General features: G+C 28.1%; 9 protein-coding genes across 9 annotated transcripts in view; 7 read left to right on the plus strand and 2 right to left on the minus strand.

Moving 5' to 3' along the window:
- The window catches only part of LOC113373177 (kinesin-associated protein 3-like), a 108455-nt gene extending 106119 nt beyond the window's left edge, over positions 1 to 2336 (plus strand). Inside the window, exon 17 of the mRNA XM_026613494.1 lies at positions 1895 to 2336. Coding sequence (XP_026469279.1) covers positions 1895 to 2005 — 111 coding nt within the window. The 3' untranslated portion in view covers positions 2006 to 2336. The remainder of the gene's footprint in view (positions 1 to 1894) is intronic.
- Positions 2337 to 4462: 2126 nt separating this feature from the next.
- Positions 4463 to 9118, plus strand: LOC113373768 (ribonuclease P protein subunit p40-like). Its single transcript, XM_026614044.1, has 5 exons — positions 4463 to 4595; positions 4740 to 4890; positions 5779 to 5943; positions 8185 to 8641; positions 8923 to 9118. Exons 1-5 carry the CDS (start codon positions 4464 to 4466, stop codon positions 9116 to 9118), a joined length of 1101 nt encoding a protein of 366 aa, XP_026469829.1. The 5' UTR covers position 4463.
- A 9492-nt stretch (positions 9119 to 18610) lies between these two features.
- LOC113373769 (RNA-binding protein NOB1-like) lies at positions 18611 to 21169 on the minus strand. The gene is given in 8 exon segments (XM_026614045.1): positions 18611 to 18828; positions 18921 to 19101; positions 19347 to 19669; positions 19739 to 19825; positions 19970 to 20030; positions 20114 to 20178; positions 20181 to 20421; positions 21046 to 21169. Coding segments are annotated over 8 exon segments (1155 nt in total). The 5' UTR covers positions 21115 to 21169; the 3' UTR covers positions 18611 to 18700.
- Positions 21170 to 21300: 131 nt separating this feature from the next.
- On the plus strand, positions 21301 to 22561 carry LOC113373230 (60S ribosomal protein L35-like). Its single transcript, XM_026613533.1, has 3 exons — positions 21301 to 21409; positions 21566 to 21702; positions 22289 to 22561. Exons 1-3 carry the CDS (start codon positions 21407 to 21409, stop codon positions 22518 to 22520), a joined length of 372 nt encoding a protein of 123 aa, XP_026469318.1. The 5' UTR covers positions 21301 to 21406; the 3' UTR covers positions 22521 to 22561.
- Positions 22562 to 23238: 677 nt separating this feature from the next.
- Positions 23239 to 30189, plus strand: LOC113373227. The gene is made up of 10 exons (XM_026613531.1): positions 23239 to 23453; positions 23545 to 23708; positions 24012 to 24171; positions 24433 to 24701; positions 24849 to 25177; positions 25549 to 25703; positions 25813 to 25932; positions 26001 to 26171; positions 26235 to 26343; positions 29341 to 30189. Exons 1-10 carry the CDS (start codon positions 23396 to 23398, stop codon positions 29582 to 29584), a joined length of 1779 nt encoding a protein of 592 aa, XP_026469316.1. The 5' UTR covers positions 23239 to 23395; the 3' UTR covers positions 29585 to 30189.
- A 168-nt stretch (positions 30190 to 30357) lies between these two features.
- Positions 30358 to 31381, minus strand: LOC113373228 (N-terminal Xaa-Pro-Lys N-methyltransferase 1). The gene is given in 2 exon segments (XM_026613532.1): positions 30358 to 30642; positions 30645 to 31381. Coding segments are annotated over 2 exon segments (711 nt in total). The 5' UTR covers positions 31234 to 31381; the 3' UTR covers positions 30358 to 30520.
- A 588-nt stretch (positions 31382 to 31969) lies between these two features.
- Positions 31970 to 35422, plus strand: LOC113373770 (golgin subfamily A member 2-like). Its single transcript, XM_026614047.1, has 4 exons — positions 31970 to 31982; positions 32171 to 33696; positions 33848 to 34084; positions 34289 to 35422. The coding sequence occupies exons 1-4, from the start codon at positions 31970 to 31972 to the stop codon at positions 35345 to 35347; spliced, it is 2835 nt and encodes a 944-aa protein (XP_026469832.1). The 3' UTR covers positions 35348 to 35422.
- Positions 35423 to 35948: 526 nt separating this feature from the next.
- LOC113373231 (GDP-fucose protein O-fucosyltransferase 1) lies at positions 35949 to 38229 on the plus strand. Its single transcript, XM_026613534.1, has 3 exons — positions 35949 to 36195; positions 36380 to 36826; positions 37566 to 38229. Exons 1-3 carry the CDS (start codon positions 36069 to 36071, stop codon positions 38156 to 38158), a joined length of 1167 nt encoding a protein of 388 aa, XP_026469319.1. The 5' UTR covers positions 35949 to 36068; the 3' UTR covers positions 38159 to 38229.
- A 677-nt stretch (positions 38230 to 38906) lies between these two features.
- Positions 38907 to 40561, plus strand: LOC113373232. The gene has a single exon (XM_026613535.1). The coding sequence runs from the start codon at positions 38992 to 38994 to the stop codon at positions 39697 to 39699; it is 708 nt and encodes a 235-aa protein (XP_026469320.1). The 5' UTR covers positions 38907 to 38991; the 3' UTR covers positions 39700 to 40561.
- The last annotated feature ends 31139 nt before the right edge of the window (positions 40562 to 71700 follow it).

Below are 71700 nucleotides of genomic sequence, written 5' to 3' on the forward strand. Positions count from 1 at the left end.
CACATACACACACACACACACACACACATACACACACACACATACTTTTTCCAATTTGGTCTCATTCGATTCAGAATGGCTTGAAACTGTCGAGAAAACATAAAATTAGCGAATCGGATTTTTTTTGATGAAAACATAAACTTCTCCTTCGGGAAGTTAAAAAAACAATTGTAAAAGTAATGAAAATTAATACCAAATATTTTAATAATTCTATAACGATTAATTTGTCCACGTGTATTTGTTATTTGTATAATGCAACAGAAGATTGCAAACTGTTTTGGATGATTTCTTCGTATAAAATCATCGACCAAAATATCATTGAATTCATCTATTGCGTTTTACACGCGTTAAAGGTGGAATAGCATTTACTGACGAAAATACTATATTTATTGTGAAATAGTATCTAATAAAAATAAAACTTCCTTTCGAAATATAATCATTGAATACAATTACTTGATGCTATAACAAGCATATATGCAGACAAGTGAATTGAATTATTTTCAAGAGCCCTACGTTATATACAAATTTTTGACCGACCGAGTTTTTGTAGCAAAAAAAATTCAACTGTTAATTACGTAGAAGGTTATATTATTGTCCAAATTAAAGTAATAACTAGTGGTGAATGGCATCGTGCCTTAAGTCAAATTGCTGGTACTTCCCGTACCAAAATTTTTTTTTTTTTAAAAGATTAACATTTTTGAAAAAAATTACTCTTAAATATTATATTTTTGAGAAACTATAAATTTTTGACAAAAATTTACTTTTTTTTGAAAGAAAGACTTTTTGAAGAAAAGTGTATTTTGAAATATTTTGGAAATTCTGAACTTTTTTTCAAAGCAATAGTACTGATTTAACTGCATAGAGACGAAATATCGAAGCGCCGCGCCGCCATCTAACGGATAAGCATTGGTACGGAACCCATAGAAATGTAAACAAAATTTATACTTATTGTTAAAATCTCTATAAAATATCTGATAATTTGATGTGCATATGTCTAATGATTATTTTTGACCGCCAGATGGGATTCTTTTTACTTTTTTTACTAGATCTCCGAAACCGCTAGACCTGCTTCATGAAATTTTGATCTAGTGAAATGTTTTTGAATTATTTAAATCGGACGCTCCGTTCTCTTAAAAACTGAGTTACTGTTTTTGGCACTTTTTGCCCCATATGTTCGGAACGGCTAGACCTGCCTTCGCCAAAAACTAATCAGCACGTCTCTTTATCAATACGAATCGAATGTTTTTTGAATTATTCAAATCGCTTCATCCGTGCTCCCGAAATCGTCGACGAAAATTTGTATCCGCACACACATACACACACCACACACACAAAACATACATCCATTTTTTCTAAGGTATGCCGAATGTTCAAAAACTTCTGAAACGTAAAGATATATAAAAATTTTCATTTTCAATTTTTTTTGCGATTACTATAACTTATCCTACGGGAAGTTAATAATCGGCATGATTAGATATTGCAAACCGCCTAAAAAACTATGAATAATTGTTCTACACTATTTCCATAATTATACTTCATTTTGTAGCAAGTAATTTAAGTAGCATGGAAAAACTTTCAATTAAGCATTAAAAAACATTGTCCAAATTGTAAGAGATGTCTAGGATGTTGTAGTCTTCAACACTAGATTTATATCTACTATACTATGTGATGCACTATATAGCCTTTTCGCTACGGAACTGTTTTTGGCAGGAGTGACCCTGCTGTACGAGCCACCAAGCCGCCAAAGTATTAATTACGTAAAATATTTAAAAAAAAAATAATTTTAATCATTATCGGATGTCGCCTACAGGATACGCTCGTAGGGAAAGGGCTAAAAAACATTTCGTATATAAAAAGAGCTTTTAATCAGTTAGTTTTTTTTATTTTTCCTTAGGTACAGTCGGGACTTCGAAGATTTCGACATATTGTCAATGAACTCAAGCCGTTTGCGAAATATTCCATTGCACGAAAGAGGAAACGAAAAAGACCAAAGCCACCGAGATAAGAATTTCGAAATAAACATGCTGTCTTCTGATTGTACTCTCGATTCAGCGTCAGTAATACTCGCATGAATTGGCCAAATATAACAATATTTTACTACGCATAGATGATTAATAATAATAATATTAATATTAATAAACTATAACAATAATTAATCGCTATAGTGACTTTAGCTTTGAGCGCGCGTTCCGACAATTTAAACGCATGTCGAGCAGATTGCATTGCAACTAAATTCCTAAAGTATAATTCTAATGAAGTCTATTGAAATAAGCTAATTTACCTATTTATTTAAGCAAATAAACCAAAGCATTTTCTTAAACCAGTATTAGGCAAAATATATCTATTCCAACGATCTAGTCATTTTGTAATATATGTTAATCATAATAATATTGTATATTATTTTATGAATTAATTGTTCTCTTATGTTGTTTTTTATATATTTATTTTATAGCTGAATATTTGTTAATTTATTTTTGTACATTTTTTTCTATTTGTTATAATAAATATATTAATAAATAATTATACAATAGAAAAGTCTTTGATGAAAGAGGAATATATATATATATATATATATATATTATATATATATATATATATGGTATATGGTATATGTATATGTGTGTTTATATATATATATATATATATATATATATATATATATATATATAATATAATAATGCGAGATTGCAAAGTACGCAAGTCGTGACAGAAATTACTTAACTTTACATACATTTTTGTCAACTAAAACTATCATTTTTCTTTTTACATCATACAAAAAATGATAAAAAATTCATGGTGTTGAAAAGTTAGATGTAAAAATGTTAGTGCTAATTTCTAGTGTCGTGTACACATCTTTAGATGTAACCTACCAACCTTAATATCCACTGATGATGACATTAAATTGAATGTCGAAACGTTTGGAATTTAAGATTAAATTATAAATCTTTGCTTTTTATTCTTTGATGTAATATATAAATTTATATCCTCCCATGGTTCACCCTCTAGAACTCCCCCCCCCCTAAAAGGTTTTTCAAAATTTAACCCTTATCTTTGAGTCAATGCACGGAAAATCAGAATTTATTTTAGTAGTATGTTTTCTTGAAAAAACTATCTTATTTTGATTCCTAGAATCCGAAACCCATATGTGCCTTTATTAGATTAGATTTACCTTTAAATCGACTGTGGTACTAAATGATACTATGGTAGATGATACTAAACTTGTTACCGACTAATTTTATTATGGAATTTGTTTTACTTAAGATATTGCATAATAGTTCTCATTAAATATATAAAAAAATATTTTTAATTCTAGTTTTAGATTAATTATGTTGAGGCTAAAGCAATGATAGTTTGTAATATTGTTTCGGTTCCTTATCAAAACGGCAATAACTTTGTTAAAAATAATGCATATTTTTATCAAATAAGCTTTGAATATTTGATAAAAATAAAACGGAAATAGAAAGAAAACTATAATAATATATATCTTATACGCCTGTTAATTATTTTAATTTTATTATTATCTAAATATCCTTCACCATCTGAATGCTTTGATTGTGTGTCATCTGTGGGACTCACATTTTTTATTATTTTATTAATTTCTACAATTGTTCTGAAACGGACAACAAGTAAAATATTAGACATAAAACTAAAGGCGTTGGCAAAATACAAATCATCTGACCATTGCCAGTGATTTTTTCGAAGGTCTTATCTATTGTTGATTAATGCAGAAGAAATTTTCTTTTCAATCTGGCCCTAGTAGAGTTGTTCTAAAGTTTTTTGGCGAGCAAGTTTGGGTGATCAGCTAGACTATTTCTATATTTGTATGAGTAATCAATTATTTCATCTTTAACTGTGCTAGTGCCGGTGCTTTGTGTATTAACCATCAATTTGGAACATACTTTGGTACTTTTAATATTTCTTTTAATAATTTGTTTTGAAATCTTTTGAAAAGCATTTGAATTAGAAGTTAATCCCCATAGCTGTAACCCGTATGTCCAAATTGGTTTAATGATGGCTTTATAGAGGTAAATTTTATTATGGAGCCAATAAAATCTTCTTCTGGCATCTACAAGCTGCTTCCTCTTTTTCTTAATGTGTTCTTTCCAGGTTAGTCTTTTATCCAGGTGTAAACCTAGATATTTGACTGTATCTGTTTGATCTATAATTTCGTCATTAAGACTTACACATGGTCACACAAATTTAAATTCATACGACTTCTAAATAATTCTTGAAATCCATGCAAAAATTTTATTAAGCTACGTAAGGATTTAATAATAATTTAATTTAATAAGTAATAATGAGCCATTATAATTATAATTGCCAATTACCGTTAAATTAATATCAACAGCTTCTCTACAGAATTCAAAATTATATTTCCTCTAAAGTGACATTTTACCGGATAAGCAAGATCAATAAAGTGAGGTTAGCTCTCCAGTCTGTCATTTACTATAAAGTGCTCTAAAATGTTGTGTCCAGAAGTGTGGAAATTCAATCCTCCAGAAATAAGTGATAAAATAATAGATGGTTCTTACAAAAATGAATCTGCAAAAAAGCATGTCACGTATACAATTGGCAAACATTACTTCAATCATCTGGTAAGTGTTCCTGTGTTCTATAAATATCTTGTAAGCTAAACTTAGAATTGAAAAACCAATATATCAGCCACTGCGTAAATGGTCTTCAATATAAATCGATATTCATTTATTTGGTTGAAATTAAGTTGAGATCATCATTTTCAGGTGTCTATTGTTCTTCCCGATACTGGATCCCAGAGTTTACCTTCGGAGATTAATGATTTGTTGACAAAAGATTGTGAATATTATAAGATTGACAATGTTAAAGTTGAAGAATTTGTGAACCATAACTTTACAAGGGGATATGTAAATCAAGGTAATTTATCATGAATATAAGATTAATTCTTAATATTCTTTATAAATTTTGTTTAGCATATGCAATTATCAAAGTTTATCAGAAGAAATACTATAAAAATCAAACAAATAATTCAAGTTACCTAAATAATTAATGAAAAGTTTGTTTATTTTATGTGCTGGTAATTATGAGATAAGATTTATATACATTCGAATTATTACCCCTATTTTCATCTTCTTTTTTTTTTGAAACATATCTGTGAAAGTACTGTAACTATGATGATCTGATAGATTTTACAATAGCCAAGTTAATATTAATCAAATGTATAATCCTATGTTAAACTCTAATAAATAAGTAGGTCTTGCGTAGATAAATTGTCCTCGAACATAAATATGGATGTTATAAATACTTAATTAACTACTTTTGGAAAATTGTAACATTTAATATGTATTTAACAATATTAAATTTTAGCAAAAATTTATATACTCGTTAGTTCACTAAATTTTTGTAAAAGGTACAAAAGTAAAAAAAATATTTACTTTTGACTAAAAAAAAATCAAAATAAATTGTGAAGAAAGCACAATCATTGAACATGATTTATAATTATATATATATATATATATATATATATATATATATAATATGGATACTGAGATCACTTTTATATTTATATTTAGATCATGTTTGTATGCATAACTATACTCATGTAGGTTCAAGTATATTTCTGAAAATAAGTATTTATATTCACAAAGGAAACATCTTATTGTTCATATATTCACTTGCAAATTAAACTTGGATGCAAATATTTTTATATGTTATTTCAGTAAATATAATAAAATTATTCTACTATAAATATGAAATAAAATTTATAAAGAAATGTGATACTGATTTATTGTGATTTTTTTTAAGGTCAATTACATGTTCTAAGTATAAACACTCAAATTGACACAGACAATTGTTTGGCTATAACTCCATGTGGAAAATTAGTTTTGTCTTTATTAAAAGAGACTTATCAAGAATTAGGACTAGAAGGAAAATTATCACAATTTTGTAAAAAAGAAGATTATCGATATAGTAAGTACAATTTATAAAACCTGGCAATTTCTTGTGTGTTGTTAAAAAGTTTTTACTGAAATATTCTTTTATATATTTGTTACTTTTTTGAATGATATTATTTGAATTTAGGCAAATTTTGGATTAAGTTATTTGATATGGTGAATTAACTTTCTTCAAAACTTTGCTCATAACAATTTAAATTAAATTGCTAACTAATAGCAAATGTTTGTCAATATTTGCTGATAATTCAAAAATAAAGCTCATGCAATTGACCATTGTTATTTGATATTGACTTATTTCCCTTTCTTTTGCTTTTGAAAGGTATTAGGAATAGAGATATTAATCAAATATTTGTTCAAATAAAACCCCAAGACTCAAACAGATCTGAATTAACTTTTTTTTGAGTTGCATATGTTTTGCAAAATAATTAATTCGTAAACAATTCACCCAATAGCAATATTATATTTGCAGAATTTGTGACCTGATGAAACCATAATAATATTAAGTTCGTAATAAAAAAGGTTTTATTTCAATAATTGAATACAATCATGCCTAAGAGGAGGCAGCCAATGTCCTTGGAGAATATTGCTCTCCAAAATTTAACATCCTGGATATGTTTAATAGGACAAAACATCATGCCAAAAATCACTTACATGTCCAAGGCCGAGCCTGGAAATGCTTCTGATATCTTACTAAGTGTAATAAAATATCTCAGTGACATAATTCAGTATAACATGCCTTACAATCTTTATGACCGCCTCAGTCAAGAAATGTTCAAAGCTATCCCGGATTTAATAGAACGAACTAAACGTGCCATGGATTTAAGAACCTCTATGGCTACCTTTTTAAACCAGATAAATGTAGCAGTTACTTTATCTGAAGTTCTGTTATCTCCCTGCTTGACTAATTTAAATTTTGATGATGTACCAAAAGTAATGAGGCATGTTTTTTACAAAAAATTGCCAAAATTGACAGGTTTATTGAGCTTAAACTTAGGCTCAATGTCTGGAGGATGGAAAACGTTTGACATGGAACCTACTGTAGTTAAAGGAATTTCAAATATGAAGAATTTATCATTCTTGTCCATAAATTATGATTGTACTGATAATATACTTTTATGCCTATGTGAGCACTGTCCAAATTTGAAAAGCATTGACTTGTCTTCTTCGAAATTGATAAATGATGACAGTATCGATATACTGATAAATTTGAAAAAATTACGCTATGTTCAGTTATATAGAACTTCAGTGACACTTGAAGGATATGTAAATGTATTACTGAATCTTGAACACATTGAAGACTTAGGGCGCTGCGATGAATTGGGTAGAGTTTTAGAATATATTAAATTCAATCATAAATTTCAAACATTTGGTTTAAAAAAATTTGTCAGCCGCTACGCTCCAACAAATCATTTGCAGCTTCTAGCGGATATGTGTCCTTTGATATCAAGTGTATCTATTTTTCATAACACATTATTGAGTGATTTAATGGTTTTGATATCTTTTGAGCGATTGAATGATTTGAAACTTCTTTCATGTGATTTTTTTGCTGATCAAGTGAAACATTTACTTCAAGTAAAAGGATGTAATTTAACATCCCTGCATTTGGAACATGTAGATGAGATTGATTTAAATGCCCTGATGTATATAAGCCAGTTTTGTCCTGATCTCAAAACACTAACATTTTATAATTGTGAAATGATACAGTCAACATCCTTATATACAAACAAAAGATTAGATATTCCGCCATTCATGAATTTGGAACGATTAACATGCATTGCTGAATGTTTGCCACAACATTTGGACTTTTTATTGTCTAATTGTTTCAAAGTCAAATATATCCATTTTGGAACTTCTATTCCGACATCAGACGAACTTATTGAGAAGGTTTTGTCTAAAAATCCGATGATTTATCTAGAAGAACTGCGTGTTTTGCATTCTGATAGACTAACCATAGCCTCCGCGTATAAGCTCGTAGAAATATGTCCGAATTTAAGTATACTCACTGAGCTGGAAAGCTGGCGTGTGTCACAAGTAGAATTGGATTGTTTCAAACGATTTATTAAAGAAAATAACTTATTTTTGGATATAACTCCTTTCCGCAGAATTGAACTGTAAAAATACTATATTCTGTGATATATTTGTAATTTAATATTTATTTGATACACTGTTTGTTTACCTACTTTAAGCATAATATGTATAATACTTTGAATAAAATTTCTTATAAAAATATCAACTTTGTTTTTTTTTTCTTTTGCAGTTGTCCATATAGATCTGAAATCTGATTTATTGACGCCTGGGAAGAAATATTATGATCGCGTTAAATGGTGCCTTTCTAACAATTTACAGCCTATGTCGGTTATTTTGGCTTGGATTCCAAATGAAAAATCAATTTGTCCATCATCCATTGCAAGTTATTTTGATTCATTAAAATATAAAGTTCATTTAGGCCAACCAAAATTTGAATCTAGAACTAATTATAGCGTGCAAGTTCCAATACTTGATATAAGCTCAAATGTGAAATATTGTACAAATGCTGAATTATTAGAATGGATAGGAATTCATAGCATAGGTGCTAGTTTAGACATGGAAAACTATGATTACTTATCAAGCTATCAAATTCCGGAACAGAATACCACATTTGGCCAAGTATTGTATTTAAAAGCTACAGGATTTTACTCGGCATCACAGGTTTTAGAAATATTTGATGCAATTAGGTAAGACTATATTGGATACTAAATATATATAATTACAATACAATTAAATTTCTTCCCTTAAATTTAAAAACATATATTTGTGACTTGTTTCACTGGTTTAATTCACTCTATTATTTTCTAATAGATTTTTTTAATATCCCAATTTATTTTGTCCAAGAAATCAGTTTCAAAAAAAATTATGACCAATAGATACAAAAATTTCTTAACTTTTGATTTCATATTATAATTAAATTCTGTAATACCAATCAAATTATTCATTTACTATTCTTTTTTTTTAACAGATCATATTTATCATCCCGTCCACATTTGCCTTGGATATCATTACATGTTCAAGGCTTTCATGATAGCCCAGTAAGCTGGGGATTAAAAGAACATCAATTTTACACAAGTGGGGATAATTCTTACACAATCGTCATCAAACCAGATGACCAATTTATTTTACAGACAATTATAAGTTCAAATAAAAGACCTAAGTAAGTTTTTTTTTAACTAAGTTTAAGTAACTTTTTGTGAATAGAATATGATTATGTTGAAAAAAATAAATATATATATATATATACATTTGTTACTTTTATGTTTTTTATTTATTATTAACTTCCCGAAGGAGGAGTTTATGTTTTCATCAAAAAATCCGATTCGCTAATTTTATGTTTTCTCGACGTTTCAAGCCATTCTGAATCGAATGAGAACAAATTTGGAAAAAGTATGTGTGTGTGTGTGTGTGTATGTGTGTGTGTGTGTGAACAGATTTTTTGCCGTAAATCGACGTTTCCTCAAAAACGCCTTAACCGATTTCAAAAATTTAAAATCCATTTGATGTATTTCGGTGAGGACTATCGTTTGTCAGTTTTGTGCGACGATCTGCCAAGCCGTTTCTTTATAATCTGAAAAAAAGTGTTAAACATTTCGTCCACATTTAAGCTCATCCTACCGAACCGATTTTAAAAGATCAAAAACTATTCGAAAGATATTAGTTGGGAATGATACTGATTAGTTTTAGGTGAAAATCTACCGAGCCGTTTTCTTGTAATTAACTGTTGAAAAAAAAATTAAGCCGATTTTTATGGATTTTTTTTTAGTGATTATATACCATGGTCTTATAGAACTTACTGAAATATTACGGCCTTATAACAAATTGTTTGATTTTAAAAATTCATCAAAGTTTGAGAAAATGAGTAGTTCTTTTGAGATTTGTTAAAATTAAAATTAGACTATTTACTTGGTATAATGATAGAGTACTTGGTCTTGAACATAATAAACCATTAAAGTCCTGAAAAATGGTTCAATTATATAAAATTTGCTTTTAGAAAATACTCCGAGTCAAAGTGTTCGTTCGTTTCAATTATGTGTAATAAATCCACTCGGAATACTTTTAATCATTAGTATATTGTCTAGGCTTTTAATGACTCATAAATTAATTTATTTTTTATTGATTAAGTCGATTATTTAAACATATCGGGAAGTTCATGTAACTTGCCTCAAGGCTAAATACCAAATCAACTAGTTAGTTATTATATTCTGTAATATTTTTTGCTATACATGCTATACATTGTTACATAGTTATTATATTCTGTAATATTTTTTGCTATACATGCTATACATTATTACATAGTTATTATATTCTGTAATATTTTTTGCTATACATGCTATACATTTCAAACAAATCCATTCACTTTTGGCGAATATAAGTGAATTTTACAAAGTTTAAATTTAAAGTTTGAATTTCGCGCTCTAGATTATAGACGACAATTATTTTGACATATGTTGCGTCAGTTGTCAAATAGATTTTCGTGAATTAACATGTGGTCGCGTTAATTAGGCGTTTTTAATTAAATCCTTGATTGGATTTTGTTAATTTGTGCATCAAAACGTGTAATTAATTTAAACGTTAATTAAAAGCCAAAAAATGGGTATGTTTGGAAGTGCCTAGGTTTACCTTGAATAGTTTGATAAGGATATATTTTGAATCAATTTTATAATTAAACATTTTATTTACAGCGTCAATGTATCCTTTATTTATATATATGCAATTATAAAATGTATCATTTATATATGTGCTTTTGTAGGTTATACTTTATCACTTCCAACTCATATCTGTTATTATCGATTTCTAAATTCACGAAAGTCTCTAACATAAGTTGGGTGTTGTGTATTGTGTAATAACTTTACTCGGACAATTGCAATATGTTATGTAAAAGACAAAGTTATGTAGTGGTTTTAAAGTAGTGAGTGTGTATCGAGTACTTGAGATTTCTGGCAGTTGCTCCAGAGGTGGTTCGAGTAATGACTATGTGCCCTGGGAGCTGCTGTAGAGGATATCTAACGATGTAAGTGCAAAGCATGTTTTATACAAAGCGAGTCAAAGAATATATTTCTGATATATACAGGCATTTATCATATTACATCTTATACACTTATAATATTTTAAATATTCAATATTTAACTTTTATATATATATATATATATATATATATATATATATATATATGTATTAAGTTTTTCTTAATTTTGAATTTAAAGCAGTCAAATAATTTGGAAAATCTTTACTTCAACACAATATTGTTTATCATCTTTAGTGAAACTATAATTTCAATAGAAATAAATTAGTAGGCGTTTACAATTACTGACGCAGATTGTATTACATGCTACTTTTTCTGCTCGTAATAATAATTTTTTTAATAATAATATATTTTATGCTTGTTTTTCATATCGAATGAAATTAATTGAAAGGTGCTTTGAGAACTTGTCCCTTTGTTATCCGATATCATTCATAAAGCAGTCTGTATATACTTTACTGGAATATTTTCTGGCTCGTGCATTATTATTATAGTGTATACATATATCTGCTGAAAATATTGTTTATTTATATTATAATATTTGGATTATTATAGTTTTTTTAATCATGTATAATTTATTAATTTTTAATACATAAAATACAATTTATTTTTTGTTTATTCAACTACAACTATTATGCAAATAAATGATTTTAAATTAATATGGCAGACATATGTGTAAAAAACTATGTTTTTATTTAATTTATTATGGGGAAAACATTTTGATTCAGTTTTTTTTTCATTTATTTATATATGTGCTTTCTATACATGTTCTAAATCAATAAAAATTGTACATCTCGTATGTATCAAAGACATTGTGAGTAATTTATATTATTACAATTCCATAAATAGTCAATCTGAAATTCTTTTGTTCTATAATAACACGATGAGCTATTTTTGTGTAGAATTCAGAATTATTATTTATATTAAATATTTGTTACCGAATTATTAGTTAACCAATACAGCTTTTTGTATGCATTGAATACTTGTTTGTTGATGAGGCCCTAGCACCCCTCCTTAGGTAACTCCTAAATTGATGGTATTTTGTTACAAATTACAAATTTACTTTGTTACAAAAATCTCTTTCTTATAACACTTCTTGTTCATTATTCTACCGAAACGGTAATTTTTTAAATTACATTTCTAGTATCAAGAATCATGTGTTTTCCCTGTAGCGATATTGACTGCATGTACATTCTTATTTATGATTGTTGGTTTTGATCAAATTATTTCAAATACTCAATAAGACTTACCAAATTGTTAATTGAATGCAGCTTTTAAAAGTCTTTCACTGTAGTTTTATTTTAATTTTATTCAATTATATTGCTGCATAGCTAAATGATAGATTTTTATTCTTTTATTGCTAAAAACAATTTTGATCAGACATACAATCAAAGTTTTAAAGAGTTGACTTGAATGATTAGACAAAATTTAAGTTTGATTACAAGTTCATTATTTGATTCAAGTTGTAAAAATTATTTAACTCAATTTCTAAAGGATAACAATAAGCTTTATAACAGTTTTGAAGTTTTTAATGTTCAAGTTTTTAAACATTTTTTATTATTTCATTTCACAAGTTTTGTTGAATTTCTTTTTTGGCTTTTTCCAATAATTTGTATATTGTTCAAGTCAGCTATATTTATATTTTTGTCTTGATTAATTGTAAAGGTTTCACATGTTTTATCAAGTCGTATAAACGATTTTGATTCGATTAATATGATTTTATTTCATCGATTAATTAAATAATTCTCTCGAATAATTTTTTTTTTCTAAGTCCAAATTTTCTGATTATAATTCTTTCGAATAATTTTTTTTTTCTAAGTCCTTTCAGATAATTTTTTTTTCTAAGTCCAAATTTTCTGAAACCTTTTCAATTAAGACAGACGAGTTATTTTTGCATGCTGTATTATACCAAAGCCAACATTCGAATGAATGAGGCTCACATTGAATATTTCACAACGAGAAAATTTTATTGGGGCAAAGTTAAATATTTTAACTAAGTCCTAGTAATTTTTTCTCGTTGTGAAAATTTCAACGTGGACTTGATTTCATTCGAGTGTTGGCTTTGGGAATTGGTGTGAGGGAACACTAAAAAACATAAAAAAGTTTCAACGCTGAACAGAAAAGAGAAAAATTGATCTGGGACTTAGGGGGTTTTTTTTAGACTCTCCACCCCTCCTTCCTCCTCCCCTCCCCTCTTCCCCTTTTTTCGCTTTTTTTCGCTTTTTTTCGCTTTTTTTTCACATTTTTTTTTCCTTCTTTGGTGTTTTTTTCGCATGTTGTGGTTTTTGGGTAGATTTTCGGGTCCAGCATGCATCTTCCGCAATGTGTCTCTCTGCGTGTAACCTCTCGCATCATGAACCTCAGGTTGACCATCACTTCGTGTGTTCGTTTCAGGACCCACCGCGCCTGCCAACAGCCAGTCACCAGCACTGCTCCATTTTTTCTGCTTCAGAGTTGCTCGTCGTCGCCTTCAGCCGGATTCGATCCGTCTCACATTGTGCCTGCCTCCAGAGTGATTTCACCGAGTATGCGGTCACTTAAACCGCTCGGCTATTTAAGTTATTGATGATAAAAGTTATTTTTATTCCTATATTGTATTAATATTGAATTTTAATAAAGAATATGTATCATACACATCTCTCTTATTCATCATCTGCCTCTACCCCTCTCTTTCCCCAGTGCTTCCTCTATCTTTTTTTTTTTCTCTTTATGTATCTCTCTTACAGTCAAGTGCGGAAATTAAGTTTTTTGTTTTTTCAGAAATTTACTAAGTGTCAAGGTCGAAATGCGACACCTGAATTTAATATTTTGAACTAATATTTGATAATTATGAAAAACTAGACATTCGATTTTTCAAGCATCTTTGGGATTTGAACCAAGAAACACTGAGAAACCTTAGTGGTCACTTAACGATCTCGGCCAATTGGTTTTACAAAACCGGAGTCTTTTGTAAAAATATAAAGTGTTATTTTCAAATTGAAATATATTAGTTTCCTAAAAATATTGAGTGCCAAATGTGCGAATGGCCGAGGTCGTAAAGATACGGTTTAGGCCAGAATATCAATTCGAAGTTCGCCAGTTCGAACCCCATTTGACTGAAAAAAATATTTGGAACCAATAATTTTTCAAACTGTGTAAATAAATAAGGCACATAGATAGAATTAAATTTATTGAGTGTCAGTATTACAAAAATCGACATAATATATATATATATATATATACGCATATATATATATATTATATATATATATATATACGCATATATATATATATATATACACATATATATATATATATATATATATATAATATATACACGCATATATATATATATATATATCTATATATATATATAGATATATAAAAGATAGAAATAGGAAAAGGATAATTTTTAATAAATTCATATTTACGCCTGGTTAGCAGTAACCAAACCTACTTTGGTGTAATTTAAAAATCTTATTATTTTTTCGATAAAAAGACAGTCTATCAGGAGCAGCCAAAATGGTCAAAATCGTGACTTTCAAATGCAATTTAAAGCACTTAATGAATGAAATTAATAATTTTAATTAATGCTTTGTGTAGACTAAAAGTACAATCTTTATACCAAACCAAAAACAATACAAATTTATCATCGTCTTCATAGTTAAAATCAGCTTCAAAGTTGTCAATTTTTCAAACTTCAATTTGGTGGTACCAAGGGCAGAAGAATTTTTTTTTCCAAAAACTAATTTCATATTCGGAATCAGCGCCTCGAAAACTATCAGAATCGGTCAAAACATTTTGAAAATCGCGAAAAAAAATGTTCATTTCATTAGTAAAATTTTGATTTTGCATCCATGATTTCGATTTTTGGGGATGTATGAGGATTTATCCAAAAACGGATAATATTTTCGAAATCAGCGTCCCAAAATCAATCAAAACCAATCAAAACATTTTGAAAATCGCGGAAAAAAGCCGATTTTTTTTAAAAAAAATCGATTTTGCAACCAAAGATTTCGATTTTTCGCGGGGTGTATGTGGGTTTATCCAAAAATAGATAGCATTTTTGAAATCAGCGTCCGAAAATCTTTTGGAATCAGTCAAAATATTTCCAAAATAGCGAAAACAATCTATTTTTTTGCTAAAATTCCGATGTTCCAGTGGTACACGCGCCCGAAATCCTAACAAACAGGATAATTTCGTCCTTGGCGTAAAAAAAATCATCAAAAATTTTGTCCAATAATTTCTTAATCATAAATTTCTTTTAGTATAGGGGAACCCAGATTTTATGTTTCCTGTTCCTATAAGTGCATAAGTACCTATAATAGAATAAATATTATTTATTTATGAAATAAAATGTATTTTTACTTAATACCAGACTAGTAACAATAAGTAAGCTTTGAATATTTTATTTGAAAATAAAACCACAAAAACTTAGTGAAAAAAATCCGTGGATAGATAGCTTTGAATAATTGTAGGTAAGTATATAACCGAATATATTTATCGTTTATTATAAATCGAATAATTTGGTATCATCACTGTAGTTTCAATAAAGGCATGAATAGCAATCTATGGTTTTAATATGGTTTATGATTTATAAATATATATTTTTTTAATATGAATAATGATATGAATAATTTAAAATGCCTAGAACAAAATTTTCAAGTCGTTTGATAATGTAAATTCACGTTGTAGTTGTATTTTATGATTTATAAATCTAAATTTTTATCTATTTTTTACTAATACAAATAATTAAAATGCCCAGAACAAATTTTCAAGTTGTTTGATATAAATGTACACAGACCAATTCTCGTTCCCCGTTAAAAATTATACGAAATTTTTAGTATCCAACTATATGTACTAGTTTGTACTAAATTCTAGTAAATTTTATCTAGTTTTTACTAATGTAAGTAAATTAACGTTCCAAAAAAGAAAACTAAAAGTTATTTGAAGAAAAGTAAAAAAAGTCCGAAATCTACATATTACGTTTAAATTTGCGGTTCAACTGAAAATTATTCAAAATTTTGATATGCAAGTAATAAAACAATTGATACTATTTGATGGTAAATTTTATCTAGTTCATACTAAACTAAACAAATAAAAGTATCCGAAATAAAATTTCCAAAATATTTGACAAAATGTAAAAAAATGTCCAAAATCCACCTATAGTCAATTATTAAACATAAATCACCACAAATTATTCAAAATTTCAATATCAAAGTGCATATAACAATTTATACTGAATTTCAGCAAAGTTTATCTAGTTTATTTATACTGAAATAAACAAATTGTCCGGAATTCAAATTTCAAACAATTTTTCCGAAATATAATATGTTTATACTATATAAACAAATAAACATGTTCTGAACATAGTTTGACATAGTTATTTGACAAAACGCAAAAAAAACGCCCAAGATCCACATATAGCCATTTATCAAACTCAATCAGCGCTTCAACCACAAATTATTCAAAATTTCAATATGAAAGTGCATATAACAATATACAATAAATTCGAGAAAATTTTATCGAGTTAATACTAAAATAAACATATAAAAGTGTCCAGAATAAAATTTTCAAAATATTTGACAAAATGTAAGAAAATGTCTAAGATCCACCAATTATTAAACTCATATCAGCGCTTCAACCCCAAATTATTCAAAATTTCGATATCAAAGTGCATATAACGATTTATACTGAATTTTAGTAAATTTTATCTAGTTTATACTGAAATAAACAAATAAAAGTGGCAACACTCGTTTTCATTAAATGGTCTAAAAGATATTAAAGATATAAAGCAATTAGGAGATCAATATTTTGCCTAAAGAAACATGCGTAGAAACGAAAATGATAATTTTTGAAAAGCAACATATGTAGATATTTTATTAAGTAAGGTTTACATGAATGTATACCATAGTAAAGAAAATTTTAATACCTATACCAAACCCTAATTCAATTATTAACAACTCATACAAAATGTTGTGTAAAAATATTTTTTCAAAAAGTGCACTTCCTTTCAACGTTAATAAATAGCAACGTGTGTTAAACAGAAACAAATATATTCTATATATTTGTCGATTATAATCATCAATTTGTACTTACTAGATATTTTTGATGTTCAGGCCATCATGTTAGATTTCATAGCTACTCTCATGATTTCATTGAAGGACATATTTGCAAGTTTAATTGAACTCATATAGAAACATATATAAATTTAATTTAAATGGTGAAGTCACAGAAATGCACAACACTTCTTTTACATCTTTCTTTTTGAATCATAAAACACTTTTGAACACAATTGATCATAAACAATTAAACTAACATTAACCATCATAAATAAAATCCATACCAAATATTTTAAACTATACCGTAATTATGAATAAATAAAATATAATTATAACCAAACTAAAACTTTACTGCTTACTCGGAGCTGTCAAACTCAAATGTAGTTTATTCTTATTTTTCTATTGGTAGAAGTGATTCATACCATCATTTTCGTAGAACTTTTTCAGCAAGAAACCAGGACCGCACTTCAACAAATTTAGATATTTTAAATAAATATGTAAATTAGTTCAAAAAGTCCCAAAAACACATTATAAAATAACTGCCCTGCATATTTATTTATGATAACCGCCCTAGGTCAGATATTACTAAAATATGTATTTATATTTTAAGAATACACTACGACCTTTCTAATAATTTACAACCTGTGTCGGTTATTTTGGCTTGGATTCCAAATGCAAAATCAATATGTTCATCATCCCTTGCAAGTTATTTTGATTCATTAAAATACAAAGTTCATTTAAAACACCGAGTACAGAATTAGAACTAATCATTGTGTACAAGATGCAATACTTAATATAGGCTTAAATTTGAAATATTGTACAAATGCTGAATTATTGGAATGGATAGGAATGCATAGCATAGGTTCTAATTTAGACAAGAAAAACTTTAGACACTAATCAAGCTATAGGTGCTAAGCTAAGAACATTACATTATATTTAAAAGCTACAAGTTTTTACTTGGCATCGCAGGTTTTAGAAATATTTGATGAACTAATACACTATATCTGATATTTCTTATTAAAACCATGCAGGAACTAAAATAAACTCTCCCAAAATTTTATTTTATAATGCATCTTACCTATAATCCTAATTAATACAGTTTTTAAATTTTAACCTGAAGAATGCAAGAGTTTTATTAAAATAATTTTTGAATAATTATAATACCATAATCAAAAAAAGTAATTAGATTTCTGTCCTTAAATTTAAAAACATATATTTGTGACTTATTTCACTGGTTTAATTCACTCTATTCTTTTCCAATTAATTTTTTTAATATCCCAATTTATTTTGTCCAAGAAATCTGTTACAATTTTCAAGAAATTTTTTCTTTCAATTTCATATTATAACTAAATTCTGTAATATCAATAGAATTATTCAATCACTATTTTGTTGTTTTTTTAACAGATGATATTTATCTTCCTGTCCACATTTACCCTGGATATCATTACATGTTCAAGGCTTTCATGACAGTCGACTAAGCTGGGGATTGAAAAAACATCAATTTTACACAAGTGGGGATAATTCTTATACCAGATAACCAGAATAACCAATTTATTTTACAGGCAATTGTGGGTTCAAATAAAAGACCTAAATAATTTTTTTACCTATATTTAAGTAACTTTTTGTGAATAGAATATGATTATGTTGAAAAAATAATAAATATATATACATATATACATTTGTTACTTGCGGCTTCTTCTTGCTTCATTTGGATTTTTTCTCATCCAATGTTTCATATTGCCACCATTATGTCTTATTCCCAACATTGCTGATCGTGAATTTATATCCTTTGTTACAAATGGTGAATACCCTAAAAAGACATTTGAAGTCAATTGAATTATTTTTTAACTATATAATTTTATGTATTATATAGTAACAGAAGTTTGTAGTTGGCATTATTACCTGCAATATAATCTGGATTCAAAGGATCATTCTGTAACATAGCTTGCTTACTAACTCTTTGTTGGGGAACACGTTGGCCTTCTGAAAGAATGGGATTGTTAGCATGTTTTCCTCCTTTTGGTGTCGGTAAACTGAATTTTTTTCCTCTGGCTGTTAATGGTTTTCTCAAATTTATATGAATCTGCAAAACAAAAGCATTTATAATTATATATATATATATATATATATATATATATATATATATGAATAGAATTAATTGTATTGAATAAATTAATTTACTTTGTATAATTGTTTAGTTATTTTTGTTTTATTATTTAACTAAGTAAAAAAAAATGTTGTGTTAATATACAACTGTAATCAGAATAAAAATTGTCTATAAACTTTAAATTACTTATTGAATTAATTTTATTTGATCTATTTTTTTACCTTTTGCTTTCCATTCTCATCCAAACTGACTGAAACACGTTTTAAAGTTTTATTTCCACAGTTTGGGCAAAACACTTTAGTCATAATACTTGTAGTTTTAAAACATGCATAACAGCGCAATATAAAAGTTCTTAGTTGTTTAATAACTCGACCATCTAGTGCAGCAACATTTAAGCCTATTTGTTTCAAGACATTTTGCATTGCAAAATCAGTAGTAACGCAAGCAACTACTGAAGGTTTCTCTTCTATAATATCATTGTTTAGGTTCTTTTTCACTTCATTAATATTACTTGGAGTGATCCATCCAAATTCATCATCATCATCTGAAATAAGTTAAATTCAGCATATGTATATATTGTGTTCAAATTACAATCAATTAAATCAATAATTACCATCCTCTTCTTCAGAAGAGCATTCTTCATCATCGTCATCATAATCCTGTTCTTCATTATCATCATTCGATTTAACAGGACTAATAAATCATTTACTGCATCAATGTTGAGATTTTCAAGCTTTTCATTTATATTATCTTCAAGATCATTATCATCAGCATCCAAATCATCTTGCTCTGTTTGGCAATCAAGTTTTGCAGAGTCTTCACTAGTTTTTAGCAGAGTCCTCACTAATTATAGCAGAGTCTTCGCTAATTTTAGCAGACCCAAAAAATGATACAGCATCTCCAATCTAATATATTTAAAATTATAGAATCAATTGGTAAAATAAAACAATATTAATTTGATTAATTGCAAATGCTCAATTGTACTCACCGAATTGTTGCTGGGTTTTGCAGCACTGGCTACAATAGTTTTTTGAACTGTTGGAGCTTGTTTAAATGCTCTGTTCCCACTAATTCCTTTTCCAATTGGTATGTGAGTGCTATAACTTTTATATCAGTAGAAGATAAACTGGCGTAGTCCCCAGTCTTTTTAGAGAATTCTGTGACAAATAGTATATTTTCAGGAAATACTTCTTTTACTTTGATATCATAAGGTAAAACAACTAGTCTTCTTATTTGACGCTTATTTGTAACTTCATCAATCACATCAGACGTTGTTATGATATTTTTTCCAATTTCCTGAAATTATAAATAGCATTTGATGTAATATTTGTACGTAAATTATACATGATATATGATGTTTGAGTGACCATTATAAATATAAAGCATATTTAGTACAATTCATATTTAAAAAGAATGTTGATTTTAATCATTTGTTTAAGAAAAATATTCATGTATATGAAAATACAAAGAAAATTAACAATATACACATAATTTTTAAAAATCGAGATCTTTATTTGCTTTATAATATATATATATATATATATATATTATATATATATATATATAAACAAATGTATTCTGAGTGGATAAATAGATATTAATTTTTATATATATATATATATATATTAATTTGGAAATATGAGCAAACAACACTCTTTTTTGCACTAATTTATTAAATAATTTTTTTCACAAACGTTTCGAGACTAGGTTTGTCTCATCATCAAATTATAACACTGATGTATAACACATTCTAGTCTCGAAACGTTTGTGAAAATTATTATTTAATAAATTATAATATATCTATAATATTCTATATTATATATATATATATATATATTTATATATATATATTATATATATTTTTTGTTCATAATAATTAGAAGAGGTTACTAGACACTAAGATTATTTGTAAGTTGTCACCTGTAAGGGGGCATTTTTAATAAAAGCACTAGTATCAACAATTAGGTTTTCAATAAGTTGAGGAGCCATATTACATTCAATAAAAAAAACAGCAGAGCAATAATTAATTTATTATACACATGGTCAAAAAACGTGGGATTTGCTTTTCAAGAACTGTCAAAAGGTGAAGCATAAACTACTGAAGCTTCAGGCAAATAGATGTCCCACCAAGTTGTAAATTATGTCATTTTAAGGTGTTGCAGTTGCCATTCTGTCATCTTTTCAATAACTTCACTTTGTACTAGGCAACATCTTCTATAAATTTATTTTATGCTTTCTTTTGTCGGGTACGTTTCCGTGGCGAGTTCTTTCTCGAAACAAAATGGTATGTGTGAGACTTAAAATCTTAATAATCAAACATCAAATAGTGTTTTTCACATGAATCATAAATAAATAATTTAATGAAATTTCTTAATCGAGCTTTGCATTGTGATATTTTTAAGTGCTGATGTGTTTTTGCTAAATATATTATTTGTTTTAGGGTAAGGTTAAGTGTTCAGAATTGAGGACGAAAGACAAGAAGGAGCTGACAAAACAGCTCGAAGAATTAAAAACCGAACTTACGAGTTTGAGAGTTGCTAAAGTTACTGGTGGAGCTGCATCAAAACTGTCAAAAATGTAAGTATTCTATTTATTTGTCAGTCTATTATCTGCATTATTAAATCATTGCAATTATTAGTTCCTTCTAGTCATATGTTACTTGTAATTTGTTGAATATGTTCATGGGTTATTTATGACCAAGTAAATGTTATTTGGATTATTAAAATAGCTTGAGATTTTAGTCTTCCTAACCTATAACTCAGTTTCTTGTTTTAGATCCTAATTTCGTACCATAGCATTCGATATTAAACATTTGCTTTAGAACTTATATTACTAACAATTTAACGTGTATCATTCACTCAATCTTTAAATAAAGCAAATAGCAATATTTGGAAACATTGTGCATGTGCGTATGATTTGTCCTGTAAAAAATAGTTTTGTCATTATTGGATAAATGCACATTGTTTGCTTTTTTATTTCACATTGGATGTGCTACTCAGTACTATATCAGTATTAAAATTATCTAAATTATACTATATACTTATTATAGCTATTTTGTTAGCTTAAATATTTGATAATGCATTTCAAGTCACTTGTTTTCTTAGTGCTTGCAATGATACCATATTTATTTATGATTTGAATTTGAATTTTGTTTTTTTTTCAGTCGTGTAGTTCGCAAAGCCATTGCTCGTGTTTATATTGTCATTCACCAAAAGACTAAAGAGAACTTGCGCAAGTTCTACAAAGACAAGAAATATAAGCCTTTGGACTTGAGACCAAAGAAGACCAGAGCAATTCGTCGTGCACTTAGCAAACATGAATTGAGACTAAAAACAATGAAGGAAATCAGGAAGAAGTCCATTTTCCCACCAAGGAAATTTGCACTTAAAGCCTAATTTATCTGTTTATGATATAAAATAAATTTGTAAAAGCATTTGACTTGTTTTAATTTATACTTAGGTGAATTTTATAAATGGCAATGTTAACTGCTCCTTTGGCTTTACAGACATAAGATGCCTGGTCTTTATGAGGTAGATGTGGCTAAAAGACTGTGACGAGGCTATAATTCATAGGATTGTTTTTCTTTCCTTAAAAAGTTTTAAAATAAATAGTGAAGTGTTGAACTGTTATTGTAACTATAATGCAATCAAAATAAGAAATTCTGATGTTTTAATCACCTGCTTGGGTTTAAAATTCAAATTGCTGTAATCATATGACCCTTAAAGCTATATTAGATAAAATACATATTTAGTAATTTTTAAAGAATGAACATAGCACATATCAATATTCTGAAATGTAATTTATAACTAAATAGTATCTACAGCTTGATTGCTAATTTGAGATATTTGTGCTTAGGTATTAAGGTCTAAGGTTTCACGTTTCAATTCTTTGATTAAAGTTCTGTAAAGTTTTTCATTTTACAAAATTTGAAGACTAAAATTGAAGAAGAAAGTTTATTTTTTGTGAATAAGTACAAGCTAATTGATAAAGAATGTGCAATAAGTGATTTAATGAGGTTCCAAGAGATTATTGTAAGGATTTTGAAATAAAAAATGAATATGTCTACTAGAGTTTATACAGTTTGTAGATTTGTAGATGCGAAAAGATTGAGCACCATTGCTGTGAATCATTTACTACTGTGAAGTCCACTACAAAACAAGTTTTACGATGACAGATGATACGTGCAAATAGCTGTCATAAAATAAAATGTTTCAAGAAATAAATGTTTTTTTATTATTTTGATATAATGCTGTAGCTTTTATAGTTCGATATGGGATATTTATTAGATACTAGATTTTTGATACTTTTATATCTTATGTGTTACACTGGTATGTATTATGTCTAAAATGCAATATTTAATTAATGCCTTTATTTAAAGTATTTCGTAGTTATTCTTATATTTAACTTGATTTTAAATAGTTTCGGGTGACAATTACTTTGTATCAATAACAAGTGATGGACCAGTGGTTTTAGGAGCTAAAATTAATTTTAAAGCGGATTTGTTTACTGATGATCAAAAACGTCCGAGTGGTTCTTTCCAGTATATATGGAGAGATAATGCTGTTCCTTCTCATCATTCTGAGGTGAATATTTAAATATATATTGTAATATTATCTTTTGGGTTATATGTAATATATCAAGCAATGTTTACAAAGATAATTGGATTTCCTCAATTGTTTATTATCAGTAATTCTATATTTATAATTGAGTACATTATTAAAAATATATACGAAAATTAAAATGATCATATATTAGAAAATATAATTAGCTAAAGCAATACAATTGTCTAAAATTTGAATTATGGAGACTAAATTTATGTAAATTATATGAATTTATCTAAATTCATATTTGTATAAATTTGTCATTTTTCCATTTTCTTATCGTAGACTATCGAAACTACTAACCCATATAGTGAGTGGAGTGTATCATACCCTTACAAAGATGGATACCAGCCTGGTCTTTATACGGTAGAAGTAGATGTGGCTAAATGGTTTGTTGTTTTCTATGTTACAGTTACTTCACAACGTTATACTTTCAATGTTACAGGTAATAATTATAATATGTACTATAATATTTTTAATATATTGACTCCTTTTACATTTTGATATAAGATTGTAATTATTGTTAAAGAGATTTTTTTGCCAAAAACTTTGACACAATATTTTCATGTTTTCTCAAGATGTTTTATTATAATTTTGGAAGCTCTAAAGTTTTTGTTCTTTAAATATTAAACATTAGAATGAAGTTTATATTATTTAGTATTGATTCATAAATATTATAGTTTTCTATTTAACTCATTATTTTTAGACTTGATCAATGGGCATATGCTCTTACAACAAAATCAAACAGTTCGAGATGATGTTTTTGTGTCAAATATTGAACCTGTAACACATTCAATAGTTTTGAATAAACCTGATGCACTTCTCTTGAAAGATAATGCTACCTCAGTTATAACATATTGGTTCATAGACTGCGGGTTTTATGGATTCACAAATGATTATAATTTCAATTACAAATTTACTGATGTTGGTAAAGAGCATGTTGTAGAAGCTCTCATTGTGGGTTCCTATGACAAGGTACATATAAAAACGAGTTTTATATTGTATTTTAAAATTTACATTTTGTTCATTTTCTCACATTTTCTGTGGTTTTGAAAATAAATCTATATATTAATTAATGATGATAATTAAATTTATCTTATATTTATTCATTTATAATTTCAGCTGCCTCCTATAACTACAACTACTACTACAACGACAACAACAACAACAACTACTACTACTACTACTACTACGACTACTACAACAACTACAACTACAACTCCAAAACCACCAACGCCAAATAATATTACAACCGAACATAATATTGAAAAAAGGAATGTTGTTAATGAAGTCAATTATAAGTCAATGATTTTATCCAAAAATACCAATGATGGGATAAATAATAATAGTGTAAATGATACAGATAAACAAATGGCAGTTGAAGCAAAGGTTTTTGCTAGTGAAAATGTTGAAAATGCAAAATACTCAGGTCATACATTGGACATATCAGGGTAATTAAATGTCAATGAAATTATTTACTTTGTACAATGACTTATTTGAATATTAACATTAAGCGATATGAATAATTGAATATTTTGCAAAAATCTTCACAAACTGTGAAGCTTAGTGATAAAACTTTTAAAAGTTAAAAGAGAAGCTCACGTTTTTCAAGAAATGATATCAAGTAGTGTATAAAAGTTATTTAATGGAAACATAAATATGAAGGTATATGTAGTGTTCTATCTAATTACATTATTATATTGACAATCTTAAGAAAAGGTTTCAACTGTTTGCAAAGTGTGCTTGTGATAGACAAATGTTTTTTAAAACATACTATAATAATACTTATTTATTGCAAAAAGGTTCTCTAATATAATTTTAGGCCAGCAAAAAATGTATATAGCCAATTTTTGAAAAAACAAAGTGGTGCTTCTGATGCATCAAGTGTAGATTCAGATGCTTGCTTAAATAAGTCATATATTGCTTCAGATAAGATGAAAACATATGGGTACTTTTATAGGAAAATAATTGCTCAAGGTATATAAATTAAATAATATATATATATAATATTAATTAAATATATATATATATATATATATATATATATATACATGATTATATTACTAATATTAAACATTTTGAACAGCGCCTGTTAGTAATCTAACTGTAACTGGCAATAACTGGCTGCAACATGGTGATATGTTACGATTGCAAGTATCATGTCAAGGTTCCGCACCTTTTCATTATTGTCTTTTAATGAAACCAGGTAAGTTGTTATGCAGTTATTTTCTTTATAAAACTTTATATAAATCATCTAATTAATTTATATTATAGGTCTGTACAACATAACAGGAAAAGAGACTTGTGATACTGAAATAACAACAGATTTATGTGAAATTTCAATAGTGCATTATTTTCTCTCACCAAGAGCATATACTATAGTTGTTATTATAAGAAACACCATTAAGACACTTATATCACCCGTCGCTATTACTATTTATGAAGGTATGTTCAACAAATTTACTTTTACTAATGAAGAGATATGTTATTTCATTTTTAATATTTCAGCCAAAAAGATTGCTCAATTGTCAGTTATCGTTGTTCCAGTTGTTTTTAGCTTTGTCGCTATAACACTAATTGTGTTTGGAGTTGCTTATTATATACAGAGTCGTGCCAGGTGAGACTAGATTGATATATATATATATACGAGTATATATATATATATATATATACATATCTTGATAGTTTTTTCGACGTTGAAACATATTTCAAAGTAACTAGCAGCCCATTCGTCGAAATAAAAAAGGTATAAAGTATAAAACTTTTATTATACATTTTGACACAAGATGCGTGTCATCACGCAATTCATCCCCACCTTTTACATGATAGTTACCAGCTTGTTATTGATTTTATTAAAAAAACAAAAAATAATTTGCTATCTCCTTTATATTATTTTTTACAAAATTGTTTTTTCTTGTTCAAACTTTTACATGTTTTGCATTTTTCTTTTGATCAATCCATTTCAACCACTTGTTTTCGTTGCGTTCGTGCTTCGTGCATTTGTCCTTGATACGTCCCCTCCCATTCCTATCAATACGCCTATTGAAATATTACAGTCGTGTATGGTACTCGGTATGGGCGTTTCTTGCTTCACAATGTTACATTTCATAACTTTTAGTCAAATTAGTTTTCAAATCTTTTAGTTATTCATAATTTTTTCTAAAAAAAATGTTTATTTTTAATATGTTATAAGTTTAATTTTTTAAAATAAATTTTTGTTGAGTGTTTTTGTCCTGTGGTGTGTAAATGTTTCTCTATGTTATAATTAATCTATATTGGTGTTTTATTAGTTAATAAAATTTTCAAATTGTTCTAGTTGCTGAATGATGACACGCATCTTGTGTCGAAACGTATAAATAAAAGTTTTTATACTTTATACCTTTTTTATTTCGACGAATGGGCTGCTAGTTATTTTGAAATATATATATATATATATATATATATATATGTTAAAGTAGTTAATTTTGATGTTGAGAAATATGAGTAAGTTCTTCAAGGGCATACATCAAATAAAAGGCAAAGATTTAGAAGTTAATCTTTAATTTTTCCAAACGTTTCGACATAGTATTTTATGTCATCATCAGTGGATCTACAGAATGAATATTGAAAAATTAATATATCTAGGAAAAAATGACAGAAATTGGAAAAAGAACTATAGATATAAGTAATATAATTATAGCAAATAACAATTATACTTAACAGATAGATAAACAAGAGGAATGAAAAGTAAAAAGAAATATATTAAACATACAAAAGCGTAATATATATACATAAATATACACACAAACAAACATGTATATATGATATGCATGTAAAAAACGTACACATGCATATATACATACGAACAATACGTATATATAAACATATACATACGGACATGTACATATGTATATACACATATATACATACATACACATACACATATACATATATACATACATACACACATATATATATTATATATATACATATACACATACATATATATATATACACATACATACACATACATACATATGCAATACAGACACATACACATATATAGACAATGAGGTAACTTACATAAATATGGTCTTACATCAGTAGCTAGCGCTAGGAACACAATTTTGCACTATCATATATACATTAACTTGTTTTTTTATATATTAATTTGTTGAACAGAGTATGGCAAAATATTTGTGAAATATATAATATATTTTGCACAGAGAACGTAGTTTATGTGACAGAGCCCAAAGCTGTAGTAACATGTGTTTAAAAATTATTTGAAGAGACCGTTTGAGGGAATAGTTGGCGGGTTTTTTTACAATCAGTGTTTCTAAGTATGGGTGAGAGGCTAAGAATCAAAGTTCGGGATCGGACCGCGTAAGGGTAGGTTTACAGGTTCGGATTACGTAGGTTAAGAGAAACAAATTTGGAAATATTATTAAGTATCACCTGATAATTTTCACAGGTAAGGAGGCATCATGGCGTTTATTAATACAAAATTTCGAGGTGCTGATCAGACAAGATTCAGCAAATCTTCTCTGAATAATGTTCCGTTCGTGATAAAGTATACTAGCGTTATAAAAGTCAAAAGAATGTTAAAATTTTTTATATGTTCTGTTATCATAGTTTGATTTTGTCGTGGGTTTTTAGAGTTATTATCGTGTTGTTTTAGTCGTTTTATTAAATTTTGTCCTGTTTCACCTATGTAAATGGAATCACAATCATTGCATTTTAATTTATAAACAATATTTGATGTGCGTTCCAAACTAGTGGGTGATTTGAGGTTGGAAAAAGGGAGCTAAGGGTTAAGTCTATTTTACAAATTAATCTTAAGTCGACCTTGTGGAACAGTTTTTTCCAAATGGGAAAGAGTTCTTTAATAAACGGGAGACAAACATTACCAATAAAGTTATTGTCTTTGGAGATTTTGGTGGAAGAAGAAGAGGTATTATTGTTATTATTGAGAAATTTGAGTCTATTGTACGTGACAGAGTTTATGAGATTAGAAGGATAAGAGTTATTAATAAGTGTTGTGTGGATTAACGATAAATTAGCAGACCAAAATTGTTTGTCCGAGAGAAGTATGGCGTGGTCAACTAAATTAATTATAGTACCTATTTTCAAATATAATATTAAAAAAATTAAAGATTAACTTCTAAATCTTTGCCTTTTATTTGATGTATGCCCTTGAAGAACTTACTCATATATATATAATATATATATATATATATATATATATATATATATATATATATATATATATGATTATTCTTTGATGGTAAAACATTTACTTGAAATGTTAGCAGTCAAGTGTCCCTCTTGTGATATTTGGTAATTTTGTTGTCTAACCCATTTCCTTCTTTTAAGTTTAACGGAGTTACATCAAATTGTTTTCAATTTTTTTGAAATCGGTGTAACCTTTTTTGAGAAACCGTCGACAAATCGTGAAAAATTGACTTACATGCTCACCCACACATATCATTTTCAATTTTGATCTCAAATGATTTAGAATGACTTGAAACGTCGAGGAAACATAAGATTAACAATTCTTAGTTATCATCAACAAATTTTGATTTTGTGTCGAAATTATTATCTTTCTTTACCGCAAGTATTTGATATTTTCATCTAGATTCAATATTGAAGTGGCTGATTTCGATTTCGGTCGATCGTCTGCTGATCTAGAATATCGCACCTTCTGGAATCGAGTCGTATATAATATTAGAGAAGCGTGGCTAAATGCTCGGGGACATGCTCATGCCCGCCTTATAGGCGATAACACTTCCCATGCGGGGAGTTCAGGGTCGTTAACACCACCTGCAGGCGCCGCGGGTGGAGCAGAAAGCCCGTCTTTCAAATATGGCTTCATGACATAAAGATTTGCTTTCATTTGTGCTGTGAATATAAGAACTTGTTAACATTGATGCTTTGGGAGAAAAGAAATGAATGAAATAAGTTTTAACTCGAATATTGGTATGTTTTATATATAGACCAAGTAGACTTATAGTATCATAATTAAAAAAATTAGGGTTTATTGAGAATTATTTTGTTTCTATAAATCAGTGTTAGTCTTGGTTACTGTAGAATTGTATAATACAAGAACCAAATTGAACATTCAAAGAAGTAGGCGTAAATGACCATTCGTGGTCAAAGAACGTACAAAAATATTTATTTTATATAGATATTATTCCATACGTCATATGAGTATTCTAAAATAGAAAGACATTAGAATTGTCAAACAGAAGAGAGTAAATCTAATCGCGTCATACTACATATTACAATAACTAAAAATTTATAAATCATTTGGGCAGACAGACAAAGCACAAAAACCATTGTGATATGTTCTTAGATTGCAAAGTTTTGTTGGATTGTATTTTTATAATATAAGAGATTTGAAATATGCATTGTATTATTATGTTTAGATAACGTTTTTATTATTATTCAGTTTATTTTTATTGTATTATAATTATATTGACATAAAATTGGGCTAGTGATATACATTTTAGTTTGTTAATGTTTAATCATATCTTTTTTATGTAATGTTAAATGAATAAATCATAAAAAACAAATGTATTTAAATACCAAAACTTATAATGTATACTTTAACTAGGTTATATATGCATATTGACTCAGATTGTGAATGTGTGGGACATCTAAAGATTGAAATTTTTCTGTAAGTTATTATAACTTATATTACATATTTTATAATGAAACTAATATTCGAAAAAACACCATTTAATAAATTAAAACAGAAAAATGTATATAATCCAGAAGAAATATTTTTTGAAATTGCATAACTAAGACTCTTTAGTCTAAAGAGTAATAGGTTTCAAAGCTATCATATAAACTGGATACAATCCTTTTGGTAAATGTGTTTGTTGGGTTTCTTTAACTATCCTCAATCCTGCAGAAGTTAGAAGACGTTGAAGTTCTGTAGTGGTCTTGTTACAGAAGAATCCTGTTCATCAACTTCGACAACCCCTGAAGATGTAACATTTTCCTTTATGACAATAACACCCTTTGTTTTTAAACCATTAATACATCTCTTGAAAAAATTAATAAAATCTTGATCTTCTAAATGCCCAAGAACCCACTGACACCAAATTAAATCATAGGTTTGGGGTTTTGGAGTAAAATTTTGTAAACCTTCAGGAAACAATTCACCAATCTTATTGCAGGAGCCAATGTATTTTTTTGCCTCTTTTAGGAAATCAGGGTTTTGTTCAACCATGTCAACAGTGTCAAATAATTGTACTAAAAGATGCTTAGTAATTCTACCAATTCCAGCACCGCAATCCAAAGCTCTTGTATGCTCTGGCTTTACTTTAAAATTTATAATTTGATTTAAAAACTTTCGAGATCCTTGAATGTCAGAATGCGATATGAAACCAAAACCACCTAACATTCCTTCTACTGTAGGCGGGACTTCTGACCAATATTTGGCTGCATCATCATAAAATTTGTTGCAATCTGTTTTATTTTCTTGAAAATCTCCATTATCAACGTGTTCACTTAGATCAGTCATTGTAAAATAAATAGTAAAAAAGAAACAAAAATTATCTACGAAAGTTTTTGAACGTTTAAACTTGTTTTTTTGTTATCTATTTCAAATCATTTTTTTTTATAAATAGGCATATTATATAAATTTTGCTTTTATTTCTCTATTACTTAAAAAATCTACAAACCCATTAAATATAATACGGAAAATATGATGAATTAACCTATAATATCATTTATAATGCTTTTTTTTAAATATAAATAATAATATATTAATAAAAAATCCCCTCCTTATATTTTTTGTCTGCTTCTATATGCGATTCAATTATTAACCACATGATTACAAATTAACGAAAAAACATTTAAAAGCAAGCTTTAAACACGCGAAAACATCAAATGTATTTCGGCATCATGTCATGTATCTTTCTATCTTTCCTTATTCTGGTTTGACAGCTCGTCCATAGATTTGTACGATGAGATGTAACTGCAGAAGTTAAAAGAAAAGTATATTTAGTTTAATGATAAACAATAAATTTGGATAAGTTGAATTATAATTTGTGTTGATTCATAATTGTAAAACACATAAATAAAAATGAAACAAATTGGCCATCTCATTATCTCATTATCCGTGTCGTTGTCAATGTTATGGTCAGTTAGAAGAGTTACCAATCTTTATATATAGTCCTTTTTGTCTAGGCTGTACACGTAAAAGTTCACTTTCGGCAGTGAAGAAATGTCAAATTTGAAATATCATAAACATAATAATGTCAGATAAAAGTAAAGAAGAGAAATTAGCAGCTGCAAGAAAGCTGGTATATATAAATTCTATAAAATATCTATCAGCTCCCGTCTTTTTTCCAAATCAAACATTTCATATAAATACAGACACGTCATAATCAGCCAACTCATTCAATATTTATTGAGCATATTTTTCTGTACAAAATGTAACTTAATTTTATTTTCAGCTAAAGGAATTTCAACAAAAAAATCCACCCAGAATATCAAATTCCCAGATAATTTATGTACTAATTCTGTTACAAATGTTGATAATACACAAGCCCCGAATTTACCAACATTTAATGGAAATACTGTCACTGGGCTATCTGAAGAGCAAATTGCTGATAATAATCAGAATATAGAACAAAACCCTATCCAAATAGAATACCATTATGGTACTAACTATATAGTAAATCAGTTAAGTCACAATGATTCAAATGCTATTCAAAACCCATTTGAAAATATATTTCAAAAAAGTCAAGATGAAAACTTCTATGAAAATCTACCAAAAGAAGTTTCATCAAACACAGCCCTTCCACAAAATATTATAGATACAGAAGTGAATAGTAATAATGAACCAAATATAAATGTCAATGAAAATTTGCAGGGAACTTTGTGTGACATAGATACTCCTGGTGAAGTATCTACAGCTACAGAAAATATTTTAAATGTTAATGAAATATTAAGTACTGATACTGGGATTGATAATCAATCAGAAACAGTTAACGAAAGAAATGAAGACAGACTTTTAAAACTTTTAAATCAAGAACAAACAAAATATAATAATTTGGAAACGGAACATCAGAAATTGATTTTAGAACTTGAGGGTCTTAAAACTCAATTGAATGAATCCCACAATAAAGCTAGAACAGATGAAGATGAAAAAAATATATCATCTTTAAATGAAAAAGTTCAATTGCATATGAACACTATAAAAGTTTTAGTTGGAGAAAAAACTGAACTGAATGCTCAAATAAATAAATATGAATCACTATTACTTAATCACAATGCAGAATGTGAGGAACTGCAAGGACGGTTGCGAGCAGTGAGGCATAAAGCTGCTGATTCTGAAAAAGAATTAACACAATGCAAAAAAATATGTCAACAATTAGAAGGTGAATCAAAAATGATGAAAGAACAGAATGATAAGTTAAAAAGTGACTATACTGTGAGTATTAAGGAAGCTGAGGAGTTGAAAGAAGAGGTGTCGGAATTAAAAGAAAAAATTAAAATACTGGCTTCAGATTGCAAACGATTGGAAACCGAACTTGCTGGAAAAAGTAATGAACTATCACTAAGTCATTTAAGGATCCAACAAATATTATCTGGTAATAATACTGGTATGGATAATTCTTTGCAAAGTTTGATGGATGATAAAACATCCTTGGAAACTAAAGTAACATCACTTGAAGAAAGTCTTGAAAAATCTAAAAATGAAACTGTTCAAATTACACAACAGTACAAACAATATTGCCAGCAATTAAATTCACAAATGCAAAATTTGGTTACTACTTTGCAAGAAAAGACTATAGAAATTGAAAAATACAGTAGTCGTGAAAAGGATTTGATGAATCATATGGCTGAATTAGAGAAACAATTACAAATCGCACCTAAAGTGAAATCTACGACATCAATTAATGAAAATTCAAATGATGAACTTATTGAGCTTAAAGAGAAATATTCTACGATGGAGAAAAAATATGAAGATTTACATGTATGTCTCAATTCATCAGAAAATTCATAAATATTTAATACTCACTTAACAACTTTTCTTATCAGTTTCTAGAGTATAAATGATTTTTTTTTTTTAATTTGACTTTAGATACATATTCTTGCAGATAATATATTTTGTAATTATTTTTCAGCTTCAGCTAATTGAGAAATGTTCTGAATTACAATCAATGACTGAACAATTTAATGAAGGTAAAAATAAAATTATTGAACTAGAAGAATCATTGGAAAATTTGCAAGTGGATACAGTAGACACAGCTAAACTAAATGCTGCTATTGAGAGTGATAAGATAGCCGCTGCCAGATCTATGGCACAAAATGCCGAATTGAAAAAACAAGTAGAGGAATTGCAGAAAAGTTTCATTCAAATGGTAATGCTTAAAATAAATCTATATATATATATATATATATATATATATATACATAGTCTAGTAATCGAGTATAATATCAATGAAAAACATTGTGCCCGATTACTAGACTTCATACATATGACTAATACATATGTCAACATCAAATTCAGTATCATACAAAACAGTGTGTGTGCGAGTGTTTAATTATAAAATTATTTCTTATAGAGTGATTATAAGTTGGAAATAACAGAAAAATTGAATTGTGAGCAACATCTTGGCCGAGAATTAAATTCTCAAGTAATAAAATTGGAAAATGAGGTGCAAAAATTACGTTCTGTACTTGAAGCTAAGAATGAGGAAATGATTAGATTACAAAATGAAAATGCTAATTTATCAAAAGAAGTTATACAACAGGCCCAACTTTCAGATAGGTTACGACATTATGAAGCTAAAGATAATGTTACAGATATAGTACAAAATGAATTACAGCAAGCAAGGGATCAAATAGCCATGTTACTGCAAAAGAACACAGAATTGGAAAAAATGTTGTCTAATGATTCTGATAAACATGAAGAGATGACCATTACTTTAGATGAAAGTAATGATACTATAAAAACCATTCCAGATATTGCTACAGCTGAATCTAAAACTGTTGATTGTAAAGATACTGTCCCAGTTATAGCTACGCAAGAAGCTTTGGAAAAATTGCAAGAAAAATTTACAAAAACTATGGCTGATATTGCAGAACTGACTGAAGAAAAGCATCGACTGGAACATTTAGTATTACAGTTACAAAGTGAAACAGAAACTGTGGGAGAATATATTGCACTTTACCAGAACCAAAGAAGTTTATTAAAACAGAGAGAAATTGAAAAAGACAACCAGTTAATGAAACTTGCACATGATCAAGAAGATATGAAGAACAAATTATTAAGACTAAATCAATTAATTATGCAATTATTAAAGGAAAAACATAACACAAATGAAATTCAAAATCAGGACATCATAGCACATCATGATCAGAACAGCAAGGAAATTCTTGATATAAATTCTGAAACAAAATTAGAAGACAGCTCAGATTTTGTAAAAGAATCAGTTGATGCCCAATTAGTAAACTACTTGCCTAGTTCTGATATTTGTCAATCCACAGATATTGCAAAGAAAATAACAGATTTATTATCAGAGCTTAAATCTAGCGATTTAATTCATCCAATAAATGGGGAAGATGTTGAAAATTTTGCTCACCATTGTCATTGCTGTTCTGGAAGATTATTGACAGTATAGTTCAAAGTATTTCTATTTGTTTATTATATGTAAGAACATTGTAAATATAGATGTAGAGAATAACTTAAACTTTTATAAAGTGCAATTATATAAATATTGAATAAAGTCAAAATATGTAATATATTTATTAAAGTCAACTTGTAATTTGAGAATTATAATTTTATTATTAATAGCATGAGTCTATTAAGAAGTTTTGATTCATATAAATACTTTTACATATTTATATTATATCAGCCATAAATGAAATACATACAGTTTAAGAACAAGATACATTGAAATTTGTTTAATTTTAACAATGATAAATACATCCTATTTATTATGCATGCAGGAAGTGCTTTGAAGTTCATGGTAATATCTGATAATTGGTGAATAATATCACAATAATTTGATTGAAGAGGTCCATTATGAATGTAAGAAAAGTATTAATAAGATGAACGAAATTTTTACAGTTAAAAGAAATTGCATAAATTTTAAATCTCGCGGTAGTCCATTCAATCATATTCGACAAAGTTCACGTTAATATTGAAGTTGTCATTTAACAGGTGTTACTTCTAGGTTAGAAGAAATCGTTATTTTTATTGTTTATTAGGACCCTAATTAGGACTTTTGTGATAATTTGAATTTATTGTTAAAAAAAATCATTTTTAAAAATAATTTTGTGAAAAAATGTGAAGTATAGAAAAATATATGAAGTTTTGCGTAAGACTTCAGTTCGTTATTTATGGGAAAATTATTTGATGCCGAAAGAATGGAGTTATTGTCATTATTTATTTTTCTTCAACTTCACCTATCTATTTATACACTGGATATAGATGATCAAGGATATATTTTGTATTGCCCCTGCATGGGTTAGTATATTAAAAGGCGATATTACGCTTTGAATGAATTTGAAATGATAATACAAACATTTTCTGCATCATGCTAAGTGATTCTTAGTTTTACCTGCATATCAATATATGTGTGTGTGTCTTTATATGTATATATTCATATAGCAGGTAATTTTTATAATTTAATTCATGCATTATTTATCAGGACGATTTGGAAACCAAGCTGATCACTTCTTGGGTGCATTAGGTTTTGCTCATGGAATTAATAGAACTCTCGTCTTACCTCCTTGGGTGGAATATAGGTATGGCGAAACAAGATCAATACAAATTCCATTCAGTACATATTTTAAAGTGGAACCCCTTCTGGAGTATCATAAAGTAATTACAATGGAAGACTTTATGAGTCAATTTGCACCAACTCTATGGCCTCCTGAAAAACGTGTATCATTCTGTTATATGGCAAGAGGAAATTCTAATGGATGCAATGCTAAAGAAGGCAATCCCTTTGGTCCATTTTGGGATACTTTCAATGTTGATTTTGTTGATTCACAATTCTATGGACCATTAAACTATGATGTTTATAATCGTGGAATGGATTTTAAATGGAGGCAGAAGTATCCGGCAGGCGAATGGCCAGTGTTAGCATTTACTGGTAAGTAAAGTACCTTACGTGTGTTAATTTCTTGATTAAGTATTAGTTTTAACTGAGTAATTATTTTAATTAGATGTAATTTTATTTGATATAGTAGTTAATAAAGTTTTTTTTTGAATGCTATCACATATTATTTTTTTTTTGTTCAATATTAACAAAAAGGTTTAATGTTATGTTTGTTTTTTCTCTGTATTATATTTCCAAATCATTGCGATATGGTATTAATGTGTGGATTTTTTTTAGTAATGCTGAATCAACAAAAGTTTAATGCTTTATTCAGACATTGCTCGTTGTGTTCAGCAAATGTCTGCTGAAAACTAATAATAATTAAATCAAATTGTAATCAATAATTATATTCTAGTTTGCATATTAACATTATACAACTGCTTTAATCTTATTGCTAATACCTGCCTCAACGTATGCATTAAATTACAGTGAAAGCTTTTTTCAATGTTTTAGTTTCAGTTCCTCTTTTGTGGTTTTGCCATTTGAACCATTTATTATATGTAAGTTTGTTTCCATATGTGTATTTATTGCATTTAGTTACATTTTGCATGTTATTATCTATTAGTTATTGACAGTTGTTTTATCTATTAGTTATTAACAGTGTCAGAAGTATACTTGTTTTCTTGTAAGGTATGTATAACTATTATTAAAAATGAGTACGCTTTAGTGAATGAGGATGCTTTAGTATATTCAGCAGATTTTAAATGAAACAGTGTCTAATTATTGGTTTTAGGAGCCCCAGCTAGTTTTCCAGTTCAAATTGAAAATCGTGTCCTTCACAAATATCTGAAATGGAATGATAATATAACAGCCCAGGCTAACAATTTTATAAAAACCTCTTTACCGAAAGGAAGCTTTATCGGAATTCATTTAAGAAATGGCATGGATTGGATAAGAGCTTGTGAACATATAAAGCATAGCAATAATTTATTTGCTTCTCCTCAGTGTTTGGGGTATAGGAATGAAAAAGGAGTACCAACAATGGATATGTGTTTACCACCTACAGAACTAATCATTCGTCAACTAAAACGAGTTATAAAAAACTTTAAGGACAAATCTATAAAATCTGTATTTGTTGCTTCTGATAGCAATCATATGCTGACCGAATTGAATACGGCTTTGAAGCGCATGAAAGTTTCGGTATTCAAATTTGAGCGGCCTAATCCTCATGTGGAATTAGCGATTATGGGTCGTGCAAATTACTTTATAGGAAATTGCATTTCATCTTTCTCTGCATTTGTGAAACGTGAACGGGATTCTAAAGGTTTTCCATCTGGATTCTGGGCTTTTCCAACAGAGAAGAATATGATACATGAGGAATTATAATATATTCAACTTTATATGTATTTATATTAACCAGTATTATGATAATAAATGATTTGAGTGATGCTTCAAAAAAAGAGCCTTTATAAGTAATTTGTATTTTTGTATATATATACTTAGTGATAAATGAACTTTTAACTAACATTAATTTTCATATTGCGAGACTAATGGTTTTATGACTATAATTATTATCAGGCATTAGTAAATGATTTAGCGCAGAATCTTTTTGTGTTCTGTAGATAATATTCGGAGTGTTTTTGAGAAAACAGATTGCCTTAAATCTTCAAACATATGGCAAATGTTATCCAGTATTTTAGTATGCCACTGAAGGCCGCGATTCGAAAGAGACGGCACCAAAACAAATGACTTCCACAAAATTTTAGAATACTGAACACCTTTTGTTCGTTGTCGGACTATTAAAAAGTTTGAATGGCAAGCTTCGTTTGGAGATTTAAAGATTTGTAAGCGAAGTAATTCAGATTTCATGTATTTTAGCTCCGTAAAAGGCGTATAAATGTCGCTTACGTTCTGTGTGTAAAGTTATTGCGTCGTATTTTCTTCGGCGTTAGGCTTGTATTGGTTTGTACTACAATAATGGTTTACGTTCGCACGTGCGTCATATAGTACGTACACGTATTGAAGGACGAGCTGTGATTGGTCAGCGCTGCTTTGAATGTAGAACGTGACGTCACCGAACAGAGGTTATAAGTAGACGTGCAAACGGCGCGTTTCGTTCATTCGAGTTTTGGTCACGTACTAGTGTGGATCTGTGTGTAAGCCTAAAAAATTTTTTAAGTGTTAGTGTGTGACATTTCTTTGGATTAAACGTGTTTTCTATGACTAAAATGGCAACAGAAGCTCAAAGGTTAATCGGAATATCTTTGGCCAAGATTGCTCAATCTAGGGTTCATCGTGGCGGTGTAAGCCTGCACAAGAATTTGTTAGTGGCGACAGTATTGCAGAAGGCTCGGTACATCTTCATGAAAGAGGCTTACCACATGGTTCACGGAGGACCCTATGGACTCGCAACTCATATTCAGACTCATTTGTACGCTCCACCGGTAGAAGTTGAGGAGGAGGACGATTCTTTATTGACCAGTGAGGAGAATTCTCCGTGTGACTTGGCCAGGCCGACGTACTTAGACCTTGACAAAGCGGCCGCTCAGGCTACTAAGCGGAGACGAGCGGTTACCGAATGGGAAACCGAAGAAGCAGTATTGTCCATTCTTCCGAAACGGACGCGCCAGGACTCGTCTGATGACGATTCAGATAATGATTCCGTCTTTCTGGATGATGAAGCATCCTTGTTTTCCCAGAGCGTGTCTCGGGACGCAGAAGAAGACCAACAGTCAGCCCTCGACTCCTCCCATTCACCTGCCGGAAGCGGCATGGAAATCGATCGGATTACTTCCCTAGTGTCGATTTTTGGATTTGGCGGGAAACTGGCCAGATCCGTTTCAACTCCCGATCTCTGTTCGGCCCAAGCCTTAGACCATCCTGCAGACTCAATAACGCAGAGGCCGTTTATAGCGATGACTGTTTAACTTATTATGTTCAATTATTTATGCATATACTTATATAAATCAATAATTCTATTAAAGAGAAATATTTCGGTTGTGCCGTTGTGCATTGGTGTTTGTGAGAAAATTACACGATCTCGGTATATAGTTGAATTAAACGTTTCATAGATAGTTAATTATCTTTTCTGTTTGTGTTGATACGTCATTCACCGGATAACATTTCCAATTTATCCATAATTTTTGCTTTAGTGATGAATTAGCTAATGTTTTCCTGAGTATGCATAAGCACCATTGCATATCATGAACACCAGTTCAGTGCGCTGACTATACTAAAATGTGATAACTGCAATTTTTTATAAAGAGACAATTTACGATATGTGGACGTTTTTATACTTATTTGCTGCCCATAGTTTATTTTATATATTCTTTTATCACTGAAGATACTTAGTATTATGATGTTTTGTAAATAGTCAAAAAGCACAAATATTTTAATAGGTGCCATTTTGGTGTTATTAGACTAATTTATTGTGAAAATGTGTAAATAGAAAATTTAATATATTCAAATTTTTAGACTGATATGATTATGAGGTTTCACATGCAAATAAAGTACAATGTTATCAAAATTTTAATAGGAAATATTTGTGCTTGCCTATACTTGTAAGTGGCATATTGATATTGTTTATTGCTTATCTCAATTTTTAATTATTACGCAGATGTACTTAGAGTACTTACATGATTATAATGCGCATTAGAAAGTTTGTTTTGATATCAGTATGTTTCTTACAAAATTGCAGCTAAATATTGTATTTGTAAATATTGTAAACAAGTTTAAACTCCGTTTTAGGAGTCTGTACATTATTTGTAAATATAAAGTACAATTTTATGATAAATATGCTTTTTAATCCTTACGTAATAATTCAACAGATTGTTCAGAATCCCAGAAGATATTTTTTATATCTGAATAAAAATTATCCTTTTTAAGTTTGATATTTGAAAATTGTAGATTGCTTTAAATATTTTTTCTTAAATTACAATTACAATTTAATGTTTAACATTGCAATCTACATTGTAAGTTCATCCTTTCAATTTTTTATCATGTACCACAACACAACAGTAATTTATTAGTTTTTATTTCAGAAGTAATGTTTACTTTTTTTCCCCTTCATATACTTTGCATACAATATTCTAGATACAAACAAAAATAAATATTTTTGAACAAAACTACTGCAATTATTCTAGAAGTTTACCTAGAAGATTTCAAGCTAGGTTGCAGAAATAATAAACTTTTACACCTTTTAAACCTACAATTTTATTGTTCTTGGAACCAGTATAGGTTACAATTAGAATTCAAACACGATACTACTTACAGGTAATATTGTAATTGTTAATGTATCACATCGTAATATTGTAAGTGTATTTAGTATCACATCGTTCCTCAATTTTACGCAGATTACTTAACTTTTGACAAAATGAAAATTTGAAAAAAAGGATCCGTTTTTTACCACTTTCTTTTTTGAGTTTCAATTTTTTTTTTAAAAATGGTATAAATTAAAATTTGATGGGGAGGCTATTATATCTCTGAGAAAAGTCGATAAAGAAGATTTTTCTAAAATTTTAAGTAAATCGGTTCAATAGATCCGATAAAGTATTAAAAAAGATAGTTTTGAATAAAACTCGTTTAGGAAATAAAAGAGGATTATCATGGTCAAACAGGTGTATATTCGGAAATAATTTAAATTTTTTAAATCCCTCTGAAAAAACAGAAAAAACTATTTTTTTTGAACTCCTGCACTAGAACCTAGTCAACCCCTTTGGGTGACATTATATTGGTTTCTGTAATAATTTAATAAAAATACTACATATTATAATATTGTTTCTTCATGTTAAAGAAAAATGATTCAAATTACATCAACAAATAAATTAACTCAACAATTTTTTTTTAAAGGGTTAACATGGTTAACCCTAATGTTATTCATCGCAAGTACTTCCAAATTGTCGACAGACTAAATTTCACATTCGTATTGTTATAAACACACCTGAAGATTTTTTATGATGTGTGGATTATATTGCTTTAAATATAATTTTTAAAATATTATTTTTAAATAGAAAACGAAACTAATATAGTTAAGGTACCCACAAGAGTAATGTAAATAAGATAAGGGCGGTCGTCATGTAATTTGATTATATATAAAATGATAATTTTTTTAAAATATTGCCAAAAATTCAATCGTTTTTTATATATACACATATAAAATATAGAAATCTGATCGAATGAAAGAAATCCAGCATTATATCAACAAATCAATACAATGGACGCCCCTACTTACATATCTTACACCCATCCCTTCGTCTGTGTCCAATATTCAAAATATTCGAATACAATATTGGAACAGGGTTGAAATAGATGTAATAGAAAATGTATATAGTTGAATTTATAATACCACTATAATTCTTTGAGTAATTTAGTTCAACAGTGTGAATATTTTGATTCAGTTATGAATATTTTAATTATATAAATCCAAAACGAATGAATATTTTTTAAATTTAATTACAATCTACTCATAACTAATAATTCTTTTTTTTATTAAGCAATAATATATTATATTATCGATTTTATTAATCAATTTGAACTGAATTTTGACTATATACTTGAAAAATGGATTTTATTTTTACTTTAAAATAATATGACTTTGTTTATTTCGGTAATGATTTCAATATAAGTTGATGAAATATAGAAGATGATGCACAATTATTCTATTTTTCGAATAATGTGCCAAGTGTCGATGATTACAAGAAATTTTTTATTGGAATATCTGAACATCATCTTGAAAAGTACTAATACTCAAAAGTAATTATTTTAATAAAACTTTATATTTAGGTTCTTGTTAGTACAATATTATATTGTCTCTTATTTTAAGACGTCAATATATGAGGTTTTATAATTTACTTGAAGATTAAAAAAAATGTTTAAAGGATATTTATTTTTTTTACTTATTTGGTACTAATGCATAATATTTTTCATAATTTAACTTAGCTAATGCTAACGTAATACTAATATTTAGTTTTTTAGATATTGTTATTCTTAGTTTCCCAGAAATTTTGCAAAAGTTTTAATAATTTTTACTACAATATATGATATTCATTATATCATATGCATGTTTATTAGCATTTGTTCACAAATTTTCTGTTCTATCTGAACGGATGAATATTACCCGATAACTTTTGAGTGTTAATTAATAAGATAAATAATTGTGTTCTCAGACAAAACTGAAATGCTTCACAGTTTTTCGTAGTATTAAAATATCATACGATTTCGTCGGAAATGACATAGTTAATTATATTAATTTATATGACTAATATAGATTTATGCGTAAAATACGACACGACACAGCATGCAGACTGGTCGTAATAATTTTATAATAACAAATTTAATTATTATTATGTGTGCCAATTATTGTAAATAATTGTTTATTTTCTGTTAATAATTGTCTTATACAAAATTTGAAATTACACGAAAAGAATAAAAAAATACTACTGGTAAAAATAAACTTTTTTAATCCAGATTCTATATTTTTATACAAAAACAATGAGCAGAGATTGCTAACAAGACACACAAAAAATACAATTGTGATCAGAAGAAATAGAAAATGAAATAATTTTTCCTGAAGTTTTCAATTAAAAGCTCTTGGCTACTAGGAACATGTATTAACTGGTCATCAATAAATAGATTGAAAGACGGAACATTGTCCTTTCCCCTACATTTTTAGTACAATGAATGACTCATGATCAAAAATGCCTTCACATAGTTATTCGTCATCGATGCACTGTTGTCGGTAATTTTAGAAATATTAGTCAGATAGGATATGTAACGGATAGAAACCTTTTGGGAGATGACTGTATTATTTATTTAAAAAAAAGATAAGGAACAAAATACAGAAATGATTTCGCAGGGGTAAATTCAGAAAGTCAACTCGTTTAATATGCGCCAATAACGCTGTTATTTATTTTATTATATTACGAATTTTTACGAATTTTTATCCAACTATGGCCTTCTGTTATATATATATATTAAAAATATAAACGTGGTGATCGTAAAAAAATATCATGAGTATAATACTCATGAGCTTTTAAGTACAGCCTAGAGATTTGGCCAAACTGACCATTTTTCGGTTATTACGGTTGATTTTCATTAATTTTGTTTATTGAAACTTTGGAACGGTAAGTATATTTCTAGGACCATAGCCGAAAATAAAAACGCAATTGCCCTAAGTTTTTAACAATTAAGACTTTTTGTTGAACTATGAACTTAAAATTTTCAAGATTGGTCGACTTTAAGACCCTCATTTAAAAAAATGTACTAAAGTATGTTGGCAAGTTCCATCCATAGTTTACACATTTAATCAGCATTGTAAATTGGTGAAAAATTGAAAGACAAAATAACATGATCTAGCAACAGCTAGTGCATTTTATTCACAATCAGTAGTTTCCAAATAATTAAAGACAACATTATAATACAGCTATACAAAATTTTATAGTTATACAAAATACTTGGATACTGAATTGGAACAGGGTTGAAATAGATGTAATGGAAAATTTATATAATTTTATAATTGATACTGGATACTGATTAAGTGGGCAAATAATTTGAGAAATTAATTGAAAAAAATCTGCAATATTATATGAAGCTAATTCTTTAAAAAATTACCAAAGGCAGGCACGGAACCCAAAAACGTTTATGGTAATCTGGTTTAAATTGAAAAATAATGATTCATTTAATAAATATATTGTAGCGTCAAATGTTAAATACTTCTACGATAGGGATGTAATTTTTGAATATATGAAAATTATTGTCATTACTGCTCCAATTTTTAAAATTATTGTAATTACTGCGTTTATTTATGATTGCTAAATAAGTTATCCTTTTAAAGTAAATTCAATTTAAAGGATTTATTTTTCGATAAATCTGTTGATAAAATATTGTATAGAATTGTAGAGTCCCATGTTTATGTTGCACATGTAGGCACGCGTTCAACAGATGAATTTTTGAGAATGCAAATTGTATTTGCGGCAGCCAGATGCTTTCGAGATTCTAGCAGCTGTCGTTGATGTCGTGCTTCATTTTCGGACAAAACTAAATTGAAGAATTGGATCATTATTTTATACTTGTAAACAAAATTTAGATTCAATTAGTTTGCCTTTTAATTGACTCATAGTGGATTATAATGGGTTTTGTGCTCATTTCGAATGCCATCTTTCGAATCGCCTCTCGTGGGTATAATTGCATGTATATAATAAAAATGTCAACAAATATTTCGAATAATTAATTAGTTATATCTGGATTGGACAACTGCTGGGTTGCCATCCATTCAAAAATCCATATATAATAAAGTCAAAACAATTACTGAATGTCCTAAGTGTTACAGATTGTAATTGAAATGTACAAGAAAAAAAATCCGAACCAATGTATAGAATGATATTAATTTTCAAAGAGTTCTTATTCTTCTTAAATTACTTTTAATGCATCTAATATAAGATGTTATTTACATTAGGTACGATTACTGAAATCCAAGTAATTATCTGGTTTTGCATGGTGATTTTACCATACTGGGTTCACTCAAAGTATATTATAATATAATCATATATGATTTAATTATTAATTATCATACTAAACTATTAACATTAAATTTTAGGTAATGCAATTACTATCCGACTGACTCACTTATTTTGAAATGTTTCCCAAATACATAGCTAAATATCATGGTACTGAGTAATACTACATGAGGACTAATGAGTAATATTACGATTTTTATGTATTGTAATTTATTAGTATTACATTGTCCACAGTTATCATATGTTATATTTTTAAGTTATATTTAACTTAAAAAAAACTAATTCAATTAAATAATCTAATAATAATAATAGTCATAGTTTGTCATCACTGCAACAAATTTATCAAATTTTTCTGATCGCTTGAAAAACACTACTATTTACTAATTTATTGCTTTACTAATGCAACTAATTAACTAATAATACTAATAGTCAGAGCTTGCCATCACTGGAACAGAAATTGTCAATATTTCAGAACGTTTACGCTGTTATAAACCTGATTTTGAAACATTACTATTTTGACAAGATATTTTTTTTACTAAATAATTACCTAAAAAACTATAAGTTTTATCGTGTTTCATCGAAAGTTGGATCGTTAGGTTAACAAAATCAACATCTTGCAACTTTAGTTATGTTGCCATAATATCGTTATGACTTGTTGATCTAATCATTGATTTAAACTAAAATAAGATATCTGAAAATGCCCAATAAAACATTAATATCTTATATATTTTTCTGTTTTTATTAAAAAATAACTAACATTTAATTCCATTCAAAAATAATTAATGTAACATTTCAGAGAGCATTAAACCAAACAAATAACCCAAAATTTATTTTACTATATTTAGACATTCGAATCATAAGTTTTAATTGTATGATATGATCGTTTTAACCACATTTAGCAAATTATGACTATTTTTTGCTTATGAAATGATATTAAAATCAGTAATATTGTATCATCTGGTCGTTTATCAGCAGACTGAAACATTTTTAACAACGAATAATTGATAAGATAAGTTTGTGCTGTGGAAACAATTATTGATCAGACATTTATTTAGTGATAAGAATGATGATTTCATTTTGCACTTATATAATGCACTAGAATCTATCTATCATAGTATTGATACACGTTTTTTTTAATTTTTTTTCAATGCTCTTACTAGAGCATTTAGCTAGTTACCATGTTATTAATATTTTTTATGAGTAAATAAATTTACTGATGATATTGGGTATTTTTTTGAAAACACCGATAGCAATTTTTATTTATTGATTAAGAAGTTAAGAAATTACATTTTAAATGGGGAAATTAATAATTAAATGAGTAAAGCCAACGAGTAAGGGCTCTATATTACCTACAATTTTTATTTTTATAATCAAAATTGATTAGTTTTTTATGTTTTATTAGCACTTCGATGTACTTTGGTATCAGTTCAATATTTTTTGTTTTAGTCATTTCAGTTATAATTTAGTTAGATCAAAGTCTACACATAACTTTATAGTAAATATGTTCTAGTTCTAGTACCTCTTATTAAATGATTATATTCTGGCGTAAATAAATAACTTCACAGTTATTAGATCTGCTATGCACCTTTCAATTAACTTCTTTAAATATCATTATACTCATTATGATTGTCACTTAAGTGGTATACTTTATTGTTATTTTTATCTTCAATTTGCATGTCAAATATGATTGTTAATATTATATGCAGTCAAAACATTCCATATAATTGAGACTTTGCCATATGGAGTAATTTTTTTATTATTTTATAGTTTTCTACTAAAACTTGGTTTCTAACGGTTACGATATTAATTCGCATTTGTGTGATGCCTTACAATCCCGCTACCTGTTAAAATACATATGGACGACAGTACTATACATTTATTACTTCTACTTGCAGATTGAAACAGGCATGGCCAACTTATGCTGAAAATAAATTGATTTAGTATTGCCAAAAACACCAATATGAAAAAGGAGTGGAGCCTTTTGTCTGCAAAATCTTTCGAGGTAACGTACTTTTTAAATTTGCCTGAAAATTATATTCATTATACCTTTATTGAATTTGTCCAAATTAAGATGTTGAATTCATGTGTGCAATTTTTTGCCCTGTTACTAAGTTGATTCTAAATTATTCAACTTTTTATATTAGAAATCTTAGACACATAAGAATATGAATTTGTTCTATACAAAGTAGAGTGACAAAATAGTAGTTATTTTTGTAAATCTATATATGGGTCTGATATTAGTTAATGATCATTGAATGTTTATAGACTCACAGATAATACATAAATTGCACCTGGAAAGGATGCATAGAGACGATTGTTAGTTGATCTATAATAGCAAATAAAAAAAACTATCTCTCAGCGAAGCTGGATTAAAGCAAGTTTGCTTACATTTTGAAAATCTTCTTATCTTATTGCTAGAAAATTTTATTAGTTTATGCTCAATCATTTATATAGAGTAGGCATAACGGCACCTGGTTGTCCTAACATATTCCACATAGAAACTTTTAATCTCGAAAACAATATTAGACTTTAAGCGTTGATAATATATATTAGTAGGCACAAATAAATACACCAGTACAATTTCAGGTTCGAATAAATTGAAAAAAAAATGTGGGTCGCCAAAAAAGTCAAATTTTAAATTAATAACGCTTGATATGGGTAATGGACGCCTTCTTGTTTGCTCAGTATTACTATTTTCTGAGAGTATGCTGATTACTTACGAGCGCGATTTGAGAAAACCACTGGGTTGCCTTCTAATAACAATTGGTTCTGATACTCATTCAAAAATATAAAAAGTATTAAAACGCATATTGCCTTCTATCATTTTTATTGTACTAGCTACACTTGTTTCTTCTTTATTATAGAACAGACATATCGGTTTGTTTTATGTCATTTCTTTTTAAAATCAGGAAAAATATTGAAAAATTATCTCATATTCCATAATAATAACTAGTACCAAAGAAAATTGCTGAAAAAAGTTGGCCTAAGCAATCATATTGTTCATATATTATTAGTTAACCGAATCATGAGCCTAAAGGGACGTCCATTAATCACGTGATCGATTTTTTAAGGATTTTTGGAGCTCCCTTTAAGAATTTTTGGCGATATTCAAAATCACCCCCCCACCAAACATCACGTATATTTTTAGTTACGAGAAAAAAATGTATTTTTTTTTTTATTGTTAGGATTTTTAAAGAAAATCGAACTAGACCCCTCACAGGTAAAAACCTCACGTTATTATTATTATTGACAAGAGCATGAAATAATATCTATTATTATTGATTACGGCTTGCTTATGAATAAATAAATAAATAAATAAATAAATATTAATGGAAGTGCTTTAATGTGGCTGGCAGTACAGGATGGTATACCCACATGATCAAGGCATTGTCTTAACTCAAGCAGATTTATTTGAGGGCTGTTCGTTAGTCACGTGAGGCTTTTTTTACCTGTATTAAAAAAGAAATCTTAAATTTTTCCAACAAAAAAAAAAAATCCAAAAATTATACGATTTTTTATATGTAGGTACTAAAAGACACGTTATGCTGGGTGCGGGGAGAAAAAGGTTCAAAAATCCTTAAAAATCTATCACATGGGTAATTGACATCCTTTTGTTTGCACAGTAAGTATTCGAAATTCGAATGATTTAATGCGTATTCTATTTGAAACCATCTTCTAGTGGCAAAGTTGATAGATTGGAGAATATGCTGGTTATTTACGAGCGCGACATCACTGCTACACATATTCACCATTTCGATGTTTTCCGCGTAATACAACGTCCTATGCTAAAACGTGTTCTGCGCATGTTTGGTTGTGATTTATACCGTTTGTATAGGTGACTATACCACTACTAAATCGTTAGACCGATATGTGTTTGACTCGATTTGACTGTATTTGACCGAATCTTGACGGTATAGGTGTTCTACACCGCGCTCTGCTCGCGAGTTCAACGCTCTACCTATGGGAATGCCTTGAGATCGCCGGAACGACCGATCGCCGGACAAATGACTGGAGACGAAATCGCGCTGTTTTGTAATTATTATTACTTTTATTTTATTCATTTTATTTATAATTATATATGTAAATATTCATAATCGGACGAAGCTTAGCAAAAGTGTTTACAACATGTTTACATTAGGTGTTTATAGTAAAATACAACTCTAGCTTAGTTGTATTGCTATTGCAAACTGGAACTGGAATTGGAATTGCTGCTTAATACACAAATAACAGACGAATAAAATGATTCAGTTCAAAATCCGAAAAGTGTGATAATTGTAACATAATTTCAATTATTTAATTTTTTAAGTATTTGCACAACTTTAAATTTTTGAGAAAAAAGTTCTAATTTACAATTTTCTTTTAATATATTGATTTTCTTGATATTGAACAATTTGTAGATTTTGAAAAAAAGTTAGAAAAATATCTAATTATTTCGAAATTTGCGATTTAAAAAAACTATTATTCGAAAATTGCAATATCGATACAGAATCTGAAAATTTAGTTATTTCTTATTATGTTGACAAATAAACATTTATTTCTTACTTACTTTTATTTTGCCATTTTGAGTTCAAATTATTAATAAATTTGATAAACCTTATTTGGTTTTAAATATTATTTATTTGGCTTTAAATGTTTAATAATGCTATAAAATCTAATGCTAAACGTTGAGAAATTTATAAAAAGAACCAAACCGACAAATAAATCGGTAAATCGGAGGTCCATGGCAAAGCACAAGGGGTCAATGATTCAATAAAGTTTGAAAACCTGTGGATTAGATTTGTTCAATTTTTTCTTTTGAATATTAGAATCAAATAATTAGAGATATAAGTTTCGAAAAGATTCAATATTAGTCCGGAATCTAAAAAAACTTAGCTAATTCTTGTTGTGTAAATGGTGATAATTAAACACTTGACTTTTTATTTACATAATTTTGCCATTTTAAATTCAATTAATAAATGTATAATAATAACATGAATTTTGGCTTTAAATGTTTAATATTGCTATAAAATCCAATCCTAAACGTTAGCACAGTGAGAAATTCATAAAAAAAAACAAACTGGAAAAATAAATCGGAAAATCGGAGGTCCATATCAAAGCACAAGGGGTGGATCAACGATACAAAAAAATTTGGAAACCTGTGGTTTAGTTTTGTTTCACTTTTTCTTTTAAATATCAGAATCAAATCATTTTTTTTTCAAGATTTTCCAAAATAATCAGTAGGTATCTTGTAAAGTATAAATATATAAAAAATATATTTGATTTTTTGAGAGATTTATAACTTTGCTTTGTTCTTTTAGACAAAAATTATTATATAAAAGAAACTTTTTGAAAAAGTTTAAACATTCTGAACATACTAAATGCAAAGTTATAATTATATATATATATATATATATATATATATATATATATATTAAAAGTTTTATCATTTAACCTAATCAAGAGACCTAAATAAATTATGTCTTCACTCTCAAATTGTATCCGCAAATTTATATTATTGTCGTTTTTTATGTATTATACAGTTATATTCATACAGTGTCATACAAACACTAGGAAAATTTATTGTTTGAGTGAATATGTATGAATTTATCGAGATTTCTAATACGGCGTGATTTCTCAAAATGAGTCCACTTGATCCGAACACATTATGTTCGGTCAGATAAAACTATAGAAAGAGCGCTGATGTTAATTTCAGAATAAGAAATAATACATTCATTTTAAGTAATTAGTTTATGAGTACAAGGTATTTATTAATTTTAAGAATTCGGGAATTATTTGCTAGATCTCTATTATTAACACCCGGACCTCCAATCACTGGGTTGACATCCGACTTAGACTTCTTGCTCCACTAAATTTTTTGGATGATATTCCAAATCAGGCCCAGATACAAAGATCTCAATTATTATTGAATAGCTAAATAGTTATTATTAGAATTATCTTCATTTATCAGGACGTTTATGCAACTTGTTTTAAGGTAAAATGACTTCATTTAAAATTGTATCCAAAAACAAACAAATAATTTTTGCAAATACATATTGATACAATTTGTATTAATCCTGTCGCTCATTTATATTAGAATCTGGAGTAATAAAAATATTAATTTGTTGAAAATACTTTTTGCCAAATTTTCGTAAATAAAAATATTATTAGAACTTTATGTTTAAATTTATGTCTAAATTTTACTGACAATATTATTATAATATTTTATATGTGCTTTCAAGTCATCTATATTATTTTACTTAAATTACTTGCTATTTCTTTGATAGGAATAATGCTAAAATAATCAATGCAAATACACGTGACTCAAGCAAACATTATTTAAATAATCTTATCTTCTATTTATAAAAGCCATACAATGAACTGAACGAATAGTTAATCTTTAAGTATATAAATAACTCATTGTAAGTGTTAAGATTTGCATGATTTTTATTATCTTGTCTTGGGTACATGTGTCTGAAGTGGAGTGAATTGTTATAAAGAGTTTTAATTCAGAATTCAAAAATTGATTGTGATGTTAACTATAAATACAAAAAAAATATAATAAAAATGTATGAGATCGTTTAATTTCTTTCATTAATTTTATTTATATATGGTTATCATATATTATTATAAATTATTATATTATATATATATATATATATATATATATATATATATATATATATATATATATATATAAATATATATATATATATATATATATATATGCATAATAATATTTTTGTTTTAAAAAATTGGTGCTTACTCTGCAATATCGAAGTTGCATGAACTTTCAACAATAGATTGATCAAAAGGCGAGGTTTAATTTTAACTAGCTGTAAGTGGAATTCTGTCTTAAGGCAATTAGGGCATCGTGCCTTAAGGCAAATTGCTGGAACTTCCCGTACCAAAAATTATTATTTTTTTTTAAAACGATTAACATTTTTGAAAAAAAATTACTTTGAAAAAATAAGATTTTTGAGAAACTATAAATTGGACAAAAAATTAGTTTTTTTTGAAAAAAAAAAATTTTTTTTAAAAAATTTTTTTTCGAAAAAAATTTTTTTTTTTGGAAAAAAAAATTTTTTTTTCTTTATTTTGACATATTGTGGAAGATCTGAACTTTTTTTTCAAAGCAATCGTACTGCTTTAACTACATAGGGACAAAATATAAAGCGCGTAAGCGCCGCGTCGCTGTCTAACGCCTAAGCATTGGTACGGAACCGATAGGAATGTTAACAAAATGTATACTTATTGTTAAAATCTCTATAAAATGTCTGATAATTTGATGTGCATATGTCTAATGATCATTTTTGACCGTCAAATGGCTCATTTTTTTTACTTTTTCCTCTATATCTCCGAAACCACTGGACCTACCTTTATGAAAGTTGTATCGATTCTTCATCTTGTCAAATACAAATAAAATGTTTTTTGAATTATTAAAATCGGGACGCTCCGTTCTCTTAAAAACTGAGTTACCGTTTTCGGAACTTTTTGCCCCGTATCTTCGGAACGGCTTGACCTGCCTTTGCCAAAAACTAATCAGCACGTCTCCTTATCAATACGGATCGAATGTTTTTTAAATTATTCAAATCGGTTGATCCGTGTTCCCGAAATCGTCGACGAAAATTTGTATCCGCACATACATACACACACATACATACATACATACACACACACACACACACACACATACACACACACACACACACATACATCCATTTTTTCTAAGGTATGTCAAAATGTTCAGAAACCTCTGAAACGTAAAGATATATAAAAATTTTCATTTTCGATTTTTTTGCGATTACTATAACTTGCCCTACGGGAAGTTAAAAAATAAATAAGTTACTGATATCATTTAAATAAACTAGATTTATAAACAAATTAGGGTTTTCTTGTCATTATTTTAATTTTTATAATCAGCAGAATGGCACACTCATGTATGTAGAATAGTTTTTCAATTTTTGTTATTCGAAATCGAATACTAAGGATGAAAAATTTTCATCCAACTCATGAAATTGTTCGAACAATCATCTCTTAATATGAAATTATTTTAAAATAAATTATCAAGCGAAAGTGGAAATGTTCGTTCTCAAACAAGCAATTACCTCTTATAATTCTTGTGTCAATCAAAGTATTTTAAATTGACTTGAAATGCCAACAAAATATTCAATAACTAACAAATGTTCAGGCAAAAACGAAAACTTTCCTTTCGAGGTGTTAATTACAATTAAAAAATTAATTATAATTTTGATAATTTAGATTTTTTTTCAATTATTTCGAAGAAAATACTAAAAAACAAGTTTTATATTCATAAGTTAAACATAATAAACTTTAAATATTTTAATCTTTAAATTTTTATTGCGATATATAGGTGTTACTATTATTTTACTGACATTATTAGTAAATAATATCATCAAATTATTTCTCAAATTCTTAAAGTTATGGGTTAATTATAAAAACAAATTGAATTATTAATATGCATAGGATATAGGATAAATTTAATTTGCAGAAAAAGCTCGGAGTATTGGTGTGCTGTTTTCATCGTATTTATATAAATGTTATTTTCATTACATTTAATCATGTAATTCATTATATATTACATGTATTATGTAATTTAACACTTCAGACATTCATAACTTCAGAATTTTTTCTGACATGGGCCTTTATCAGACAATTTAGTTAAAAATGTATCAACAAAACTTAATATATAAAAAATGGGTTTTTTGCCAAAATTGTTGTAAAAATACTATTTTTTATGTCACACATATATGACTTAGATGGCCCTATATTAAAACTTTTTTTCTCCTTTTAGACATGTTTGAGATGGCTTATGTAGAACTAGCCTCAGATACATGTGACTGACATGGCGATTAAGGTGTTACAGACCCAATTTTCATTTTGCAGCTTTAATTTTATTATTATTAACTAACTATCTGCCTATTTGCCTATCTGTTTATATTTTTTTCTATAATATTTTCCTGATTGTGTGTCTGTCTGCGTTTTGTTAAGAGGTGATTGTACTTCTGCAACATTCGAGCATTATAATTATTGTACTACGGCCACTTTCTCTTTGCGAAGGATGTTGTGTTTTGATGAATGTGTGTACGTTACACGCATCGTATATTTATATACAGTCTTACGAACACACATTTGGCTCAAGTCGACATAAGAATTTGCACAAATATCGTTTTGTGTTTATATAATTGCCCGAAGACGAGAAACTACGCTCGAAATATATAATTGGAATGCAATTATATAGCGATTTATATTAATTTATTTTGTTATTGGATTGGTAGAGTATGGGAACGACATATTTTTATCGCTTCGTGAACTATGTTATTGAATATATATGTAAATGCTTATTGAAGCCAGAGAAAAATTCTCTATGACTCCAATATAAAATAAATTCTAACCAATGTCTTCAAATTAAGGGGCCATCCATTTCACGTGAGGTTTTTAGGGGGAGGGGTGATTTGACAAAAAATCACGAAATATCACGCGGGGGAGGGAGGGGTATAGTTAGATAACACTTTTTAAAAAAAATCAAACACTTTCAAAGAATATTCAAAAATTTTACAGTAACTAAAAATACACGTGATGTCTGGTGGGGGAAAAGGGGGGTTATAATTTTGAATATCATCATGTATCACCAAGCGGGAGGGGGATCGAAAAATCCTTCAAAACTCGTTCACGTGATTAATGGATGCCTCCTAAGTTTTGAATTTTACAAGATTTATTAAGGGATTTAAAATTTTAGCTATCCAGAAATTAACCGGAGCGACAAACAAGCTTTACCTTAAGGACGAACTGAACTGAAATAAGATTTTACTTGTATCTATGTATCTGGCTGATTGGATCATTATATAAAGGGTCGATAAAAGCTTTACATAAGAATGAAATCTGTGAAATTAGACTCATATTGAAAAGAGACACTTACACTGCCACCACGTGATTAGAGCTTTGACTTTAGCAACTTAGAATCATCAGTATTAAAAAAATCCTTAATAAAATATATCAAATAGAAAAAGTCTGACCATTTTTAATGTCTTCTAAAAAGTCAAGAATTGCTATCACAACAGCTTATAGGACAACAGAAGAATGAAATCTGTAAAATTGAACGACGTAATTAGAGCTTTTGCTTAGAAATAAAAATAGTCTAACCATTGGGTTGAGGACAACAGCTCATAAGCTCTTAATGCTAGTCCAACAACAAAAATTACATAAGAATGAAATATGTAAAATTAGACTCATATTGAAAAGAGATACTTAGCAACTTATCAACTTAAAATCATCAGTATTATAAAAATTCTATTAATAAAATGTAACAAATAGAAATAGTCTAACCAATGGGTTGCCTTGTAAAAGGTTAAGAAGTGTTATTACAGCACCTTATAGAAAAACAGCTCATAAGCTTTTAAAAACAAATCTTTAAAATTAGACACATGTTGCAAAGAGATGCTTATATTGCCATCATTGTGATTAGTGCTTTGGCTTAGCAACTACAAATCATCATTATTAGAAAAATTATTAAAATATATTAAATAGAAATAGTCTAACCATTGGGTTGCCTTCTAGAAAGTCAAGAAGTTATAAGCTCTGATCCTCTAAAATATCACAAACTACAAAAACTATTGTTGTGGTTGATTTCTTGTTTAGAGTAATAAATCTGAATATCAATTCATTCTTCATTATTTATAATTATTTATAAAAATATGCAACTTTCTAATACTTTACGTTCAGGATCAGTAAAATGAAATTGTAATCTTCGACATTTGAACGAGAACAGTTTATGTAATTAAAATTAACATACATTCATTGACTGTTTGTTTTTTTTTTGACTATTTTGCTATCGATACACTCTCATTCTTTGAACAGCTGTAGTATGTGTCTTGCCTATAAAAACAATGTCTAAAAATATATAGTATCCATGAATAATACAAATTATTTCAATAAACTTACGTTTTTATTACGTATTCACTATATGTGGGGACATTCTACGTATACGCAAACAATCAAAGTAATCATACTCACGTGACACCACGACCAATCACAATCGACCCGTAAAGAAATTATATTATCGAGAGCGAATGATGAATTATTGGCACGCGACTTGAGCGTAACGCTCTTCCGTTGCATTCCCGCAGCATATGATTATTTAATGGTGTCAAAATACTAATTCTAAGCCACATTAGAAGCCATCTAAATCTTTGCGAAGATTTTCAATTTAATCTAGATATAAATTTTATTTTTCTCTCATACTTTCCTTGAGATTCATTTTTTCTAATGCTTTTCTATCAACTTTGCTCGAACTGAGTACTAGCGCACCGAGCAATATACATTTCGCATCTCTATACGCGCGAGAGGTCTTCGACCTGTTCCGCGACCTATTGACCTCATTGATTCTGCAGTATTAGTGCGTATTTTATATATGTGTATAAATATTTGATTGTGAATATATTTCTATAAAGGTATATGTGTAATCATTACTTCCGGAAATTCTATTGTATTAGTTTACATTGTTTACGGAGTTCTGCTCACAGTGTAAACATTACGCACAAACGCAAGCAAAATCCTAAAGAACTAAATTAAATATCAGTAAGCAAATACGCATCGTATGATTGTACGTACTTAATGCTTTATAAACAAATGGGCTTGCTATTTTTAAAAGAATATTTAATTGTTTTTCTTAATAGATAATGTATCCGGGATAATATAGTGCGAATTTAAGAATTTTAATCAAATACATTGGACTAGGAAGCTAAAGATTTAAAGATATATTGTACTCTCAGATAAGATACTTTGTATTCAGTAGCAATGTTCTAAGGCTTCACTTTCTATGGTAATAGTTTTTTAACACTAACCATCAAAAATGCTATAAATTATTATAATCAGTAATAAATTGAAGAAAAATGATCATCTTATAGCAATGTAGCAAAAAAAACTTTCAGTTTGGTCACATTCGGTTTCTTCACATTTTTCTGTTACTTTTAATGATATTGCATAAAAAAGTTCATATGAGGGACAATCATTTCTAAAAGGATTTTTATTCATCGAACAATGTTTATATACATAATGTATTCTAGATTTCTATATATGCTAAGAAACTATTATTTTACAAAATGGTAATAATAACCTGAATTCATAAAATAAATACTATTTTTCAAGCTTTTACACCATTAGTACGGTTACTAACTAGTTCATATTTTAACTAGTTGTGTATGGCTTAGTGCCTCAAGGCAAATCGCTGGAACTTCCCGTACCATAACGAAATGTTCGAGGAATATTAAATGTTTTGAAATAGATTATTATAAATACTATAACATTGTATAATTTTATAAGTATTACATAAACTGAATTACATAGTTAAAATTATTTATTTAAAGTATAAATTCTAGAACTTTAGCCAGAATTAAAATTAAAATCTGAATTATTTTCGATATACAAAAAAATATTTTTTTATTAAAATAAGCAGAAAATAATAATTTAATAATAATTATTTTGTCAAAACAAGCAAAAAGTTTTTTGAATCAATCAAATCGCATGCTTAGTTCCCTCAAAAACTGCCATTTTTTGCACATTTAGCTCGATATCTCTAAGATTGCTGGACCTGCCTTTGCCAAAAATTAAACACCACTTCTCCCCGTCATTACAAATTGAATGTTTTTTGGATCTTTCAAATCCGACACCTCGTTCTCTCAAAAAATTGATTTCTATTTTCTGTGCTTTCTGTGCCTTTACCATTAACTAATCAGCACATCTCCCTATCAATAGTAATCGAAAGTTTTTCAAGCCATTCATATCGGAAGATTCGTGCGCCCGAAAACTCGTAAAAATCGTATCCATACATACATACACATACACGTCCATTTTTTCTGAGGTATGCCAAAATGTTCAGAAACTTCGAAAACGTAAAGAAATGCAAAAAATTTCAATTTCCATTTTTGGGCGATTACAATAACTTACCCTAATGGAAGTTAAAAAAGTTCTGTCATTTCTACTAAATCATTTCAAACAATAAACTAAATCATTTCGAACAAAATTTGATATATTAATTGGTATAAAAGAAGTATCGAGAAATAATATTCACTAATTTTTTTTTACTTTCTTTTTATTTGCAAAGATAGAGCATATTAGCTTCCAAATTATTCTACTACATATTCTTATGGAGTTATGTTTCACATATTGAAAATTTATCATATATCATTATTTTTATTATTTATTTTCATTCTAACATTTTATTCATTAAATTTTTACACATTTCATACTTTTTTATATTTTATTGTAATGGTTTTACATATGTATTTGGTGATCAGTTGACAATGTTTAGCGTTTACAATCAATTTTTTACACAGAGATCCAGATTCGATGATGCCGCTGAAAAGTATGAATAAAAATATAAACTCTTGAATAAAATATTAACTTCAGTATTTTTTTGAGAATATCATTTTCAAAAAAAAATGCATCTAAATCGGATAATCTAACGTTTATTCTTAAAATCCCAAAAATCTTGCTTATAATGCAAATTATTCCTATAATTTATCTTACAAATAAATCAGTTTAATATTAAATTAATTTCTATCAGTAACAATTATAAAATTATCGCCTCATATTATATTGTAATGAAATGAGTCAGTTGCGAAAGATAACTCTTCATTTGTTCGATCGTCGACCTTGTATTATTATTTTTGTAGAGTTTTTGTAATTTTCCTATAGTTAGCTTGGCGACAAGATAAGCGTGTTCAGATACGCACATATTTGAACTGATAAGGTGACATCGTACAGGTAATATATGCACGTAGAAGTTTTGCAGGTCTATGCATAAAGATACACGAATTCAATGACTCTAGGGCTGGGATAATATAATATAATGTCAATGGACTTGGAATGGAATTATTAAAAGCATTAGTTTGTTTCGACACAGATATCAATTGCATTTCTGCCAACTCTCTCCTGGCTTAGGGTTTAGAGCTATGGGCTCCAATTCAGAAGTTCCAGTTTCGACACCCGGTTTTTGGGTAGCCTGATGTAAAGCAGTAGTGACATCGGTTTTTTCTTGGAAATATAGATAGAGGTAATAATAATCTTTTGCCAGAATTGCTGCATCAATAAAAAGACATCGTTGGCAAGTGTTATTAGCATTTCAAGGCAATTCAATTATTTCATAAAAAAATAAAGCCCAGGTATTGTAGGTCTATGAGCTTTTTTTTTATATAAATATGCATTATATGAACTTAAAGGTCCTATAAGGTCCTCAATATGAACTTAAGTATTATATAGCTGTTATGATGTTTTAACTTTGATTAACTGCACGGTTTTATAGATGGCAACTCAAACATTTAAGCTTCAGAAAAGAGCTATTTGAATAATTTTTTCCTTGCCTAGTAAAGCCTTCTGCAGACCCATATTTAAAAAACACAATATTCTAACTGTCCCATGCATTTTTCTGCTGGTAACATTATCTTTCATCAAAAACAATTCGAAACTTTTTGATATGGCTTCGTCCTCCTCAAATTACAACACTAGACACAAACTTATTAAGGCGCGCACATATAAATTAGCCAGCTTTTTCAATACTAGGTATTCAGCTTATGAATAAACTTCCACTCAATATCCGAAACTTAGACAGCAAAAAATTTTATGCTTTCCTAGTCAAACTTTTTAAAGAATTAGCTTTTTATGGCATTACTGAATTTTCTCAATTTGATTTCAATAACTTTTTTCTTGAAAAATCTTTATCCTTTATCTATGTAGTCTGACCATTTGATCGCCTGTACAACCATGTTTTTTATTTATTGTTTTTTATTTTATTGCTATTTTATTAATTTAAAATTTTTTTGAGTATAACTTTCAACCTTGTGCAAGAATTTTGAGCTTGACTGGTGGTCAAATAGACTTTAATATGATGAACTTGATGATGAACATTGTATTTAATGTTCGAATGCTTTTTTTCAGCTCTTTTCTTCAGAAGCGAAATTTGTGCATCTACTATGATCATTATAAAATTACTATCCTTTTAATATTAATTATATGAATAAGCTTGACAAGAGCCTGAAATAATATATATTATTATTGATTACGGGTTGCTTATGAATGAATAAATAAATAAATACATAAATTTATCATATCTCTATGCGATGAATTTTATTATTGCAATTTCTGTAATACTGATTGTTCTTTTACTGGGTGCAGCAATACCAAGTAGAAGCTATTTTTATTTAGAACCATATTTATATCTATATTTTCTATTAAAAACTGATGTCACCACTGCCTGAACCTCAGACTGTCCAAGGTGGGTACCAAGCCAGGTACCTCAGATAGAAAACCCATAACCTCTAACCACTAACATGGGGAATCCTTGTCCAAGAGTACCATTGAGGAACTTAAGATAATATTACAACGTGACCCTGTCCTGATGCTCGTAACTCAACTCCGTTATGGTTAGTCGTTTTACCGTTTGTTTTGATGTGTCTCTGTCGTACACGTTGTACATACATACGCACTTCTGGACTGATTTCTAATATGACTTTGCTTAAACTGCATAATTTCAACTGATCTTATAGCGCAATATAAACTCGAATACGATGTCTAGCCATTTATAGACTAATGTACCGTAATCATACAAAATTTAACCTTAATATATATGAGTTAAGTGAAGTGAAGGAGATGCTCTTGTGCAGGTCATGAAAAGGAAAAAAATATTTTGGAATTATTAAAACGCCCAATTTACAGGATGCTGATCTTCTCCAGTTTCGGAAAATGTTGCTTATTATTTGTTTTTACTCTACTTAAATCGATGGAATTAAACAATTTGTACTGTACTGCACTTGTATTTCTAGACTGCAATTTTCAGATGTCGAATCTAAGCACAATCTTGATCTTGTGTATGAAAAGAACCAAACTCTCAAAATTTTACTCAATATTTCTTTTATATATTTTTGATAATTTGACTCTCCTTTAGTTGTGTTATTTGCGAATATTTGTGTTCAACTCAACACTGTTATATACTAAAATAAATGAGGTTGACACTACGTAATTGCATGACATTACAAGCCAATGAAAAGCGACTGTTCTACTTTGAATAAAATTGCAAAATATATTCATATGTAAACTATAAACTCTTCACATCACATCAGAATATGTGCTTCATATATTCTTTATATAAAAGAACAAGACAGATATTAATCACATTTGGGAACTGAGAATAATTGAAGCATAATTTCAGTACAAATACTTTTATTTGCATATGTGTTTGTAATAGGAAATGTAATGAATTAGATTTTCAAGTGATAAAAAAATTATATCCTGTGATCCATATAACACTGTAAGTTTTTACCTAATTTGGTTTAGAATACTAAATAATGGCTATAAGGAGTCACCTAAGTCGTTTTCGTCTTTAACACCTACAGGTGAAAAAATAAGTATTAAATGAATTTATTTCAATTTATTTTGCTAGTGTAAACGATTTGTATAATCGTGTAATGGTTAGGAAATATGTGAATCATGAAAATATAAACAGAATTTCTACACTTTCTGAATTTCATTGGAACTTTCATCTGACATCAGTCAATCAATCAATCAAATAATCAAAATGTATGTACGATCTTCCCTAAAACATGCGTTTGTAGAGATATCAAATAAAATCTTACTGCCATATTTTCCAAAATTGATATACTTTTCTGTAATTTTGGCATATTATTTATATATCTATTCATACTCTGTTACAATAACTAATAATATTTCAATTTATCTGATAATTTTAGTTAATAATATAATTAAATCTTCACTTCGAAAAATAAACGTATGACAACTCCCCCCAGGAAGAGAAAAGTAATTATTGGTTTGTGGTGGTCCTCATACCATGGACCTGCCTTCGGGCAGACTTTTATTTATTATTATTATAACTCCTCCAACAAACTAATTGGACGAGTATCTTACTATTACAATTTTCTTAATATACCATGAAGTGAATTTTCATAAATATCTGTGAATTATTGGAATAATAATTAATTCATTGTCAATATCAAAATGCGTTCCAGTTATATTATCGAAAATAATCCTGCAAACAAGTTGTTGCTTGTTTATTTCTGTCGAGATACCGTATACTAATACAAAATTGCGATATAAAACCTTAGGGATGTCACCCCAAGTAATTTTTAGGGTAACCTACCTCACATTAGTTAGAAACTCACACACAATTATATGTGTATTCCTCATCGGCATCTCACCCTAAATATAATCGATATTCTAGTCTACACAATAGACCAGGAACAATGTCAAAAAAATCAGGTTTTGATCTGGTACATGAATATTCTGGAACTTATGCACAGAAACCTGTAGAGACAAAGTCGTACAAGTATTTCCTCGTTCGGTGATTCATTTATATCTTGATCCTTGTGTAGAATCTTATGCGTTTTTTATCACGTTATTTAATTTTTTTTACATATTTCTCTAATATATTATATGTACAATACAATTTTTTAATTGTATATAAATTAATCCATTTTTAAACAATGATTTTTTAGAGTGGCGAAATGAAAAGTCAAATGCAAAACGAGCTTTTAAGCTTGGAGTAGTCCATGAATATCTATAATAAAACAATTTAATTTTACTTATTTTACTTATACACGTTTGTGATAATTTTAGTACAATTCTGGCTTTATATTTCATTATACAATATATAATTTTTACAAATATGTTTTTATATAATAACCATATCATTTGTCAGCAGAAATTATTCGCAAGAAATGTGCATCATTGATTGCTACTTACTTAGAAGTAGTTCACTGTTTTGTGGACTTTAGATAATTATTTAATAATAATTAAGTAAAATCATTTTTTTATTATATATGTAAATATATTATATTTATTTTATTGAAATATTGCATACTACAACACACATTTAAATTGGAATTGGAATTGCACCCTATCTAACTTGTTGAATAGAATGCATTACTTTTCAAGAGCATACACTCAGTTAAATTGATATGACCTTTTGTAAACATTTTTTTTAAATTTTTATTTATATTTAATATATTCTACATTTTTTATTCAGTATGTCTATTTTGAAATAGAGACTCCCTATACTTTACAGTTGGTCAACATTTCATATAAATCTGATCGACCTGATTGAATTGGTAATTATATTTGGTATATATTGGTAATTATATATTTATTAATTGGTATTTATATTTAGTTAAAGATTCTTTAAATCCAACCTGTTATATTCTAGAGCTCCAAAGTAAATGTTTTGCGTTGCAATTTTTGTTATTAGTGTCATAGGTAAAAAATATTTATTGTTTGTTGTATATTATTTATAAAATATTTTTCCACAACAAGGCTATATGTGTTGCAATATTTATTACGTCCAATTGTGAATGGATTTGCTTTAGAGTCGCACTTAAAATAATAAAATAAAAGTAATTATTTATTTATTTACATTTTTATACTACCTTATGTTGATATTATGTTATGTACATTTTATTTTTTACATAATTTATTTTAGTTTCGATATACTGTACTATTACAAACCTTCCATTACTTTTGTACTTCGCAGAAAAAGCCCTGTTTTTTGTAACTTATATGATAAAATAATTTTTAAAAATGTTCAAGTAAAAACAATATATGTATACTTTCTCTAATGTAAAAATAATCGAGTTGATAAAGAGAATGAAGTTTATTTTGCATTGCATTATTTAAATACTAACAGCCATTATTTAACTGCTAATTTTATTATAACAAACAATTCTACTATTGGTCGACCTGTACTAAAAATTTATCAAATTGATATATAATATATTTCATCCAATCACTTTATAATTAATCATTTTCTTGTTAGCAAATAATAATTTTTGACAATTTTTTTTAAGTTTATTTTAATATTATTGTAATTATTTTGAACAATTTTGTTAATGTGACTCTTTCGTGAATGAAATTGCTTATGTAATGCATATACGCAATAACATATTTGCATATGTACTGTACATATATATATATATATATATATATATATATATATATATAAACATAAGTATTTATATAAAGTTTGGTACGTATGTACTTATATTAGTATATTATGTGATACCTGTACAATTCTATGCAATCTACTTTCACTTTAGACAGGCCCGCATTTGCAAATATGCTCTGCATATTCTATAATGGTTCTATAAACATATGAATTAATATTATCAACACCAAAAACTTTGCAGAAAAAAATCCTTCAACCCCTTATAATTAATTAGTATACTGCTTTGATACATTAGCTCTTTTCCATGCGAAACAATAATAAACAAATATTTTTTTTAAACTGATTTGTTGGATATTGCTTTGAGATGATCTTGAAATCTTATATTCATTTCTTTAGCATAGGTTTGACATATAAAAATGACCTGAATTTGATACTAAATTATTATCTGAGTAGCGTTCCATTTAGATATGGTATACAAACATTTAAATTCAATATAAAAACAATGCAACTGCTTTAGACAATGTCAGTGGTGGTAAATTTTAAGCCTGGTAAATCCATGATAACTAAATATGAAATAATTTATTTATTTTGTTAAATAATGTATCTATCTTTCTTTAAAAGCTGAGAATTTTTTATATTTTGTATTCAACCCTTTTATATCGCAATGCTTTCCTCCACAACTTGTTGTGGCTCCGTGATAAGATATTTTTTATTCACTTCGGCAGGCTTGATATCAAGCAGAGGTAATATCATCGGCTTTCTTTAAAATTGATTGTTTTAAATTTGTGTTGTGTTCACTAGATAGATTAAAAAGAGTATGATTAAATAGAAGTTTTGTGATCCACCGAGATGCTGCCGAACTTTATTCAAGTACACTTTGTTTATATTGTCAAGGACCAGATATATTTATTGGCTATATCATACCGAATATTGAAATGATAATATTTTTAATTGTTGTACATATATTTACATGAAATACTACGTTGATATAAACTTGAGTTAATGTTACTTGTTGAATGTTGTTTTTAAAGTTGTTACTTAGATGAAGTTTGAGATATTACTAAAGATACATAGTTGAAATTTTATTAATACTTTTTACAAAGATTTGATAATATTATATTTATTTTTGTGATTGGTACGTTTTGTGGATTTAGCGACATCCATTACATTTTTGTCCAATCAGTTGTTAACCTGAGATTTGATTGAATCGAGATCAAGAAAAATGATTTCTTGGAAGGAAGGACTAATATTTTAGGGTCTGCAAAGGAGAGGATACTTGATAATGAAGGATTAGGTTTTATGTTGGTTATCCTGTAGAAAAATATTAAAATATATTTAGAACAGGGTTGAGCTTTAGGCGTTAACAAAATATGGTTTTAACTGGATAGCCTCTTGGAGCTTTGCAGTAAATTGCAGTCGACAATATGTATTACATCATTATTTAAAAAATCCTTTCTTTCTTAAGGCATTAAGATACAACAGATCACAAAACGCACATTATTATTAAAAATCAAAATAAGTTCTTTACGTCTTTAAGGAAATGACATTACCCATACAAAGAATGGTGATCGGTTGATCATCAGGCTATGATAGTCAGCCGATCCTCGAGCATCGGATGACGATCAGAATGTGTCATCGGGGCAAGACCCGCTGGGCATCGGATGTTAACATCAGCGCTAGACTGCCGAATAAGCATCGGCCGAGGATAGTAACCGAGCATCGGCCGAGGATAGTATACGAGCGTCATCCTGTTATAGTTGCCGAGGATCGGCTTATCATAGTAACTGAGTATCGGCCAAGAGTAATGGCCGACTGCTGACCAAGCGTGGTTAAAATAAAATTACAAAAAAAATTATATTGTACCATTATTTATTCAAGAATGTTTACATTTTAGAAAAACTTTGGAAACATAAAAATAAAATAGAATAATAGTTTTTGAATCTTAGACAATATTATAATAATATTGTTCTAGTAGTATAGTTATAATAATATTATTAATAATAGTCATAATCTTAATAGTAGTAATAATTATAATAGAACAGAAATCAGTTTAAACTTTACAGCTTATTTACGCTTGTTTACGCTTACTGCCACCTCTGTCTGCAAAATTTGCCAGAAACGACCAAACGCTAGATCTTAATTTTTTTGTTTGGTCCGAGTCACCGAATTTTTTTTGTATAACATCTGAAATATAAAATATATATTGCAAATAAATAGATACATCCTGTGACAAAGGCCAAGAGCATATAAAAAAAGTTTTTATTGTTATTTAAATCAAAATCGATCAAAACGCAATATAACTTATCTTCTATTTCATCAAGCCATGAATATGGGACCAAATCAATTTCATTGTAACCAGGACCCCGCCTAGGTAAAATCACACAACTGCATATTCACTTGGCCCTTCCTCATTGGAAATGTTAGCACTCATCTAATATTCAAAAAATTAATGTTTATATAAATACAATACAATGAATTAATAAATTTTGAAGATTTTTAAGTTGTTAAAAAGAAAATACTTACGTTGAACGCTTATTTTATAGATCCTACGATTGTTTTACGTGCTTCTTTCGGTCACGTGCTACACTTGACTGAAAGTTCTCAACAAAAGTAAAGCATACGCGCACACATTACAGTCACATAACTTCTTACTCACGCACACACGATATTGTCGCACTTAAAAGTCAATATGTACAATATATACACGCAGTTAGTCAGTCGACTCGAGTTTGCTATGAACGTACGCACACAACCGAGTATATATACATATATTTATTGCACTAATAGAAAAGACCGACTCACACACTAATGCTTCATCCACAATCTATATATACTTAGATATAGATCCTTTTCTTATTTTTTTCTCCCCTACAGACATCCCTTTGACAGTGCATCTTTCGCACGCATAAAATGTACCTGCTGCTTTGCAGCATTTAATGTATGACCTTGCTTGCGAGTCGGCTATTTCGGAAATATATTATTTTACGTTTGCAGGTTTTGAATCACCGCAGTATATGGAAGCTATGAACGGATGACTAATATAATTTCTATTAAAAAATTTAATTGTAATAGGCCAAACTTGTAGATTCGAATTTTTATAAATTTGCAAACCGTCAATGTGAATAAGCACTTCAATTGTATTTTCAGAAAATATACGCGGTGAAATAATTTTTTTTAATCCACTTGCTACACCAAGATATTTATAATAACTTTCAGTTTCTTTCAGACTTGTTATAGTTTCTACCACTTGGTGATGTTTAGTTTGGAGTAATGCCTGGGCCGTTTAAGGCAGTGTTGGATGACCTTGTTCTCTAAATGATACAAGTAATTCGGAAATTATATTTAATTGAAGGCTATCCAGATTCTTTAAAGCCCACTGACGAAGCTCTTTTCTTATTGTGTCTGATTCCACTACGTTCTCCTCGGCAATACTTTCATGATTACTATAAACATTATCAGTATCTGTTTCATTAGAAACAATAACCTCACTTTCTGCCAAGTATCTACGCTGATTGTCATCATCAATACAGCCACTAAAACTGTTCTCATTATCACTTTCATTACCACTAATAAATGCACTATAATTAATTTCTTCATTTACTTGATTATTTACACTTAATTCAGTTTCACCAAATTCACTATTTGAATTATTATGATCTCGATCATATATGATATTATGAATAGAAACAGTTACGAAGAGGGTGTATCAGATAGGGATATAATATCCATGTACTTTTTTAATGCCCGATGTTTCTTTACACGGTCGGACATTATTTCAGAAATTGAAAAAAAATATTTAATAGGAACGATCAATTTTTTTTCTACTGCATACGACTGTATATATTGCAGGTAAATAATGCTTAAAAACAGCTGACATGACATTTAGTGCGCCGAGAAGCGATGATCGTACATTATTATTATCAATATAGTTCGGCGGCCGATGGTGTGCCAGCCATAGGCTGATAATCAGACACCGACGCTCGGCCGAGATTGGTAGCCGAGCCTCGGTCGATCGTTGATTTTTTTCGAGCATCGGGGACTTCGTATGGGTAACGTTGTTAAGAGCACACAGTGTCTGATTGTTTGTTTAATTATAAAAAAATATAAATATAAATTAAATTAAATTAAATAAATAAGTTTTTTATTAATATATTAAACTAGTGACTAATGTTATATTTCCTAATTATTATTTCTATTTTTCAGTAAATCTCTACCTCCACTGTCGGTTGTATTATTCATCATGCGCTTGCAGAGTGCTATGACTAATATGTGTTGGTGAGTTAGTTAATTTTCAAGGATAATAACATTGATTGTAATTAATATGCTAATATGTGCACGCTTATTTCCTACAAAACAAACTTTTGATAATGGAGATTTGCAAGCGCACTTACAAAATAATATGAAGCTATTTTGGTAAGTATGGAGACGAGGTAGTAAATGCAGCTGTAGGGTAGGATGAAATTTATATTTTCTTAATTAAAGTACTTTTACAGTGAATGTTATTACTTAAGATTCTTCGGAATTTCCATTTTCAATTACCAATTGTAAATAATATAGAGATTTGAGCAGCTCCAATGTCAGAAGTTTGAAACAAATTCTTATGAGGCCTAAAGGAGGGAAGTGTTGGACTAAAATAATTAGTTAAAATGCATAGTAAAAAGATATCAATTAAATAATTAAATAAATACTATTGTTATTTAAATTTCTTTTATCGATTACTATTCTTCATAAAACTGTATTATCATTAATAATTGTTTAAACATTGTACAAATATTATTACATTTTTTAAAGTAAGCAGTTCTAATGATTTTCAAACATTCTTATCTCTATAAGAGCATATTCTATATCTAAAAAACTCTATATTCATTCGTAATTCATTGCGTATAAAGTAATGTGTATATGCTCCTTTTTATTTTCGCTATTGAACTCTCGTGAACTCTACTGGTTCGCGTAAACTAAAAAACTGAAAAACACGTCAATAAAAGCAACAAGTTTTGATAAAAATTCGTTCTCAGAAACATGATGTCAACCGCGTTATGCATATTACAGACAGTATGGAAATATGGGAGAATAATGACCAGCGAATATGATTTGTATTTTGATTAACTTTTTAGGAATGAAGATTAAAATTTTTAATATTCAGAGCATGATCGAATGCATATAAATCCATAATTATGCCAGACTCTTCAATTTTTGTACCCAAAGTTTTTTTTTACCTCATACATTGCTGGTTTTTTTATATTGTCATCCATAGACTAGATTCTCTTTTCTAGATTAATTAGAAAAAGGGTGTATTAGCAAATATTTTTTCAAAAAGTTGTTATTTTGGCAACAAACCCAGAAGTAAAACTTTTGGAGTTTGTACAAAATATATGGAAAATGGTTGAAATTGTAATAAGATTATAAGATTCCCTCGAATAACCATTTAACACCTGTCTGACTGAGATATGAAAATAATATATAAATAAATAATAAAAAATCTGATAATAATAAAAAAACGAAAAAACTAATAGGGTGAACATTCAAAATTATATAATATAATTTACCTAATCAAGAGTTATGTGTATATTGATATTATACGGCCGCATTAATATAATATAATTTAGAGTTCCGTACCAAACTTTTTGCAAACTACTAACACATACCATTTTGATTATTGTAGTATATTTGTAATTATTTGTTTTTTTACATATTTTATCTTAATCAGGTACGTTGTTTGGTATTAAAATATACAAATCTAAGAAAATAGGAAAACACAATATTAAATTTTTTTTTGAAAAAAAAATCAATTGTTGTATATTTGTTCATAAAACGGGAAGCTTCAGCTATTTCTATTATGCCAAGGTCATAAACCTCTAATTTTCTATTTCAATTTTGTTTGTTTCTAGCCAAGAACCTATTATTTCATATAAAAGTATAAAATTTTCCGTTGCCTTACAAATCTTCATATGTTTTATCCAATAGATATGCGTGTGTTCCGCACCGTGTGTGTTGTTCTGTATGTGTCATATCGAAGAATTAGATTAATTAAAGAGAAATTCTCTATATTTTCTTTTACTAGTACGTAGTTCATGAAATTTAGGGAACTATGGGGTAAAACGGCATATATTACACCTTAAGGTAATAACATTGAAAAGTCTCTGAAAAAGCATTTTTTTAAAACATATGTAAAACAAACGTGCAAATGATTTTTAAGATTCAAGTTTAATCCGAATAAGATAGTATTAAATTAATAAATGAGCGGATATTATCATATTTCTGCATTTTCTCAAAGCAATATTAATTATGTTGTAAAAACTGGAATGATACATAATATTATTTTGAAATCTTGATCACACAATATCGTATATACTTTTTTATATTAGGACCTTTTTTAAAATTGGTGTGCCTTCTATAACCGTCAAGCAACAATAAAGAAAATAATTTTATAAACAAGACAAAATAATTTTCTCGTGTAATGATAATAAAAATATTTATAAATGAAGAAAAAAATAAAAAGGTATATAAAAATTATATATAAGGAAAACTAACTTAAGAGAAGTGTTATGAACAAAAATATCTTATACATCATATAAAGTATAAATATGATTTTGTATATAAATTTTTCTTCAAACATTATATATTTAGATACTCTCGATTTTCATAGTCTATTTTTTTAATTCGAATTTTAATAATTTTAAAAAAAAATATGTAAAGGTATGGTATTTAAAATAATTGCAAGCTTTAAGTTGCATTAAACTTGTATATATGTTTATGTATAATATCTTATACTATAATCTTTAATTTCAAAGTTCGTTATTTTTACGGACTTTTAAATCCATTTGTTGATTAAATTCATTTATATAATCGTTGCCTACTAATTGAAAAACTATAATAATTTCTGAATTTTAGATGTTATTCAAATATTATCTTTCATCAATTGTTCTCACTAACACATAGAGATTAGAATTGCCTAAATCTATTAGTTTTCATGCTATTGTTTTCCATTTTATTAGGTTTATGTAACTCCATTCCATTTGATGCCATATTATTGATGTGATTTTATTTTATGCCATTTCATTTCATTTACACATTGTATTCCTTTTTATGCCATTATAATATCCGTTTCTGCTGCTCTATACCATTTTATACCATTCCATTCATATTTATTTCATATTACATTTTATGCAATTATTTTTGATTTTGCCATTTCATGGCATTAATATTCTAACTAGTGCCATCATGAATAAAGTGAAATTTATTAGAATCAATTTTGTTGGCCTGCAGATGAAAAATAATTTCTGATATTTCAGATATTAATAATATTTTATCGTTTTGTCAATTTTCTCACTTATACCTAAAATTAGTACAAGTATTAGTAAAAGTGAGACATTTTCCCCTGATTCCCCGTACACTTGCGCAAACAGTCAGTACCCACGTTGTGCTGGATTGCTTTGTGCTTTCTCTTGTCGCAGGTGAAACTTGAATCTATT

Source organism: Ctenocephalides felis, unplaced genomic scaffold (genome assembly GCF_003426905.1).
Source record: "Ctenocephalides felis isolate EL2017-DRISC unplaced genomic scaffold, ASM342690v1 CF-g0.4_SCAFFOLD_01604, whole genome shotgun sequence".
Lineage (NCBI taxonomy): Eukaryota > Metazoa > Arthropoda > Insecta > Siphonaptera > Pulicidae > Ctenocephalides > Ctenocephalides felis.

Coding starts and splice junctions, on each gene's coding strand:
- LOC113373231 (XM_026613534.1), top strand. CDS start 36,069: ATGGGAAAATTATTTGATGCCGAAAGAATGGAGTTATTGTCATTATTT. Junction 36,196..36,379: donor TTTGTATTGCCCCTGCATGG/GTTAGTATATTA, acceptor ATTATTTATCAG/GACGATTTGGAAACCAAGCT. Junction 36,827..37,565: donor GCCAGTGTTAGCATTTACTG/GTAAGTAAAGTA, acceptor TATTGGTTTTAG/GAGCCCCAGCTAGTTTTCCA.
- LOC113373227 (XM_026613531.1), top strand. CDS start 23,396: ATGGGATATTTATTAGATACTAGATTTTTGATACTTTTATATCTTATG. Junction 25,933..26,000: donor TTGTCTTTTAATGAAACCAG/GTAAGTTGTTAT, acceptor TTTATATTATAG/GTCTGTACAACATAACAGGA. Junction 26,172..26,234: donor CGCTATTACTATTTATGAAG/GTATGTTCAACA, acceptor TTAATATTTCAG/CCAAAAAGATTGCTCAATTG.
- LOC113373230 (XM_026613533.1), top strand. Junction 21,703..22,288: donor GCATCAAAACTGTCAAAAAT/GTAAGTATTCTA, acceptor TTTTTTTTTCAG/TCGTGTAGTTCGCAAAGCCA.
- LOC113373770 (XM_026614047.1), top strand. Junction 33,697..33,847: donor AAAAATATGAAGATTTACAT/GTATGTCTCAAT, acceptor ATTATTTTTCAG/CTTCAGCTAATTGAGAAATG. Junction 34,085..34,288: donor AGAAAAGTTTCATTCAAATG/GTAATGCTTAAA, acceptor TATTTCTTATAG/AGTGATTATAAGTTGGAAAT.
- LOC113373768 (XM_026614044.1), top strand. CDS start 4,464: ATGTTGTGTCCAGAAGTGTGGAAATTCAATCCTCCAGAAATAAGTGAT. Junction 4,891..5,778: donor AAGGGGATATGTAAATCAAG/GTAATTTATCAT, acceptor ATTTTTTTTAAG/GTCAATTACATGTTCTAAGT. Junction 5,944..8,184: donor AAAAGAAGATTATCGATATA/GTAAGTACAATT, acceptor TTTCTTTTGCAG/TTGTCCATATAGATCTGAAA.
- LOC113373232 (XM_026613535.1), top strand. CDS start 38,992: ATGACTAAAATGGCAACAGAAGCTCAAAGGTTAATCGGAATATCTTTG.